The 72,089-nt window shown below is 44.7% G+C and overlaps 1 protein-coding gene across 1 annotated transcript; it reads left to right on the plus strand.

Annotated features, from left to right (window-relative positions):
• The first annotated feature begins 43,178 nt into the window (after positions 1–43,178).
• Positions 43,179–55,939, plus strand: RCN1 (reticulocalbin 1). Its single transcript, NM_001320172.1, has 6 exons — positions 43,179–43,490; positions 47,868–48,061; positions 49,084–49,262; positions 50,983–51,043; positions 53,749–53,948; positions 55,076–55,939. The coding sequence occupies exons 1-6, from the start codon at positions 43,237–43,239 to the stop codon at positions 55,181–55,183; spliced, it is 996 nt and encodes a 331-aa protein (NP_001307101.1). The 5' UTR covers positions 43,179–43,236; the 3' UTR covers positions 55,184–55,939.
• The last annotated feature ends 16,150 nt before the right edge of the window (positions 55,940–72,089 follow it).

A 72,089-nucleotide genomic window follows, 5' to 3' on the forward strand; every position in this document is an offset into this window, starting at 1 on the left:
AGATAGGAGAGGTGAGCGATTTTGGGGGCCAAAACACACCCTGGTTCTCAGACAGCCTTAAAGCCCCAAGCCTGTCATGGTCTTTGTAAGTTCCCTTATTCTGCCAGATGAGGCCAGACCACCGCATGGTGTGGTGCACAGAAGGCATCCCCCCTCTGTGGTGGGGAGAATACAGGAAGGGCAGAGATGGTACAACCGGAGAGTCCTGGCTGGTCTAGTGTGTGCATATTCTGTTGAGCTGATTTTTGCTGTGGGGGGAGCACAAACCCATGTTGCCAGATGTGCAATTCTTTAAAGGGAATCTGGAAATCCCTTTCGTTTAATTTTGTTTCCTTTTGATAGGTGATCACTGCATGCTGAGGTTTCAGACTAAGAGCTAATGACCTTGGGCAAGTTCATCTGCTTTTCTCAAGTACAGTGTCCTGAGCTATCCAGTGAATAGAAAGAAGGAAGGAGAAGTACTCTCTCTCAAAAGGGTTTTTGGATGCTTCCCCATGATAATCATGAAAGTTTTGTAGAATGGAGCTTGGCTGGCACAGAGTAAGTGATCAGTAGTTGTAGCTTTTTGGGTTTTTTACTGGAGGAGCACTACATTGAGATCCCATCTGTCTTGCCTATATCGATTCAGAATACAGTGTCCTGTCTTCCAAGGCAGAGACCACCTAGAGGAGAGATCCAGGGCTCAGTGGGAAGTCTCTGGAGCCCTTCATACAGAGGGGTGGGGGGGAGAGATACTGCAAGGAACTGCTCCAAACAACATCTGCTGAGAGCTTTTCTACTAGAGGGAAAATAAAGAAATAAATAAAGACGAAAGGCTGGAAGGAAGGAAAGAAGGAATGAAGGAGAAAAAGAAAGAAGGGGAGAAAAGAGGAGGGGAAAATTAGATTTAGAAAAAACTCAAAGCATAGATAACATTGTATTTAATACATAGGATGATACCCCGGAATCATGGTTCAGGGATATATAAAAAACTGCTAGGAAAAGTCATGTTGCAGATTATAATTAATGATATGTAAAGATGCTTAAGACATTGTTGAGCTTGAAAATCAGGGTATAAAATAATGTGTGTTGAATGAGACTAACAGTGTGTATGTATTTACTCATATCTAAGTAGAAAAAAGACTAGAAAGACAACCTAACATAAAAAAATGTTAATCTCTGGGTGACAAGACTGTGAGTGTTTTTTGTGTTTTTGTTTCACTTATATAAACTTCCTAAATTGTCTTAATAAACCCCTAAGTTGTGTAATAAGACAAAATAAGAAGTATTAAAAATAATCAGTAGGAGTGTGATGTTAACTAGCTACAGCCAAACTGACAGTTTCAGATTCTTTTTCCAAACTTCCAGCAGGTGGCGCAATGGCAATGTCTGCCTCCGGCCAAGTTTCACTCCAGATCAACAGAATCAGATGCTTTGCTGTCTGCAGGCCTTGGTAGGTTCCTGTACAGAGCCTCTGTTGAGGCAGAGGACATGTTCCCCAGTAGGGCGGGGGCACTTGGAAGAAACAACCCAGACCCAGGGGCTGCCCATGCTCAGATCCATGGCCCAGGGTTCCATTCTTCCTACACCGGGAAAGACAACAGTGTTAGAAATGCAATGAGACCCCTTTCCTCTCCTTCTCTCCACTGACATCCTCCCCCTAATTTGGCCTAGGGAAAAATGCAAGTTACACTTTTAGGTCGGCATTTCTGGATTGGATTGGATTTGCAGCTCATCCAAACCCTAATGATAAGTGAAATTTTGAGCTGAAAGGTGAGGGGGGGTGGGAGGGAAGGAGGTAATTTTGTATCCACAATGTTCTCCAGTCAGTACACAGAAAACCCCATCTACAAAAATGATGGACATTTTGGCCACTCTCAGATGTGTGGGTAGGAAGGCAGGAAGCAGGCAACCAGGCTAACCAGCCTCCAGGGAGTAAACGGGACAGAGTCTTTCCAGGCCTGGACATATCTGAGGCAATGGATGGGCACAGCTGGGGCACAGCCTTCACGTGCTCTGGAAGAGGAGCATATCTCAGAGGAATCACCTCCACTCTTTCTTGTGCACTTTTGTTTTGAATCTTAAATTGTTTGCCCCTAAGAGAACCACTCTGAAGGGAATTCAGGGTAAAAAAAAAAAAAAAAAAAAAAAAAAAAGCCTCCCGAGTCCACCAAAATGGTCTCCATTCTACCCAGGCCAGCAAACACACACACAGTCTGGAAATAAGAAATGTTCTGGGCCCTTACTATTTCTCACAGCTATTCAATAAGCCTCCCATGCCTTTCTCCATGTTGACATGAAGAAAAGGAAGGGAGGAAGGCAGGGAGAAGAAGGACAGCATGGCTCATCTTGGCAAAAAGAGGCTAGCAGTCTCCCCTGGCCTGGTTCCAGAAGTTTTCACTTACTGACTTATTCCTCTTCACCCCCGTTGTAATCTGGACCCCTTAACAGAAGACCGACTTGCACGTGGCACTCATCTGGGTTTTGAGTAAAGGAATCAAAGCCCTTAACATATAGTAGCTTTCAATCTCAGACAACCTAGGCAATCAGAAGGATCCACAGAAATGACAGGCAACAGGGATGTGGCAACAACCATATGTGGATATGTAACTTCATCCTACAGATGTTCATTCCTGCTCTGGCCCTCTTCCACCCCCACCTCCCCACCCCCAACACACACATACACATGCACACACACACAGGCATTCCTCAGGGCACTAGAATAGTGGAGATCATATAACAACAGGAAGATGAAAATAACACATATGAGACTGTATATCAGTTCAGATTCAAGGCTAAGAGCTTTGGAGTCACTCAGCCTGGGCTTGAGTCCCAACCCTGACACTTCCTATTGTGATTCTTTGGATTACATAAACTCTCTGAATCTTAGTCTCCACATCTGTTAAATGATAATAATAATGTCTACAAGTCACAATATTACAGAGAGGGTTCAACAAGATTCTTCACGTAGAACACTTAGTGCAGTGCCTATCTGTGAGCAGCTCAGTACAAGTGTGTCGTTATTACTTTCTAAAAGCCAAGGATAAAGGGGCAGTTTGAGATTGCCCAACTAGAGTTTGTCAGTTGAAGGGAAATTTCACCAGGGGCAGTTATGGTCAGTGACAAGACCTACTGTCACCAAGGTAATTTTTAAAAGACATTTAGTATGCTTTTAAGCAGATCCCAACACTTTTGGGGGGGACAGGTTTTAAACAGGTGACAGGTGACCGCCAAAATAATCAACAACCAGCACGGCAGGAGCTCCAGCCAACTGGAAAGAACCCTGTCTTAATGCTGGATCAGGGTCCGAGAGAACCCCTGGGTGCCAGGACCTTTATGTTGGATTTTGGGGAAATTTGGGGAACCCAGGGAAGGAGCTGGGCATCAACAATGCCGAAGGGCCCTCGGCAGGGGCTCCTGACCAACTAGTACATAAGAAGTCTAGTAGGTCAATAATCTGCAGGGTCATGCTGGTGCACCCTGGCTCAGTGTCAGTTCTGGGTCAAGGTATGGTGTTCAATCTCATTCTCACTTGAGCATCCCTTTGTCCACCAGCCAGACTGGACAGCCCATTTATAAATATGACTTCTTTGGCAAAAGAGATCAGTGAAAAATGTGTGAAATGATGTTCAGCAGAAATCTCTCCCCAGTTCTGGAAGGACAACACAATGTTAAAATGGCACATGTTTGGTTCCTAATCTTTTGTAACTGGTAGAGGGTAAAATATTCAGGAGCCCCACTTTCTAGCTGCCAACAGTCCAGGAGAGAGCTTACTCCCAGTACAAATGGAAGGAGAGCCACTAATGCACAAGGGCTCTTCTGAGGTGGGTTTGGTGAGGCATGAGGGAATATCCCATGAGGTTGTGAGCTCTTGGAGTGAGGAGCACACCAGGCTCTGTGCCACTCCCAAAACACTGTTCCCAATCAATACTCAGTGTGGCCAGGTGTTAGTGTGGAGCTCAAGCTTTGGTCAGAAAGGACTGATCACATGTCTGGGACAAGTTTCACCAAGGTGAGGGACATGAGGGGAAGAAACATGAGAGCATGGGGAGGGAAGACTTTGAAGCCAGCCTCTGTGGTCTTGTGTCTGAGCTCCAGGGAAAGATAGGGCTACAAAGAATGCTTTGTTTCCATATTCTCTGGAAGACTGTAGGAGAGCAAGGCAGTTGTCCTTTGGAACTGGCAAGAATGGAAGGGGGTAAGAGAAGAGATCATTCCACAGTTTCTAAGTGGCCTGAGTGGAGTGGGTGCAGTTTGGCCCCCAAGCTAGCAGAAGAATGGAGCCCCACTACGTGGAAGGAGCTGTAGGCAGCAACAGCACTGGGAGACACCTTCCCTCAGCAGCATCATTAAGACTTTCCTTGGAGTTTCCCCGCAAAAGCTGGAGGGGCTCTGAGGAGAGAACCAGAGGGCCTGCTGCAGTGGGAAGGCAACCCAGAGAAATGCATGCCACTCGATGAAAATGACCCCTACATCTAAAGAGCATTCTGCAGTTTACTCTCTCAAACCTAACTCTTCCCAGTGGAGATTACTACTCCTGTTTTCTAGATGAGAAAGCAAAGACCCAAGGAGGTGAAGGGATGGAGTCAAGGTCTATCATGATGGTGCCAGGACGCACTGGATTGTCGTTCAGGTTTTCTGGCCCTCAACAAAGTACTCTTAATCAGAGTGGGATCAAGTGAGGCATGTGGGGTGTAGTACGTAAGGAGGCAAGATCCTGAAGAGTGAGGTGGCTGGGGCACAAATCTGAAGGTGCTTGAAATGGCCCTCAGGATTGTACAAATGGGCAGTCTGCCTTCTTAAATTTGGCCCTGAGACACCTTGCTCACCTCCCCCACGCCCAGGCCTTCCTTTAATGACCTGTCCCATTCCAGGGACAGAGAGCTTTGCCAGAGGAGCATACTGTTGGGATTGCAAACTAGATATCTCTGGCCCCCGCTTGCCTGTTGGGCACGTCTGGGGCCTCACCACAGGCTACATCCTTACAGAGAAGTAGCCTGGCATCTCAATCTGTTCTTGCAGCTCAGAGAGGGGGAGAAAAGGAGAGGGTTGCCACCAGATACGCTGGGCACCACAAACAAACAACAAAAAAGATTCATGTGTTCAATGGAGCTGAATTTTAATTGATACTTTCTCAAACAGTGGTTCTGAACCAACATCCCTCAGCCCCCAAAGATGATAAAGGGGGTGTGGCTTAACGCCACAATTAGCAGACAACCCCACAACAAATACAGTAAACATTAATCATATTAAATATTGAAAGCAGACTTTGGTACGCTTGAAGAGCAATGGGTTTTTTAAATTTTATTTTACAGAAGACAAAGCAATGATTGTGGAAGAATTATTCCAATGTCAGGGCTGAAGGGAAATAATGTAACATTCTGGAATTTATATAAAAATTACAGCTTTGTTGTGTTTCACACTATATATAGTAATTTAATCATTTGCAGCTGATTAATTTCAGCGAAGGAAAATGTAGCATTATGCATCCCTAATGGAGTTCCAAGGTTTGAATTCTAATCGTGAGTTGGGCACAGTTTAAGTCTAAATTAGCAATTAGCCTGGGCAAGGGACATGTAGGTTGAAATGGAGTCATCTGTTGACACGCACTGAGTCAACAAGAGAGCGGCAAAGAAAATCATCAGGAAAATGCTCGCCACAGAACACTCTTTGCTGGGTTAATGATTATAATTCCTGACATTAGCAGAATGCCGCTGCACTTTAGAAAACATTTCTTGTACGTTTATCTCATTTGCTTTGGTCTCCATCTAAGTCTATGAAGTGGAGATTTGTGCTCCATTTTATGGCAAGGAGACTGAGGCTCAGAGAAATTAAGATCACAGTGAGGAGGAACATATTGTGGCAGTCTTTGAACTCAGATGCTCCAGTTTCAAAGCTAGCACAGATGGTCCTCAAATTACAATGGTTCAACTTACAATTTTTTGACTTTGTGAAGGCGCGAAAGCAACACTCAATCAGGAGAAACCATTCTTGGAGTCTGGAATTTGGATCTGTTTCTGGCGGTATGCAGTGGCAGCCACAGCGTCCAGCCTGCCGTGCCAACAGGGAGGGTAAACAGTGACACACTTACAACCATTCTGCACCCATAAAACCGTGCCGTTTGTCACTTTCAGTACAGTATTCAATAAATTGCATGAGATAATCCACACTTCATTCTAAAATAGCCTTTGTGTTGGAGGATTCTGTCCACCTGTAGGGTTAATGTAAGTGCTCTGAGCACGTTTAAGATGGGTTAGGCTAAGCTAGGATGTTCAATAAGTTAGGTATATTACATGCATTTTCAACTTATATTTTCAACTTATTGGTTGGTTTATTCGGACATGACCCCATTGTAAGTCAAGGAAGAGTCTCTCTACAAGATATTTTCTGGGGGAAATTTGCTCCATCTTGAGATTCTCCAGAATGAAGTGCAAAGGTTATAACAATACTGATAAAAGTGACCCTTGATGAAACTTTCATGATGTATCCAGCACCGTGCTAAGCATTTTAAGGTATTAGCTCAGTTAATCCTGGAACACACCTATGAGGCAGTTTCCATTAATATTCCCTTTTACAGATGAGGCTCAAATGGGTTAGGCTATTTGTCTAAGTATGCAATTGGGACTGAGAACTTTGCTTTCTGCCATAACACTTAGCTCCTCTCAAAGACAGTTCTTTTTTTTTTTTCAATATATGAAATTTATTGTCAAATTGGTTTCCATACAACACCCAGTGCTCATCCCAAAAAGTGCCCTCCTCAATACGCATCACCCACCCTCCCCGCCCTCCCATCCCCCATCAACCTCAAAGACAGTTCTTAAATGCCAGGGTAAGGTGTCTGGATCATTGAGTCCATTTGGAATCTGGCATGCTTGGTTGTGATGCACATTTGGGGCCAGGAACTAAGCAGAGCCCCTGTGCTGGATATCACCACATCCATTCTCTCCTCTCCACCTGCTCTGAGCCAGGAAGGTGAGGCTGGGTGGATCTGCTGAGTCTGGCCAGGGGGAGCAATGGCAAGAAAGAGATAGGAACGAGGCTCCTGTCACATGGCCACGATGCCCTCCTTGCCTCCAGGTTTAATAACTGCACCTCTCCCTGCCCCTTCAAGCCCAGAGTTGGGTATGGTGCCCACTATCACCATCCCTGGAGCATAGCACTCTCCCTTCTTGCAGTTTCTCTACAGTTTGCCTTTCACCAATGAGTGATGCATAGAAGACCTACTCTGAAGTCCAACCAAGCAAAGGTTGCTTTCAAGGAACTGGACAGAGAAGAGTGAAAGATACTAAGTTTTTCAATATTTCATTTAAACACCCACAGAAACCTGAGACTGGAATGAAGAGCTCTCCCTGGGTTACACTCTTCAAACAAATGGAAGAGCTCACCGTGTGTCTCTAAAACCTCGGATCCCTTTGCTCATGCAAACTGCTGACCCTTTGTGCTGCCTCCAAATATCAGGGCTCTTTGGATGCAGGTGACAGACACAGACTCAAACTGGCCTAAGCAAAAGCCAATTTCATTAGTTCATGGACCCAAACTGGAAAAAGTAGAGTGGATCTGAGCTCGGGGAAGCTGGGATCCAGGAAGTCCACTACCAGGAGGATACTTTCCTCCATTTCTTTTCTGCTTCTCCCTGCACGTAGTCTTTACTGACAAATGCAGCCTTGCCAGTGATGCCATTGACAAAAGCAAAATTAAAACCAGCAATTAGGTGGGAACTGGTCATTTGGATTGACATTCACTGAATCAGTCAGAGTCCTGGCAGGAAGCAGAATTTCTCAGGTTGTTTAAATAAAGGGATTTTTTAAAAAGCATACCCACCTTTTCTCTTTTTTTGAATGTTTATTTATTTATTTTTGAGAGAGAGAGAGAGAGAGAGCACAGGCAGGGGAGGAGTTGAGAGGGGAGGGGGAGGCACAGAATCCCAAGCAGGCTCCAGGATCTGAGCTACCAGTACAGAGCCTTATGTGGAGCTTGAACCCATGAACCATGAGATCATGACCTGAGCCAAAGTCAGATTCTTAACGGACTGAGCCACCCAGGTGCCCCTAAAGAGATTTTTAATAAAAGGACTCTTTACAGAGATGTGGACAGGGTTAAGTATATAAATAAGAACTACCGGAGCACCCAGACTGGAAGAGGAGGAATCTATTATCATCGTAAAGTGAAGGGCCAACAGGAGGAAACACCGCTGCTGGACAGTAAGAGCTGCCCCGTGGAGAGGCATGAGGTGGGGACTCAGGTGTGACGGATGCTGCTACCGCCAGCAAGAAGAGCTGGAGCACCTCACCTTTTCCCTCTCTGATCTTTGATGTCTTGCCAGTAACATGCTCCCATGGGCCTCACCCAACCAGATACGCAATTACAAGCAAATTGGGGTGGTACAAGGTTCAAGGTCAACCTCCCAGGGTACAGACTAGGGTAGTTAAGGCAGAAGGTGGAACTCAGGAGACAAAGGGAGACTAACCTGCGTGTTTATTTTGTATCTGTTGGGGTGTTAGGAAAAGTGAACGTATTTAAGAGTGTTTTGATTTTATGAGCGTTTCCTAAGAATTTCAACATCAATGACATAACTGACTTGAAGCAAATATCATCCAGAGTTACTAAAACCACTGAATGATTAGTTGGTTGGCCATCAAGATATTTACATGATCTCAAAGTATCTTCCCAAAGATTACCTGTTAATTACAAAATGGAAGGTATCTTCCTGCTAGAGAGATCTGCCAGGCAGCTGCTTAACCAAGCAGTCTGGCTTAACATCACCAGTAAAGGACACACTGACACCAAGTGCCTCGTCATAGGATGCCACAGGAGGTATACAACTTCACCTCTGTTGTATTCTTGCCAGAATGGTTAAGCTGTCTCATCTGGAGGAAATGATCAGGCAAGTCCAGATCATAGAGCATACTACAAGACAGCTTGCCCAGACTCTTCAAAAAAGTCCATCCCCTGACCAATAACAACTGAAAAGTTAGGGGTAATTCAAAAACAGAGTACTGCACACAATTTGGACAAACCTCACATACGTAGTATTGAGCAAAGGAAGCCAGATTCAAAAGAGAGTTTATAAAGTGTGATTCCACTTACATAAAGTTAGAAAACAGACAAAACCTATTTGGGTATTAGAAATCAGGACACTTGGGGTGCCTGGGTGGCTCAGTCGGTTGAATGTCCAACTTCGTCTCAGGTCATGATCTCACAGTTCCTTGGTTCCAGCCCCACATCGGGCTCTATGCTGACAGCTCAGAGCCCGGAGCCTGCTTCAGATTCTGTGTCTTCCTCTCTCTCTGCCCCTCCTCTACTTGTGCTCTGTCTCTCTATCAACAATAAATAAGCATTAAAAAAAAAACTTTTACATTAAAAAAAAAAGGGGGCGCCTGGGTGGCTCAGTCGTTAAGCATCCGATTTCAGCTCAGGTCATGATCTCATGGTTCATGAGTTTGAGCCCCGCATCGGGCTCTGTGCTGACAGCTCAGAGCCTGGAGCCTGCTTCAGATTCTGTGTCTCCTTCTCTTTCTGCCCCTCCCCCACTCACACTTTGTCTCTCTCTCTCTCAAAAATAAATAAACATTAAAAAAAAAAAAGAAGTCAGGTTTTCCTTGGGCATGATGCCAGGGAGGATGTCCAACAGAACATTCTGGGGTGCTGATGGTGTTCTGTTTCTTGATCTTAATGCTCATTATAAGGGTGTATTCACTTTGTGGAAATCTGTTATAGCCAGTGTGCTGTGCTGTGTGTGAATACACACACATTCCTCTCTTAGAGAGAGGAAAAGAGAGAAATATAATGTTAATGTGGCAAAATATAGCCAACTGATAAATCTATATGAAGGATATATGAGTATTTTTCATTCATTATACTATTATTTTAATTCTTCTCTTCTTTGAAATCTTCCGAAGTAAGAAGTTAGACGAAAAACAGAAATGGTTTTAAATTATTTTTTAACTGTTCCACGCCACACAAATGGCTGGCATATTATTTATTAGGAATGGCCTCTCCAATACATTCACATCAGCCACACACTTATTTAAATATATGCAAACTGTTCATCCTTAGCTAGTACAAAACAAAAAGGAAAAAAAATGCAACTATTTTGCATTCATCATGATCCCTAAACACAAGACAAATATCTGTCTGGTGTTCAAACACAAAAATTGCAATCTTTTCCCGTGTTCAGAGAAAACGTGTTGTGTTGGGCATACTAAGCTATAGCTTGGAAACCACAGAACCATACCTATGGGACTTTGAATTCCTACAGGTTATTTTAATGGTAGGTGAGTTTTACTATGCTCGCTAAATTTAGAACCCAACTGACTTAGCTGTGACATCACCGGCAATGTTGATCAATATTAGAATCTTGTTTATCCTTTAAAATATATAATCTTTGTGTGCCTGGGTAGCTCAGATGGTGGCACGTCTGACGCTTGATTTTGGCTTAGGTCATGATCGGAGGGTTGTGGAATTGAGTCCCGTGTTGGGCTCCATGCTGAGCGTGGAGCTTGCTTAAGATTCTCTCTCTCTCTCTCTCTCTCTCTCTCTCTCTCTCTCTCTCTCCCCCCCCCCCCCCCCCCCCCCCCCCCGCTTGCTTGCTCTCTCTCGAAAAAAAATAATAAATAAAAGTATATGTTCTTGTTGGGGTAGGAGGAAGAAAATTCAGATCTCTGTCTTCTGATTTTTTAGACCCAGGCATGGATAGAAAATCCCAGAAGAGGGCAGACAAAAGAGGAAACAGAGGAGATCTATTTGTTTTTATCCACCTCTGTTCCAAAATGGCAGAAGATCCAATGTGGGGAGCGGCTACTCTAAGCATTCTTTTTTTTTTTTTTTTTTTTTAACGTTTTATTTATTTTTGAGACAGAGACAGAGAGAGACAGAGCATGAACGGGGGAGGGACGGAGAGAGAGGGAGACACAGAATCGGAAGCAGGCTCCAGGCTCTGAGCCATCAGCCCAGAGCCCGACGCGGGGCTCGAATTCACGGACGGCGAGATCGTGACCTGAGCTGAAGTCGGCCGCTCAACCGACTGAGCCACCCAGGCGCCCCGCGGCTACTCTAAGAAGCAATGGTTCTTACTGTCAAATGTCATCATGACAAAATCTTTATGCCTTCCCCCAGTTCATCCTTTAACTGCCAAGGCTTCAGGAGGGCACAAGTATTGTGGCCTCTTGGCAGCCTGGGTCTGAGAAAGAAGCAGACTCTGATCCTGACTCTCCAATCTTCCAAAGCCAATTAAATAGACAACTTTATTTCAGCCCAATTGCCAGCTGATCTGTGAGCCACTCTCTGGCACACTCCTGGAACATAGTAGGTGCTCAATACATACTGTTAGATAAATGAATGAGCTAGGGAGAGAGGACTGCAGAAGAAGCTGAAGGAATGGTTTTCATAGAAGATTCTATGCAACTCAGAGGGCTTTTTGCTGATTTCTGCTCAGAACCCAGCTCTGGAATGCTCAAGGATGCCATCTGGGATCAGTAGAGATGTATCCTTGGCAGAGATATCAGCATTCTTACTTCAAGGGACTTTGCAGGGAACTGACATCTGTAAGGGGGCAGAGTAGGAAAGAAATACCATAGCTGTGAGGCAATTTATGGAAGATATACTAATTCTTGAGTCTATATGTGATATCCCCTAGGAGTCCTTGACTAACTCAGCATTTGTAGGGGGCTAAGGTGGTGACAGCATAGGAGTATAAGAGAAAGAGTCAGTGAAATTAAGGAGGGGGGCTATTATTACAATGAGTCCATTTTGTGCTCTAAAAAAATCTGTATTGAGAGTGAATTATGTGTTAGATCCCATGCTATATTCTTCAGATATGTTATTTTGTGTAATTCTCACAGCAACACAATTAGGTATCTCATTTTACAAATGAAGAAACTAAGGCTTAAAAAGGTAACTTACATAAAGGTGATGGTTATGGGTCAACTTGACTGGGCCATGGGATGCCCATATATTTGGTTAAATGTTATTCTGGGTATGTTATGTTTGTGACGGTATTCTAGGATGAGATTAACATTTGAATCAATATACTAAGGAAAGCAGATTGCCCTCCCCCAATGTGAGTGGACCTCATCCAAGCCATTAAAGGACTCAACAGAATAAAAATGCAGAGTAAGAGAATTCTTTCTCTGACTGTCTTTAAGCTGGACATCGGTCTTCTCCCACCTCTGGACTCAGTCTGGAACTATACCATTGGCTGTCCTAGGTCTCTAGCTTAGTGGCTGCAAACTTTGAGACTTTTCACTGTAATCACATGAGCCAATTTCTTATAATAAGTCTCTTTATATTCATATACAAATTTGTTTAACTTTAACTCAGTAGTTCCCTGGTGTGTGTGTGTGTGCACGCGCATAGTATTATTATATTCTGTTAGTCAGGAGAATCCAGACTAAAATACTAAGATCATGCAATTATATAATAGACACTCTTGGCTGAGACACCCCACTCCCCTTGCTGGTAGGACCCACCTTCCACTATGAAGACTTAAATTTCCAAATACTCCCCTTATCAGCTTCTCATTCAGGGCACAGGCATGCAACCCACACCTTGTCATGTGAAACTAAAGGAGAGTTTGGAGGGAGGTAGTCCTACAAAAGAGTTTCTTTCCTAAAAAAGCAGCCAACCAGGAGGAAATAGCTCTATCCAACTTGGTGGAGGATTTCATCTGCCTGGTGCCAGAAACTACAGCAACATCTTGCAATCAGAAGGAAGACGTTGCCTTTGTGCTGAGGAAGGCAGAACAGAAAAAAAAGTGTGAATTCATGACATTACTGTAGAGCTGCTGGATTAACCAATTTTGAAATCACTGGCCCTCCAGATTTCTTACATGACATAATATTCTTATTGTTTTAGACCCCTTTAATGTCAATACTACCCAGAGCAATCTACACATTCAATGCAGTCCCTATCAAAATAACATCAGCATTCTTTATAGAACTAGAACAAACATTTCTAAAATCTGTATGGAATCAGAAAAGACCCTGAATAGCCAAAGTAATATTGAAAAGGAAAAACAAAGCTTAAGGCATCACAATTCTGGACTTTAAGCTGTATTACAAAACTGTAATCATCTCCACAGTACAGTATTGATACAAAAACAGACACATAGATCAATGGAATAGAATAGAGAACGCAAGAATGGACCCACAAATATATGGCCAACTAATCTTTAACAAAGTAAAAAGAGTATCCAATGGAAAAAAGACAGTCTCTTCAGCAAATGGTATTGGGAGAACTGGACAGCAACATGCAGAAGAATGAACCTGGACCATTTTTTTAACCCCATACACAAAAATAAACTCAAAATGGATGAAAGACCTAAATGTGAGAAAGGAAACCATCAAAATCCTACGGGAGAAAAGAGGCAGCAACCTCTTGACATAGGCCACAGGAACTTCTTATTTGACATGTCTCCAGAGGCAAGGGGAAAAAAAGCAAAAATGAACTATTGGAACCTCATCAAGATAAAAAAAACTTTACAGTGAAAGAAACAATCAACAAAACTAAAAAGCAACGGATGGTATGGGAGAAGATATTTTCAAATGACATGTCAGATAAAGGGTTAGTATCCAAAATCTCTAAGGAACTTATCAAACTCAACACCCCAAAACCACATAATCCATTGAAGAAATCGGCAAAAGACACGAATAGACACTTTTCCGAAGAAGACATCTAAATGGCCAACAGACACATGAAAAGATGCTCAACATCACTCATCATCACGGAAATACCAATCAAAACCACAATGAGATACAACCTCACACCTGTCAGAATGGCTAAAATTAACAAGTCAAGCAACAACAGATGTTGATGAGGATGCAGACAAAGGGGAGCCCTGTTGCACTGTTGGTGGGAATGCAAACTGGTGCAGCCACTCTGGAAAACAGTACGGAGGCTCCTCAAAAAATTTTAAAATAGAACTACTGTATGACCCAGCAATTGCACTACTAGGTATTTATCCAAAGGTTACAAAAATGCTGATTAGAAAGAGCACATGTACCCCAATATTTATAGCAGCACTATCAACAATAGCCAAATTATGGGAAGACCCCAAATGTCCATCAACTGATGAATGGATATATAATGGAATACTACCCAATGATGAAAAAGAATGAAATCTTGCCATTTGCAACAACATGGATGGAACTAGAGTGCATTATGCTGTGCAAAATAAGTCAGAGAAAGATATCGTATGATTTCACTCATATGTAGAATCTGAGAAACACAACAGATGAACATAGAGGAAGGGAAGGAAAAATAAGATAAAAATAGAGAGGGAGGCAAACCATAAGAGACTCTTAAATACAGAGAACAAACTGAGGGTTTCTGGAGGGGAGGTGGGTGGGGGGATGGGTTAAATGGGTGAAGGGCATTAAGGAGGGCACTTTTGGGGATAAGCACTGGGTGTCATATGTAAAAGATGAATCACTGGGTTCTACTCCTGAAGCCAAGATGACACTGTATGGTAACTAACTTGAATTTAAATAAATTTTTTTTTAAATGTATGCCCAAAAGACCCTTTAAATGGAAGTCTGTTTCCTGCATCCAAAATCATCCTAACCTAATTAGCTGATTTAATTTTCACTGTACGAACTCACATTAAAGGGCGTCAGTTTATCTAGTCACAGGTATAATTAGAGTTTCAACTCGTATTCTTCTTTATTTACAAATAGTCCAACTAAACGCTAAGTATGTCTATACATCTATGTCCATATCCATCCCTGCATCCCTTCATCCTTCCATCCCTCCATCCCTCTATCTATCAATCATCTATCATCTATCTATCTGAGTTCTGTGATTGAAAAAGTTTGGGAAGCTGTGATTAGAGCATACTATAGCTCCTTTGGAGAATCACAGTGAACATTAACATGGGAGAGCCTCTGAGAAGTTCTACAGTAAAGAAACTTCAACTCAGTATTTCTCACGTTTTTGTTATCTAATCACAGAACTCTTTCTTTGAGCACACACTGTAACAGCAACCAAGTTTGGGAAACACACAAGTGACTGGGTAACTCTCTCTCTCTTAAGATCCCACACACACACTTTAAGAGGGCAATTGTTCCCTCTGAAGGCAGCACTTGTTATCCTGAAGCACTCAAGCAAAGCCTCCAGCACAGAGAGGCCACTTGGAATTTGCTTAGCAGATGTTTACATATAGCTGATGTTAATTTCTACACAAAAGGTTTGTTTATGGCCTTGACTTGTTGTTTAGGATTCACAACTACATTCTAGGACCCTCGAGTCTGGCCCGTCATCCTGCTTGAGCTAACCATATTTGACACAAACAGTTCCCATTCAGGGTGGCCCTATCCCCTGTTTACACCATCCACAGCCCAAGAGGCAATCTCATGCTTGTGTGTGAACATAAACTTCAGATCACATGCATCCTAACACTACTTCATGAGCAAGAAATTATTACATCTGGTTCATTGACATTTACTTCTGGGAACTGTTTCCATCAGATTAATCCGTTTATCTAAATGATCTTCCACTCACTTCACTACATCAGAACTCACCAATACATTTTCTGTTGATGTTTCCAGTCCTCCTTTATGTGGCCCAAGATACAGGGTCATTATTGCCTGCGGATCTGCAGACTGGACCCTGATCCAGTCTGCTGTGAGGTGCGAGGGAGCCCAAAATAGCATGTACCCCATTAGCGTTCAGGAAAGGGGAGAAAGAGTCAGACAGCTAAATGTGTCAGCATCAGCCTGTTGCTGAGAGTGCTTTTGGGAAAAGTGGCTTAGACGTGCAGGAGCAAACAGGCCTTGTGTTAGGACAGGTAGTGTATGCCACAGTTTTAACAACCAACCAGGACTCTCGGCGGCTGATAAAAAAAACAAAGGTTTATTTCTGATTCACATGCCCCCCGTGGCTGGCTGAGGGTCTGTGCCATGTCATCTTTACCCAGGGACCCAGCACTTGGAGCACTCACTACCCGGAACGCTGCCAGTCATCACGCAGAGGGGGAAATATGAGTGGGGAGACACACACCCACTCTGGGAGCTTCTACTCAGAAGCGATCACATCGCTTCTGCTCAAGTTTCATTGGCCATGTGTGAGCTCCATCACCCAGGCCCCTTACCTCTGAACCCCAGAGCCAGACAGATGTGTTCCTCTAGAACAGGCATCACTGGAAAAGCCGCAGGCTGCATCCCACAAAGAGCAGAGCCAGGCAGGTGCTCTCTGCAGACACACAGATCCCAGAGCAGTCGATGGGGTAAACAGAACTCCCCATGAGGTGACAGGGTGGACATGGCCAGGCAAAGGCAATCAAATCACACTAAGACTTCTGCACAACAGGTTATTCCTTATGGTCTTCTTCAGTATGAAGTTCCCCATTTCACTCTTGAACCCCTTCTTCTTCAACATGTCCTCCACCTTCCTCATAATTTACTTTCCCATCACTCTAGCCTGCTTCCTCCTTCTCCAGTGACAGCAGTGAACCCCACTCCACTGCTGGGCGCCCAGTGACATGAGCCAACAACCCAGTGGCTGAATCACAAACAGCAAAGGTGATGTTTAGATCAGTGTGAGACAGGCTTTTCTGTGACTGGCCGCCATAGGCTTCCTGTGGGAGCACTGAGCAGGTAGATAAACAAAGAGATAATGTCCCGTGTGCAGTAGGTACAGTAGCTGCTCATTCAATGTCAGTTTCCACCTTCAATACCTTTGCTTATTCTGGTCCTCTCATGGCATGCCCTGTGTTTTTCTCTTTCTGTATCCAAATGCCAACTATTCCTCAAATGTCAAGCTTAGGTCCCACCTCCTCAGGACACGTTCATACCTCTACAGCCAATGGTGACCCACCGTGATGCTTTGTCTACATCCCTGTGCTAACTCTTGGAACTCAAGTTGTTATCTGACTTCCATGTGTGAAAATGGACTTTACAAGTTATCTGGAAGCTCTTGGAGGGTGGTGGCAATGCCTCATATGCCCTCTGCTCCCCTGACAGAAACCAGGACAGTGCTGGATGCAGAGCAACTTTGTGACAGATAGTTTCTGGAATGACTTGGCATACAGGCTGTGCGGGGTGGTTGGCGAGGTCTGCTCCTATTACAGCGGTTAGGGGAATGAATGAGCACCAGCCCGGGCAGGGTGGACACTTGATCATGCCGAAACCCAGGAGACAGTCTCCACATGAGTCCATGACTGTGGGGTAAGATGAGACTCTCTCTTTCGGGAAAACATGTCAGAACTGCCAAGGGGGAGGGTTACTCAGCTGGAATCAGTAAGGAGACAAAGGAAATCTAACACAAATTTTATTTTAATTATTACATTATTCATTTCTCCCAGGATTCTGGGTTTTTCATTTGCTTGCTTTTACTGGACATTTTTTAACAAGTAAAGAGGTGAATTTTGCCCTGTTAACGACTTAGGAGCTGCAGCTGATTCTGGCTTGATGTCAGTGACTTTCAATGAGGTGCCAATGGCACAGTGACTCTCTTGCCTAAGTTTTGATGTACCAGTAATAACAATTATTATGAGCCAGTTACTATTCCAAACATATTATTTGTACTAATCCATTTGATTTTTACAAGAACTGTACAAAGCAGGTGCTATGAATGTCAATGTCTCAGAGATCAGAAAGCAGTGTAACAGAGAGGTTGGGTTATTTGGCTAAGGTTACAGAGCCTGGAAGTGCTGCAACCAGGTTTTGAACCCCTGTACTCTGCCTCCAGAGCCCTGACCCTTAACCTCTACACTGAAGGGCAGGTGGAGCAAGAATGGGAAACTTGGGCCTTCTGAAATAAGTCACATAGGGCATGGCCTTGAGAGACAGAGAGCCTGGGTTCTTTACTGTCTACTAGAAGTTTCATTTCAGGCCAGTTGCTTCACCTTCCTAGGTCTTAGTTCCTTCATCTGTAAAGTGGGGTTAAAAGAAATTAATATATAAGGTGTCTGGCACATAGTAAATGCACAGTAAATGTTAGGTATGAGTTGTTCTCATGTTCTCTTGTCTCCTAAGACCAGAGTCTTTATTTCATTCAGACTGCATTCCATCTGCCACTCTTCTCACCCAGCTCTGTGACTTGCAAACACAGGAAAAGAGAATTCTCTGATGAAATGGAGTTTCCAGGCCGGCCAAGCAGTGACTAGATCACCAGGCACCTCTGTCCAACACCTGCAGTCAGAGGTTCATAGGTCCCTTAGGAGACCCCAGATTCCACTGCTTTAGCTAGGAATAAAGATGTGGCTGAGAAGAAAAGAAGTTCCTTGGGTATTTATCGTTATAGTTCGTTTATGCCTTTTTTACCTTCCCCCTCTCTGGTCCTTAATCAGATATTTCACATTTGTTAATAAATCCAAAGTCCAATGACAGAGCTACAAACAGCAAACCAACCAGTGTTTCCCCATGGCTACTTCGTAAAATGACAGAGACCTAATCTAGCTGCAAAGAGGGGCAAGCTGGTTAAATTAGTTTTTTTACAAAAAGAGGAACTCTCTTCCATTGTGTTTTACCTCCAAAAATATTGAAGGCAATTTAATAGCTTTATATGCAAACAGCCATGTCTGGTTCTCAAGTAATTGCCTTCCCTGATGTAAACACTGGTTTGGGCTGTTCACCCTTCACCCAGAATAGCTGGGTGAGCAGGTGTGGTCTGGAGAAAGAGAATGCCTGGGTTTGAGCCCCACACTTGCCATGTGACTTTGGGCAAGTCACTTGCCCTCTGTAGGAGGCCTCTCAAAAATAATCATGTCCTAATCCCTGGAATTCGGGAATGCTAATATGGGGAAAATTTTGAAGGTATGATTAAATTAAGACTTTTGAGATGAGAAGATTAGCCTGGATTATCTGGGTGGGCCTTCAATGCTATCACAAGCATCCTGCAAAGAGATGTAGGAGTTTATGCCCATGCACGGAAGGCAGCCAGTGACATGATGGGGGAAGGAGAGAGACAGATTTGAAGATGCCATACTGTTGGCTTTCAAGATGAAGGAAGGAGCCATGATCCAAAGAACGAAGCTCCAGGAGCTGGGACAGAGAGGCAGCAAACTTCCCCCTAGAGCCTCTGGAGGGAATAGAACCGTGCCTTCAGCCTGATTTCCATCCAGTGAGACTGATGTTGGACTTGCAGCTTCCAGAACTTGGAGGGGAGAGTACATTTATGTTATTTGAAGCTGGGAAGTTTATGGCTGTTATAGGCAGCCCTAGGAGACGACCAGAGCCTCTAGGAGTCATGGTCTCCATGACCACCAGACACAGGATGGGACAGGGCCAAGCAGGTGATGTGGAGGTGGGGACTGTGACAGAGGTGCTAAAAAGTGAGATGTGGAAGCTGGCTACAAACGCCATAGCGGGGCAATTTCCTGGTGACCCAGGGCAGACCTCCACACATCTGCTCAGCACTTCTTGAGTGTGAGGCTCTCGTGTAACTCTACACAAATCCTAGTGGTATAGACTCTGCAGCCAAAATTTCACTGTGCCTCTAGGCACCTGGAGCAGGCTATTTAATCCCAATGGCTCGGTTATCTGAGCTGTAAAACGAGCTAAATGAGGTAACGGTACAAAGGACTTGGTGCCTTACCTGGCACAGAGAGGTCCCTGAACAAGGCGGGTTTCCTTACGGTCCTCTCAAAGAACAGAGAAGCAGGAGGGGCTTCTCTGGGATCTTCCCCTCCACCCCCTTCCAGCTGGAAGGACACCAGTTCTGGACACCAGCTGGACACCAGTGACAGAAGAAAATGACCTGAACTGTGATTCCTGTAGCTGTGTGAAAGAGCAGCACCGTGGCCACGAAGGTCAGCTTGCAGACTGGGAATGGCCCTTGATGGTGTTCCCGTCAGCCCTTCAATGTTCACTGAACATGTTTGTTGAGCATCTACTACATGCCAGGACTGGTCAAAGCTCCCAGTGAAAGCAGAACAGTATAGCACATGGCCACTGCCAGCTCCAGAAGTGTTTTGTGCAGATTAGAAAAAGTTGCCCTCTCTGGGCAGACACAGCCCTGTTGGCACACAACTTGGCAAGCAGGAAGCCCCTTTGCATAAAGGAAAAGGTGTCCCCTCATCCAAGTGGACACAGCCCATGCAGGGCTCATGGTTTGACCAACAGAGTGAGGACAGGTCCTGCGTACCCTTCATCCAGGTGGCCTGGCTGTTCATAAGTGTCCTGCTAGATGCAGTGTTCCCCTAGTCATACTTTACAATTTTTTAATTTGAATATAGTTGATACATGATGTTACATCAGTTCCAGGTGTACAACATAGTAATTCAATTTCTCTAGGCTTTATGCTATGCTCACTACAAGCACAGCTAACGTCTGCCACCCTATAACACTATACGTCTGCCACCCTATAACACTATACGATACCAGACTCTGTTCCCTATACTACACCTTTCATTCCTGTGACTTATTCATTCCATAACCAGCAGCCTGTATCTCCCACTCCCCCCTTCACCCATTTGCCCATCCCCCCACCCTCTTCCCTCTGGCAACCATCAGTTTGTTCTCTGTATTTATAGGTCTGATTCTGCTTTTTGTTTATTCGTTTGTTTTGCTTTTTAGATTCCACATATGAGTGAAATCATATGGTATTTTTCTTTCTCAGTCTGACTTATTTCACTTGGCATAGAACCCCCCTAGGTCCATCCATATTGTTGCAAATGGAAAGACCTCATCTTTTTTTATGGCCATGTCTTATTCCATTGCATCTATACATCACATCTTCCTTTTACATTCATCTATTGATGGACACTTGGGTCGCTTCCATATCTTGGCTATTGTAAATAATGCTGCAATAAACACAGGAGTGCATCTATCTTTTTGAATTAGTGTTTTTGTTTTCTTTGGGTAAATACCCCATGTGGAATTGTTGGATCATATGTTATTTCTATTTTTAATTTTTTGAGGAACCTGCATATTGTTTTCCACAGTGGCTGCGTCAACTTTCATTCCCACCAACAGGGCAGTGCATTTTTCTTAAAGCTAAATGCGCTCTGTTCAAGAGCGTCTCTTTGATTCTCTCCTTTCAGATAAATGTCCTTCCATTTATGAAATGAGGGTAATAGTAGATGGCCATCGAGAAGTGTAGATGGCACTTGTGGGTTTTATCTCTTTTGTGACATGTTCTTACCTCACAAAATTAAGTTGGCAACTTTGTCAGTTCTCTGGGACATCTTTCTGGCCTGCAAATTTAATACCCTTGGAAATCACCAATCAATGGGAGGCGTTGCATGGTAAGAAGCCCTCTGTTCAAGCAAAGAAAAAGTCATTGCAAAACACAGAGCCAGGCAAGTACTCTATTAACATCAGTGTCCCCGAGCTGCAACGATCTGCATGACATCTCAGAACTGCTGGGTTGCTATGGTTATCACTATACCTCTGTAATTACCTAGGACGTTGCTGTCTTTGTGACACATGAGGCCCATGCCATGCAGATATTCAAAAAAGAAAAGATGTTTGCATCTGAGAAATGTACATGTGAGCAACAAATGCCACTACTGGAATGCAGCCGCATGCACACATGAAAACATTCATGCACACAGGAGAAGCGCTGCCTCTTGCATGCTTTGGTGATTAGATGTGCCTCATGTGAAGACCACATAGCTGTGAAGAGGCAGGCCTTGGCTCCAGAGCTTAATCTTTCTCTTTGAGAAAGACTGAAAGAAGCCAGGATTCTTTCAATTGCTGGAAGCAGAAAACTGGTCTCAGTGAGAGGGGAGTGAATTGGCTCACCCAACTGAGAACGGAGTGTTTCTGTCAGGAATAGCTTGATCCAGGGGCTCAGTGACAGTAACAGGATCTGGCTTTCTCCTCATCCCCCTGATGCTCTGCTTTCCCCTGTGATTACTGGGCACAGGCTCTCCCCTCAGACGGCCTCACCACGTGGCCGATTGGCTGCCAAATTTCTAGCCTTGGATCCACCAGAAAAAAGGAAAGCTTATCTTTCCCAACAGTTCAAACAAACAAAAGTTCTGCGTCTGGGTCTCATTAGCCTGAGTTAGATCATATGCTTATCCCTGCACCTCCCACTATAATCAGGGGCATGCTGAACCCTGAGCTGGGTTGTGGGGGAGCTGTAGTTCTCTAGAATATGGTCAGGGTCAACGGATGTGGCCAGCCTAGCTTCCTTTTACACCTAAAAGGAGTGGGTTCTAAGAAGTTAGTCCCCAAAGGGACATTGCCCATGCTGCTCATTCTCCCTTTGCCTCTGCCCGCCTCCTCCTTGATCTGTTCTCCCCTTTGAGATGCTGCCCAGTAGGGACTTTGTCCCCAGGCCCCTGGCTGGCTGGCTCTGATTGAATCAGATGATGGGAGGCACAAGCAGGAGATCTGAGGGAGGGAAGGAAGAAAACAAGGTGAAGGTATTTCTTCCCTGCTCCCTCACTGCTCTGGGACCTCCCAGCACCCCATTCTCACTGGGGCAAATTCATGGGACTTCTTCCTCCTGCCCTGTCAGCCTCCTGCTGCTGTAGTCTCTGGGTACCTCAGTGCCCCCTGTTTGTTCCTTTGACCCTGTCCATATATCTGTTCGTGGTCCCTTAAAGTTTTTTCATTAAACCAAGGGTCAGCAAACTCTGGCCCATAAGCCAAATATCTACGTCCCAGTCCCTCCTTGTAAAGACAGTCTTACTGAATGGAATTCAGCCTCACCCATCACCCATCACTTAAGTGTTGTCTGTGGCCAATTGTGGCAGAGACTATGTGGCCTGCAAAACCAAAAATATTATTATCTGGTCCTTCACGGAAAAAAAAATTACCGACCCCTGGGCAAACCATCCGTGATGGATTTTGTTTCCTGCTGCAACCCTGCCTATTACATTTTCTTATAAAACTTAAGAGTAGAGTGCTACTTTTGCTGGGAGATTTGCATGTAAATATCAATATAAAAGGTCAACGCTGCTGGCTCAAGGGGAAACCACATAGGGCAGACAGAGGCATAGCAATTTTTGTTCATACAGCAAGCCCTGCTCTCTCCCAGCCCTTGAGATGAGGGGGGCAGGACAGAGGGTGCTTCCAGGGCTGGCCGCTGGCCAGCACCCATATAGACGGCGCACCTGAGTACTCCAGCTTCATCAGAGCATGCCGGCGAACGGGAAAATCAATATGTAAAGAACCAAACCGAAATGCTGGAAGAAAAAGATGAACATTGCTAGGTTTAGAAAATAAAAATGTTCTAAACAGATAAACAGTAAGCATTGCGCTTTGATTTGTACTGTTTTCCAGTCCATAAAACCCTAATATCCACCGACGTTTCATTAAGAGCTTCTATGCCACTCGGCAAGCCTGCGGCAGCTTGAACAGATTGCTGCAAAAATGTTATCCGAGCCGCAGACCCAATCTTTAGCAATGTTTTACATGGGTGCTAAATGGGGGAGAAGTCTGATCAATCATGAACAGATTGAACTAGTTTAGGGGAAAAGTAAATGCTAGAGTTAAATGAACAATATCTATCATTCTGCAATGCAGTTCTTCCAGTCAATCAAAAAAAAAAAATGCTAGGCAAAGAGCATTTATGGGAGTGAGGGGGAAAAAAAACTCAGCAATGAACATATGCAACCATATCCTTCAGCTTTTCAGAAACAGGGAGGATTTGTGTTGTGAATAATAACTCCAGTGAAATAAATGTTCAAATTATGTTGGAAAATTGTTCATTTGGACTCCTAGCCTTTCACAATCTCCAAAGCTAATAATACTCCAGTTTATGAAATCCCTAACTAATATATCAAAACCTCTTCGTCTGTTGTCATACTCAGTCCCCCAGTGGCCCCACTGAAAGTTTTCTGAATGATCAGCCAGCACTGAAGCCACTACAGAGGACACTTTCCTTTAATGATCTTCATGCTGTGACTGCAAGGAAGAAGAAAAAGCCCTAGATAAGAATGCAGCAACCCTGAACTGGATTCTAGGCTAAGCTGAGAAGCCTTCGGCAAATTACTGAATCACTCTCTGAGTGAGCCTCAGCTTCTTTATCTATAAAATGGGACCAACTCCCCCTGCTCCCCGCCACCCAGGTTCTTATGAATTCATCTATTTCCATTTGATGAATATTTTCTAAGAATCTTTTATGTGTCAGGAAAGTGCTGGGTGGGGAGGAAGGTGCAGGCCCTGCCCTCGTGAAACTCGAGTGCTGAGAAGAGAGGGCCAGTGACAGCATGCTGCAGTAAGCCCGAGAATAGCCATAGAGACAGGTCTCTGGAAGCACCCACGAGGCACCTGCAGGCCAGAAAGAGCTTCTGGAAGGAAGGGATCCCTAAATGAATTCTTGAGGAATAAGTCAAAGAAGAGGGGTAGAACAGAGAATATTATCATCACTAGGAAGACGAGAAAGAAAGTGGCCCCTTGGAGGTACTTCAAGCATCTTTGCATGGCCACATCCTGAGGTTCAAGGTGGGGTGTCACGAGCCCAGGGAAGGAAGGAGAGCTAAGCAGGACCCAGCTATCAAGGGGCCTCCTGGTTCCGCTGTGGAATTTGGACTTAACCTTAAAGGCAATGGGGAGCCCACTGAAGGGTTTCTGCTGGGGGAGGCAGCCTGATTTGCTGTGTTTTAAGAAGGCCATTGTCACCCCCCAACAGCTGCCAGGTGGAGGAGTGAGAGAGGAGGCTGGAGGCACGGAGGTCCACAGGCCAGAGGCATTGGCAGCTTCGGAAGAAGATACAGGGAGCAGAGATAAGGTAGAAGACGCCTTGTAAGAGGCATGGAGTTGACAGATCAACCTGCTAGACTGGTGGGAAGAGGAGAGGAAGGTATGAAGAAGGACACTAGGATTTGGGCTTGGACAAAAGGGCAGATGCTGGTTCTTGTCACTGAGAGGGAGCATGCTTGACCATGGTGCCTGGCACAAGGTAAGGTACACAGTAGGTGCTCAATAAATGTTTGCCAACTCAAAGCAGAATCCTTATTCTCCTAGCTTCGTTCTCATTCCACTCCTGCTGCCCCCACCCACTGTACCTCATTCTGTACATCACTGCCTCGTAAATCTTCTTAAAATACCAATTTGTCTGTCAAATTGAAATGGCTCATTTAAATGGCTTAGGATTTCCCCAGGCACCACTCAAAGCCCCTCCGCTCAGCCTCCCTAAGCCAGCTCGCCCACACTGAGCAGTGTTGTTTCTGTTCTACTTCAGCCAGGCCGTCCACACAGTGGCCCCATGACCTGCTGGCCTTCAGGTCTTTATTCGGGCTGTGCCCCCTCCCCGGAGCACCCGCCTCACCTCTCTTTTATTCTGCCACTGCAAATTCAAATCAGAGAATCACAATGGAGACGAGGAAAAGAGAAAGCAATTCTCTCTGTACTCCTGTTAATTCTGTTAATTCAAGACAGGCATAGTTCTTTGACATCCAGGCGACTCACAGGTCTGAGGTTAAGGAAGTTACGAAAGAAGAGAAAACAAGAGGTAAGATTATCTAGGTTATAAATAAATTGGCTGATCAGATGAGTCTTAATACATCCTCCTAGTACATTCCAGACTCTCAGAGTCCTTTTGATTTTGAAATGCGTTCTTAAAGCATGAGTGGATTATGATTGTCAGGGGGAAAAAGCAGTTTTCTTACAGGCCTGAAGCTGTAAAAACTGCTATTCCTGTTCTTTCCACAAATGAGCCCACTTTAGTATGTCCCGCTGGGAAATGAAGGCAATTGCTTTATGCCTGGGAATTACCAAAGATTTACTTGAAAGCACTACCTCACACTCAGTGGGAAATAAGTCTAAATGAAAGGGAAGACAATTAGCCCAAATGTGCCAACTGCAACGGTGTTGGCTGGCTGGTTGGTTGATTCTGAAAGCCCATTTTTGTTTCTAGAATCAAAAGTTGCAAAAACAAACAACAAACAACAAGACCCCCAGTGGTCATATAGTCCAAAGATGAGAAGCCCGTGGGGCAAACGCAGACAGGGTTACTTTGAAGGCCGCCCATCTTTGTGTTTGAGCCCTTCCCAGGACTCTGGGACAAACTGCAATCCTTTGGGCCAAGAAAGCCACAGAGCTCCCTAAAACAACCAGCAGACCCAAGTTCTGTCCACCAGGCTTCCCCATTACAACATGACCTACCTCCTGCCCCAAGCTGGTTCCACCCCCTTTCCAGCCACCAGGGCAGTATTTCTCAAACTATGTCCACGAACTACCTGTACCTGCATTAATGCATCCCATGCTTCCTGGGTCCAAATCACTGAAGGTGGGTTCATTCTTCAAGGCTATTTGTGTGTAGTCAGACTAGCAAGGCTCCTTTTTTTCTCCCAGTAAATTGGCATTCTCCTTCCATTGCTCTCCTTATCCAATTTAGAGTATCCAGTCCATTGTTTTATTCTAAACATCCTTGCAATTCTGTGCCCTACAATTCTACTCTGTTCCCCCAGGAAACTCACTCCTCATGCACCTCAATAGTGTTGTCAAATCTCTTCTACTCTCTTAAATTACAATTTCCTAATTACCAATCATACAACCTTGTAGCAATCCCCTAATTCTCTGAAGATTTAGATGCTACCAAATGAGAATTCTCTCCTCCTCTAGATACCAACACACACACACACACACACACACGCACACACACACACCAGTCTTCTCTGGCCCCATCCTTCACCTTGACTCTGGATCCCACCCGGCCTTCCTTCTCAGAGCCTTACACTTTCATGTGCCTCCTCTCACCTGTGTTCTTAGTCATATTCTCTTAACTGAACTCTTCCCTTGGCTTTCCTTTCCCATTATAGAGCATCACTAGAGTAACAGATTAGTGTGGGGCCCTCTCCAATATCCAAGTTAGAGAATAATTGCATCCATAAGGACATGTTCTACATTCGGATACCACACTTGAATGTTCACCTGATTGTTGCCTATAAATCCTTAATAAAATGAAGAATATGTTCAATACAGCTTTTAACATTTATGATTATGGAAATTTCCAAATATATTAAAAAACAGAGAAACTAGTTTAATGAACCACCACGTACCCATCACCCAGCCTCAACAATTACTACCATTTTATGGATGTATTTTAAAGCCAATCTCACATATCAAGTGATCACAATATGCAACTCCAGATGATAAGGGCATATTTCAAAAACATAACATCTACCAATTACTACAGCTAAATAATTGACAGTAATATTAATCACCTAACATACAATCCATGTTCCATTTTCCCAACTATCTCAAGATGTCTTTATAAGTTGGTTTGTTCAAAAGCAAGATTCAGTCAAGATTCCCATATTGTATCTCATTGTTGTGTTTCAAGTTGTTTTCATCCTATAGTAGTCTCCTTGCCTTTATTTTTTTAAAAGGTTGATTTCGTGGGCCATTTGTTATGTAGATTATCCCAAATTCTTGATTTGGCTAATCATATCCTTACAGTGTTGATAACTTGTGTCTCTATTCCCCACATTTCTGGTAAAGTGGTAATTACATCAAGAAATTTCATTAGATTGGGGTGCCTGGGTGGCTCAGTTGGTTAAGCGTCCAACTTCAGCTCAGGTCATGATCTCACGGTTCATGGCTTTGAGCCCCACGTCAGGCTCTGTGCTAACAGCTCAGAGCCTGGAGCCTGCTTCAGATTCTGTGTCTTCCTCTCTCTCTGCCCCTCCGCTGCTCACGCTCTGTCTCTCTCTGTCTCTCAAAAATAAAGAAAAATTTTTTTAAAAAAAGACAACAGAAAAAGAAATTTCATTAGATTTGGGTTCAGCCTTATTTTTAGTAAAGTACTTCATAGATAGTGCTTTTTAAACAGGATGTGGTAGAGACCACTTTTAGAAAAACTCTTCCTCATCTCACATCCTCTTCCATCTATCAACCTTTCTATCTCCTCCCCATCCACAGCCAAGTGTTTCCTGAAAGTGGCTGTCTTCACTTTCTTAATTTTTTTTAGCTTCTACCCACACTTTAACCCACTCAGATCTGGCTTCTGCCCCTGTTGCTCCTAGAAAAAGTAATGACCTCCATACCACCAAATCAAACAGACTTTTTTTTTTTTCAATTCCTATTTTGTTCCAGTATAAAATTTAGGAGGTTAAAACAAGAATTTATTTTTCTCCCTCATGGTCCTGTGGATTGACTGGGATCAGCTGGGAACTTCTCACTTGGGGTCACTCAAAGGGTTGGAATCATCTTGACATTCAAGATGGCTTCTTTCCTCATATGTCTGGTACCCAGGCTAGAATAGCTAGATTAACTGGGGATTGGCCAGGCATCTCTCTTCTTGGTCTCTCTCTCTCTCTCTCTCTCTCTCTTTCTCCCTTTCTCTTCCATGAAGCATTTCACAGTTAGTTTGGACTTCTTTACAACATGATGGTCTAAGGATAAACGGACTTTTTACTTGGTGGCTGGCCTCCATCTGAGTAGGGAGGGAGACCAAGAAACACTGCAAGGGTTCACACGACCTAGTCTCAAAAGTCACACAGTGTCCCTTCTGTGCAGTTTATTGGTTGAACACAGACAACCCTCATTCAATGTGAAGGATACTACACAAAGGTATGAATTTCAGGAGGCATCCTTCATTGGCGGGGCGGGGGTGCGGGCGGGCATCTTTGGAGACTAGTGGTCATACTTCCTCTTTGACTTTTCAGCAATTATCAGAACCTTTGGAAACTATCTGTTTTCTTAAATACGCTAGTCCCTTGTTTCTATAACACACCACATTTCTGCTCTCTTTCTGCCTCTCTGACAAAGGTCTATCCATGGTCTTTGCAGGCCTCATCTTCCTCTGCCGTTATCTTCCAGGCCTGGCCCTATGCCTCTTCTTTTCTATATCTCTTCTCTCCCAAAGCCATTTCAATGTCCACAGTTTCAATTAATCCCTAAAATGTGAATGATGAAAGTATTAATAGCTCCAACCCAATCTATCTGCTGAGCACCATACCTCACTATCTCAAAATCTCCCTTTGAATACCCAAAGGGACATCCAAGTTAGCATGTCCAAACTGAACTCCAAATGGACCTCTACCCCCAACTGGGGCCTCTTCCAGAATTTTCTATATTGTCTAATGGCACCACCATTTCCTCCTTTTGCACAGAAATCTGAGGGTCATCTTCAACATCTCTCTTTGTCTCTCCTTTATTGGTTCAATTTATTCTTTCACCAAAAGACTGTTTCTGAAATATTTCTGCCCCCTCTCCCCCACCTCCATCTTTTATCACCACCTACTATCCACGCTACCATCTCACACATGTCATCTCTAGGGCTATCCCTTGAAGAAGGTGAGATCCAGGGCACTGCAAGGCAATGCCGAGTTCACCCAAAGTTCTGGCCCTTGAAAGGAGGCCATTCTGTATTGGCATATTTTATTGGCCCCTTGAGATATTGTTAAGGACAGCAGCATCAAAATTGAATTTTAGTGATGTTGATTACAATGTATTCGTTCTGTCGCTTCCCATCCTAAGTGCAGGGCTCAAGAAAATGCTCCATATTCTCTACCCAAAGGAAAGGCCTGCTAAATGGTCTCCTTGCATCCACTCTTGTCCCTTTAGAATTTCTCACACTTAACTGACTGAGTTACCCAGACACCCCTAGAATTTCTCCATGCAGCAGCAAAGGTAACCTTTTGCAAAATGAAACTATGGATCATGCTCTCTGATTAAAACTCTCTAATGGCTTCCAACTGATCTCAGCATAAAGGCAGAAAAAAAAAAACCCAATCCTTAACATAGCCTCCAACACAAATAAGAGACATGGTCTGTCCCCTTCTTTACTGTTATGATGTTTTGACCACAAGTAAGAGAAACTTGAACTCAATAAGGAATCTCAGGAATTATATAGCCCATATAACAGGAAGTCCTGAGGTAGGGTGGCCTTTGGGACAAGTTAATTCAGCAACTCAGCCTATGTCAAGGAAAAAGGTTCTTTCCACATGTCTCCTCCATCCTTGGTGACAGCTTCATCTTCAGGAGGAGAGGATGGCTGAAGCTGCCCCAGGCTTCACATTCAGGTTTGACAAAATTCAGAGGAACAATTAAGGACCCGATTTCTTTTGACTCACTCTTAGGAGCAAGGACACTTCTCTTGGAAGTCCACAGGAAAGTTTCCTTCTCTTCTCACTTGCAAGAATCAGGGCACAAGCTGATAAGTAAAACACTAACTGGGAAGGGGATCACCCCCTTGAACTGGGAGTGAAGTTAGTGTCCCCTGAGGCAGAAGACTGTGTTGGGGGGATATCTAGATTCCTGAACAAAGTGGGGGTTCTGTTGTGAAAGGAGAAAGGTATAGGGCATGCTGGGTAGACTCTGCAGTCTGATCTCACTCCAAGTTCCCCTGCTTCTCTCCACTGCAGCTACATGAGCCTTCTTTCACACCCTTGTCTGTACCTGCTTCCTTTGTTCAGAGTCTGGTACATCCCCAGGAATGCTTCCTCCCTGAGGAAATACAAAGTATCCTTCCCGTCTCAGCTAGAGCATTACCTCCCCTTGGATTCACCCCTGACCTCTGCAAGATGAAATCTCTCTGCCAGACAAATGCTCTTAGAGCCATGGACTTCTCCCTTGTAGCACTCACCACTGCTGCAGTTGTACATGATTTCTGTGATTATTCCATCAATATTTTTCCCCCATCAGACTGAAAGCAGGGACCATGTCTGATTTTCCTCACTATTGGATCATCAGTGCCCAGTAGTGTCTGACACAGAACCACAAAGAAACAAAACCCAAAATATCATGAGTTGCATGAAAGAGTTTGAAATCAAAGGGAACGATTTTAGTTAAGGTGACTTTTACCTGAGCGTCACATAATCTGTGGTCCAAAATGGGAAACTTTTGAGAGTGAAAGCGGGCTCAGTTAATAGTTAAGCCAGGACAACAGGGTAAACCAAGATGTTTCCACGAACGCCAGGATAGGTGGTTACCCTCTCTGTCCCTCAACATTGTCCCAGACTTCTTTTGTTGTTGACGTTGCTGTTGTTTTTTTTTTGTGGGTGTTTCATTTGTTTGTTTGTTTCAAGTTTTTCCAACACTTCTTCAGGAAAGAATAGGGGAGGCATGCATTTCCAAAGGACCACACTGATGTACCTCTCTTGGGATTTCCAAGGCGACCTTGTTTTTCTTGGTTTATGTCTATGAACCTTTGGGGCACATTATGCAACTAGAGCACAGACTCCTAGAGTATCCATAGTTTGCATAATTTTTTTTTCTATACGTCATGGTCATTGAGAAATCTGCTCTGTCACTTGCTGTTCATGGTAATGTAAACTGGTACACCTTTCTGGACAGCAGTTTGATAGTTTATCTTCAGAGTCTTCAGAAAAGGATATACCTAGCAATTCTACTGGTAGGAATTTGTTCCATAGAATGGATCAGGTAACACTCAAAAATATTTGTATAGGAATTTACTATAAAAAAAGTCCCCCAATTGTTCATCCTTCCCTGTGTCCACACCATTTGCCCATAATTGTGCTGAGCCATTCTACTCTGTGCAGTTGGCCACATGGCCTGCTTTGGCCAACAGGATGTGAGCAAATATGCCACAAGCAGAGGCTTGCAAAAGTGCTTGCACATTTCTGCTTAGCCGTTGCTCCTCTGAACAGCCATGAGAACATGCTTGGGCTAGCCTCCTGGAGGATTACTACCTGGAACAGACCAGAAGTGCCCTGGCTGTCCAAGCCATGAGCATCCTAAGGAAGCCAGTAGCCAGCCAGTCACAGACATGAGCAGGTCAAAATGAGAAGGACTGCTCAACCAGCAGGCAGTTGGCTGCAAAGGTGTAAGTGTGCCCAATGGAGAACAGCCAAGCTGAGCCCAGATCAGCTGAACCCCTCCCAATCTTGCAAACCAAACAAATGTTTATTCTGGCATGCCACTGCAATTTTATCAGTTGCTCACTACATAGCATCATTGTGTCAATAGATGATACAATTGCAGTGCATCCAACAATTGAAGAATGGACCAATATCATGCAGCCATTAGGAATGTTGTGTAGATGTATACGGACTTGAAATGTTCACAGTAGACCGATAAGTTACAGAAGGAATGCAGAACATTGTATATAATATGAGACCATTTTCATAAAACGTAAATGTTTGTACCTGCAAATGAAAGTGTCAGGTCTAATATACAACAAGATGCTGACATGGTTATTTCTGGATGATAGAATTTGAGATGATTTGCATTTTTTGTTTATCTGCATTTATAGTTATTCTATAAGAACATGTGTTACTTGCATAATTTTTCATAAGGGAGAAAAAATATTTTGTTTGATTATCCTTTGGTTTGTCAGTAATAATCCTGAATGCTTTTTGGGTTGTTTTTGCAGATAAGGTCTTCAGTACTCTATTTCTACAATATCCCGTGCAGGAAACTTGGAAACAATGCCTCTTTCAAGATTCACTAGGGAGTGCAGGTAGTAGAACATCCTTTTCTAATCCCTCCAACAAACCTGAGAAATAAAGCTCTGCGTGTGGGGGTGGCTTTCACACCAGCCCCAAAGTTTAGAAGAACCCTGTTTCCAGCTCCCCTGCTGGAGCCAAGACACTGTAGAGCTCCCTCACCCAGAGACAAGGGCTGGGGAAACTGGGAGCAGAGGAGTGCACCCAAGCAACTTCCGACCTACAGGGCTTAGTGACAACCCTTGAACAAACAAAAGAGAACTTTTTCTAAATACCTAGTAACAGGGTATCAGATTTCATACATTCAGAAAAAGAAATTCAATGCCCCAAGGCAGGCCAAGCATACCTAATACTAATTCTTCCAAAGACTAAAAGGACTTTTTCTTTTTTCTTTTCTTTTTTCTTCTTTCTTTTCTTTTCTTTTTTCATTTTTTTCTTTCTTCATTTCTTCCCTTCCCTTCCTTTCCCCTCCGGTCCCCTCCCTCTCCCCTTCCTCCCTTTCTTTCCTTCTTCCCTTCCCTCTCTCCCTCCCCCTCTCCCTCCCTCTCTCTCTCCCCCCCCTCCTTCCCCCTCCCTCCCTCTTTCTTTCTTTTCTTGCTTCCTTATCCAACATTTTGTAGTGAGACTCTCATTTAAAATCAGCCCTAGTTTATATAGCAACTCTATCCCTGCATTCTCCTTGCCAATCCTCAATTTGCAATAAACCGCACATCCACTTTTTTTCTGCCACAAGTGCTGCTGTTGCTCACACGTGCTTCACAAAGCTGGTGAAATCACACATCAGGCTGAAGGATTCTATAGCAGTCCTATAATAATAGCATTATATGTAATCCCACCCCAGCTGGCTATCCTTAAAACCCCGGATTTCTTTTTCTAATTCCTACTAATTTCCTCATCCTTTTCCCTAATTTGAGTAGATCTTAACCTTTTCAATCTTTTTCATGCCCAAGCATCTCTGCTCCCTTCCTCACACACTCTGTGGAATTGACTCCTAACATGTGAAATCCAAGGACTGGCATTCCTCCTTCTCCAACTGTCTCCCTGCCTCCTTGTGTCCTATGAACCCCCCCCCCCCACCCCCCACCCTGCTCTGCCCCAATCTTCCTCCAAAGCTCTTGGTCCCAATCAACAGGTTTCCCCAGGACAGAGGTTCTTTAAAAGCTCGGTTCAGGGGATCAAGCAGAGTTCACAAGGCACTCCAGATGATACAAGATTCTTCTCAAATTAATGCAGATTTTTGCCCTTATGTCAATCTTTAGGTGAGAGTCTCTAGCTTTCACCTAATTTCCAAAGGGTTCTAGTGATTGAGGACTTTGCTTCATCAGTTAACCACACTTTCTTGCATTTTCAGGCTCTTCCCTTTTGACAGGCATCCCCTTCCCTATCTACAAACAACCTAGGGCCGTGGACAAGCATGAAATATAACTGACAGGTTGACAGGTTATGCCAGGTCTGCTCAGGCTGCCATTACAAAATAGCACAGGCTGCGTGGCTTTAACCACAGAACTGTATTTTCCCACTTTTTCAAGGCTGGACGTCCAGGATCAGGCTGCCAGCATGGCTGGTATCTGGTGAAGACTCTTCCTGGATTGCAGACAGCCACCTTCTTGCTGTATCCTCATACGGTCTTTCTTTGGTGTGTGCATGCAGGCAAGGGGTGAGGGGGCGATCTCTCTCTCTTCTTCAGCTTTTCTTCTTGTTGTAAAGTCAGGAGGGACAACCTCCAAGCTCTTTACTTGTTGAAGCTGAAACAGGAAACCCTGAGAGGGGCTAGTTTTTGATTGCCTGTCTTTGATTGTCTTTCCCTGACTAGTTTGCTTTGACGGTGAAATCCAAGGTTGGTAGTAACAGTCCCATCCACCTCAAGGATATACTTTATATTAGTTGAATCTGTTTAAATTTATTGAGACTTGTTTTATGGGCCAGAAGATTTTCTTAGTAAATTTTGTACACTTGAGAATAATGTGTATTCTGCTGTTGTTGGGTCATTTTTTATTTATTTTAATTTTTTTGTTATTGTTTAATGTTTATTTATATTTGAGAGAGAGAGAGACAGACAGAGAGAGAGAGAGAGAGAGAGAGAGAGAGAGAGAGAGACAGTGCATGAGCAGAGAAGGGAAAGAGAAAGATGGAGATAGAATCTGAAGCAGTCTCCAGGCTCTGAGTTGTCAGCACAGAGCCAGATGCAGGGCTTGAACCCACAAACCTTGAGATCATGACCTGAGCCGTTGTAGGATGCTTGCTTAACCATTTAACTGACTGGGCCCCTCAGGTACCCTGGGTGTTGTTGTTGTTGTTGTTGTTTTCTTTTAAACTTCAATCAGGTCAAGTATTGCTAGAGTTTCAAATCTACTATATTTTTACTGATTTTATGACTATTGTTCCATTAGCTATTGAGGGAGAATTTTTAAAAAGTTTTTGGCTATAATTGTGTATTTGTCTATTTCTCTTTGCAATTTTTTTCTCCATTTATTTTAAAATTTTGCTGTTAGGTACATAAACATTTAGGATTGTTAGGCTCGCTTGCCTAACTGACCCCTATGTGATTGTGAAAGGACTTTCTTTACTCTTGGCAATATTCTTTGCTCTGAAATATACTTTATCTGATATAAATATAGTCACTCCAACGTCCTTTTGATAAGCATCAGCATGGTCTATTTTTTCTATCCTTTTACTTTTAACCTATTTGTGTCTTTATATTTAAGATTCATTTCTTGTAGGTGGCATATAGGTGGGTATTGCTTTTTTACATAATTTGACAATCTCTGCCTTTTAAACTGGAGTATTTATACAAATTACCTTTAATAAGATCATTAACATGGTTAAGTTTGAGTCTATCATCTTGCTATTTGTTTCTATTTGTCTCTTCTGTTCCAGGTTCTTTTTCTACTCTTTTATCTGCCTGCTTTGGGATTAATTGAGTACTTAAAAAAATTGTTTTTAATGTTTATTTATTTTTGAGAGACAGAGAGAGAATGTGACATTGGGAAGGGCAGGGAGAGTGGGAGACACAGAAACCAACGCAGGCTCCAGAAACAGAAACCAAAGAAGGCTCTGAGTTGATAGCGCAGACCCCAACGTGGGGCTCAAACCCACGGACCACGAGATCATGACCTGAGCCAAAGTTGGATGCCTAACCGACTGTGCCACCCAGGTGTCGCAATTGAGTACTTTTTATGACTATTCTATGATCTTTGTTGGATCATTTAACTCTTTGCTTTCATAGTTTTGTGTTGCTTTAGGGTTTAGAGTATACTTCACATTAACAATGGAAGTTGAAGAGTTGACTGCTAAAGATTAAGACTCATGGAACCAAAAATGACAATATTTACATAGCTATAGTGTGTGTGTGTGTGTGTGTGTGTGTGTGTGTGTGTGTATACATAACAACATTAAAGAAAAGACATGCATGCTTCACATCATAGTGATGGGTCTGGAAAGGTCAGAAGGGTCTTCTATTGCCCTGCTTTCTATAAGGACCACAGCCGAATACAATTTATCTCTTGGATCAGGAACCACAGAACTCCTCAGAAATAAGCAGCCCCAAAGGGCACCTCGCCAGTCATGTAGCCATATATATTCTTGCTACATGCAGGCAGACTCCTCCAGGAGTCCCAATAAATGATGGTACAAAGTTGTAAAACTTGCACCCAAGTTTCTCAGACCCTTGGTTTCAAGGCAATACTACGATGGAGTGTGTTTCATGACTTGATTAGGGGTCATGTTTACGATGCAGAAACATTAGCAAAATGGCTCAGATTAATTCCTACTCCACTGGAATTAAGCCTTACAGCATAATCTTTAATATATCATGGTCTACCATCAAGTGACAATACGTCACTTCATGTGTAATATAAGAACCTTGGAACAGTGGACTTCCATTTCTCTTCTCGGGTCCTATATCCTACATACAGTTGTTATTATATGCTTCACGTATGCATGTTATAATCCCCAAAATACATTGTTATTATGTTTGAGCCATCAGGTACATTTTTTATCTTTTAAATAATAAGAAAAATGTCTTATATATTTATCCTTTCAGGTGAACCATTTCTGGTGCATTTTGTTTCTGTGTGTTTGGCCAGATTTCTAGCTGGTGATGTTTTCCTTCTGTCTTTTTTGTTTCTCTAGTCCTCTCTTACTGCTTTCTTTTGCATTAAGTGAATGTTTTCTAATGAACATTTTCAGTCCTTTAATGATTTTTTTTCCTGTATATTTTTTGAGTTATTTCCTTAGTCCTTGTGCTAAGGCTTATGTTATATACCTTAACTCGTTAGAATCTACTTTAGATATTAATTCCAATGAAATATAGAAATGTTAATTCTATATAACCGTTCTCTTCCCCTGCCTTGTGCTATTATTTTTACGTGTATTACATCTATATATATGTTACAAACTCAACAATACATTGTTATAATTATTACTTTGTATCATTTTATGTCTTTTAAAGGAGCTGAGAAAAGAAAGAACAAACATATATTTGTAGCTTTTGTTATGTTTACCTTTTATTTGCCATTTCTGGTTCTTTTCATTTGTCCTATGGATTTGATTTATCACCTGGTCTAATATAGCCCAATATAGCTTTGTTCCTACCCACTGTCTTTATATTGTTTGCCAAATATGTTACATATCTATATGTCATAGGCCTAACAATACAGTTGGACACATATTTTACATACACCTTTTAAAATCAGTTGTGAGAAGAAATATGCATTTATACTGTCTTTCATAATTATATTATTATCTTTACTGATGCTCATGTAGGGGTGTGTGTGTGTGTGTGTGTGTGTGTGTGTGCACGTGTGTATTTGAATTGTTGTCTTAAGTCATTTGCTTTTTGCCTGAAGAACTTCCTTTAATGTTTCTTGTAAGGTAACTCTATTAGCAATGAATTCTCTATTTTTACCTATCTGGGCATGCCTTTATTTCATTATCACTTTTGAGAGGCAGCTTTGCTGGATACAGGATTCCTGGTTGATTGGCTACAGGATATGGTTCCTCTCAGTGGCCATTTCTGTTGCCTATATTTTTTTCCCTGTATATGGGTCATATTTTCATATTTCTTTGAATGTTTTATAATTTTTAAATTAAAAAAAAATTTAGGGGCACCTGGGTGGCTCAGTTGGTTGGGTGTCCAACTTCAGCTCAGGTCATGATCTTGCGGTCTGTGAGTTCGAGCCCGCGTCGGGCTCTGTGCTGACAGCTCAGAGCCTGGAGCCTGCTTCAGATTCTGTGTCTCCCTCTCTCTCTGACCCTCCCCTGCTCATCATGCTCTCTCTCTCTATTTATATAAATAAATAAACATTAAAATTTTTTTAATTTTTTTTTTTATTTTAGAGAGAGAGAGAGTGCAAACAGGGGAGAGGGGCTGGAGGGTGGGGGGAGAGAGAGAATCCCAAGCAGACTCCATGCTCAACACAGAGCCCAATGCAGGGCTCGATCCCACCACCCTGGGATCGTGACCTGAGCCGAAATCAAGAGCCAGACACTCAACTGAATGAGCCACCCAGGCACCCCTGAATGTCTTGTAATTTTTTTTTTTTTGGAAAACTGGTTATTTTAGATAACGTACTGTCACAACTCCAGATACTCATCTTCCTCCTCTAGGTCTTCTTGTTGTTTGCTTGTTTATTTGCTTAGGAACTGGCTGGACTCTCTTAGAGAAGCCTCTTCCTCCACATTGTGAAGGCTGTGGCATTGCTCCTTTGGAAGTGCTGCCTTAGACATGCACACAGTCACTGTCACCCTGGAATGACAGTGGTTTAAAGAGAGCTCTCTTTGACTATTTCCTGGGTCTCAACCAAATTTAGACACCACTAATTGCCAGCTAATTGCTCTATAGTTTTAGACAATGTCCTGGGGCAAAGACAGCTCCCCAGTCTGATCCCATTAAACTCATAATCCTTGCCAAAGTTTTTTGGGATCAGTATTTGAGGTGGTTCTGACCCCAGGAGGCACCTAGCTGTCTCTTTTCTGGGTTCTCTCTGGTAAACTTGCTGGCTTGTGATTTCATGTGTGTTCTTGTTCCTAATTAGCATCCTTTCTTTTCAACTTAAAGAAGGCCCTTTACCATTTCTTATAAGGCCAGTTTACTGGTGAGCTCCTTTAGTTTTTGTTTGTCTGAAAAACACTGTATCTCTCCTTCACTTCTGAATGATAACTTTGCCAGGTAGAGTATTCTCATTTGGAAGTTTTTTTGGCTTTTTGTTTGTTTGTTTGTTTGTTTGTTATCCAGCACTCCCTTCTGGCCTGCTACTTTCCTGCTGGAAAATATGCTGATAATCTTATGAGGATTCCCCTGTAACATGTTGTTTTTATGTTGCTACTTTTAATATCCTCTTCTTGTCTGTAACTTTGGACATTTTGATTGTAATGTGTCTTAGTGTGGGTCTCTTTGGGTTCTTCTTATTTGGAATTCTCTGGGCTTCCTGGGTCTGGACATCTATGTCTTTCCCCAAGTTAGGGAAGCTTCAACCATTATTTCTTCAAATCAGATTTCTGCCCCTTTTTCTCTCTCTTCTCCTTCTGGGAGACCGATAATGAAAATGTTACTCTATTTGACATTGTTCCTAAAGTCTCTTAAGTGATCTCCACTCTTTTCTACTCTTTTTTCTTTCTTTGTTTTTGCTGCTCTGTTTGGATGAATTCCACTGCTCTGTCTTTGAGTTGACTGATTCTTTCTTCTACTTCATCTAGTCTGCTGTTGACCCCTCTAGTGTATATTTCAGTTCATCTATTGTATTCTTGAGCTTTGTGGCATCTGTTTGGTACTTTCTTACATTTTCCAGCTCTTTGTTGAAGTTCTCACTGTGATCACCCATTCTTCCCCCATTTGGTGAGCATCTTTATAACCATTACTTTGCATTCTTTATCAGAGATAAGTATAAATTCCTTATCTCCACTTCACTACAGCTTTTTCTGAGTTTTTAGTTTGTTCTTTCATTTGGAAACTATACTTCTGTTTTCTTCATTTTGCCAGATTCCCTGTGTTGGTTTCTATCTAGTAGATGAAACAGTCCCCTCTCCCAGTCTACACAAGGAGTAGCCTTGTGTAGGAGATGAACCTTGTCACTCAACCCTGCCTCAGCTCTTTGTTGTCTTTTAAACCTTTGTGTGTGTCCAGGGAGGCTATTATATATTTAACGGCTCCCAGTGGTTGAGGATGTACCAAGACTTGTCAGTGTCTCAAAGGGGGAGGATCTCAGCAGCTAGATTCAGACTTACTGGAAACCAAACCCTCAGGCAACAGCTTTTAAAAGTATGCAAATATAGGGGCACTGGGTGGCTCAGTCGGTTAAGCCTCTGACTTCAGCTCAGGTCATGGTCTCACGGTTTGTGAGTTTGAGCCCCACATCAGGCTTTGTGCTGACAGCTCAGAGCCTGGAGCCTGCTTCGGATTCTGTCTCCCTCTCTCTCTGCCCCTTCCCCGCTTGCATCCCCCCTCAAAAAAAAGTGAATAAACATTAAAAAACATTTTTTAAAAAGTGTGCAAATATATATAGTCCTGTGGGATCACCAGCATAAGCCCTACTGGCCACCAGAGCCAAGCAATGTAAATGTGTCCCCTGGCAACAGCCACCAAAATGGGGCACCGGACACGGGCACCCTCCAGGAAGACACTGGCACTTTGGATTGCAACAGAAGGTGAGACTAAAGATAGAGCCTACCCTCAGAGTTCTGTGGAAAGGATCACAGTTAGCACCTAGATGCCTGTTTAATTAGAACGTTGCCCCTAAAGTCTCAGTCTGATGATGATTAGCTAATGTGCCTCTTTCACAGAAAGACTGAGCTTCTGGGTCTGTTTCCTCTTGCTCTTTCTTCCCTGGGGTGTCAACTGGTTAAGAACTCTGTCTCCTTTGTTCATAGTCCTGTGGGACCCACTAGCATAAGTCCTGCTGGCCCCCAGAGCTAGGTGATGTAGAAGTGCCCCCCAGCAGTAGCCACAAAAATTGGTGCACCAGATAGGGCCTATGATGGTGACACCAATTATTATGGTTCCACGGGACAAGGGTTGCAAGCTCCCTGGTCTTCAGAGCCACGTGATCAAGAGAGTCCCAGGCCACAGCCACAAAACTCAGGGCACCACATGTGTGTAAAAGCTCCCTTCTGGGAGATTCTGGTGCTCTGGGATGCTTTCATATAGAGAGGTGAACCCCCTTCACTTAAAGTCTGGGTGCAACCAGCCATTCCTGAGCTGGACCCAGAAGCTGATGAGCCTGAGCCCTTGAGCCCTTGAAGAGCAGTTTCTCAGCTCACTCCCAGTCTTGTGGGTCTTGGGATGCTAGCCCCATTGGTTTTCAAAGTTAAATGTTTTGCAGGCTTGTCTCTCAAGTGTATGTTGTAAAACTTGGGATGCCTAATGTGGGGCTCACTGTGGGTGAGCTGTTTTCTTTTGTTGTTGTTGTTGTTGTTGTTGTTGTTTTTTACTTTAAATAAATTGAGTTTTTGAAATGGTAAAGAAAACCTAAACTCCAAATAAATAAGGTCTTTTAACAAGTAGCGGGGGATGGGAAGAATAGTTATTTTGACATTTTAGTTTCCATCAAAAGAAACAGAAAAAGTGTATGCCATCCCAGGGGAAATTATATAAGCTCTTCCGGGTTTACAGCAGTGCTGGAATTCTCTGGTGATTCTCACAGGAGCCAAGATTACCTCTGGAACAATCTAACTATTGGAAAGCACTAGTGTCTGGCAGAAAGCCAACTAGGATAGGGCAAAGGATGTGCTGTCCTCAATCCTGAGAGTCTGGATCAATCCCAGGGGCGCAGCCTGCCTGTGGCAAAGCTGTGAATAAGCAAAGCAAAGACTATCTCCAATCCCCACCCACTTTCCTATTCCCTTCCTAATCCTCCTCCTCTTGATCTTTCTGTGCCTCCTCCCACTCCTGTTTCTCCCCCCTACTCAATTCACATCCTGCTTGTGTGATGAGCACTGAAGGTACAAAGCCACCTACTCAGGGCCCTTGCATTTTAATAAGGAGCTCTTATACACCCAGAGTAACGTTTCTCTATTGCTAGAAATTCAAGCCTCTGTACCGGCAGTGGGAAATACATCTGGTCTCAAGCACCACACTTCCTGTTCCACGAAAAGTCAGCTCAGGTTTGGTGAGGCACCGAGGACTACATCCCTGCATCTCACTGCGGGCAGATGGGGATGTACAGCATCACCAGGATAATACCTCAAACTCCTCTGCTCTGTGCCCGCTCACACAGAACCTTGTTCTCCCCTCATATATCCACACCCCTGCTGTCTGGCTTAACCCACCTACCTTCAGTCTCTGTTTAGATGTCCCTTTCTCTAGGAGGCTTTCCCCAGTGGATCCCCAAATCTGGGTTCTGTCCCTCTGATGTACCCCCATAATACTGAATGCCTTCCCCCGCAGCACTTATCACACTGATTTGCTACTTGGTAAACCAGTACCCATCACAGCCCTGACATTTAACAGGTGCTTAATTTATTGAATGAATGAATGAATGAATGATCTATTCACAAACCCTGTAGCTGCAGAGACCATGAAGGTCTTATCCTGCATCGTACCCTCATCACCCAGGCCAGTAATTAGGCCATGATGGGCATACAATAATTATTCATTAATTGATTGAAAGAAGTCCTCATAAAAAAGGTACTTGGATCTATGCCAATAATGTCCTGGCATCCTTCTTACAAGAGCAAGAGGCACAGCCCAGTGACCTTTTCTAGACTATCAGGATGGGGAGACAGAACAAGATAAAGGAAATGCTCCAGGAGTACCTCTGTCCAGGGGGCTCCTCTCTTCGACCACAGGCTTAATTTTCTAGGGATGCTGAACCTGAGGCACAAGAGTAGGCCTTCAGACAATCCATGAACATCCTGAAACTTTAATCAAACATTCATGTCAGTAATTATATGCACATTTTCCTGGAAGGAGGCCCTTGGTTTTCAATGAGTCTCAAAAGGCTATGACACAGAGTCATTGCTCTAGACCTGTACCATCCAGTATGACAACCACTGGCCACATGTAGCTATTTAAGTTTGAACATAAATTAAAATTTCAAAACCTTAGTTACACTAGGTACATATCAAGTGTCTTAATACCCACTATTGGACAGCCCAGAGACAGAACATTTTTATGGCTGCAGAAAGTTCTACAGAACTTCTCTATATTGGTAGCACTGCCCAGCATTCAATGTATAGGCAAGATTTGTTTGAATTGCGCAGTGTTTTTGTAAAATGAGTTACCGTGGTTTAGAAATGGAAACATGGACCTCGAAATCCTGATTTGGCGGGGGAGGTAACAGGACTATCTGCCAGGTTGGGGCCTGCACTCCTGGCAGCAGGCATATACAGGACCGCTCAGTTTAGCTGGCCCCTCGTCATATCTACTTGTTGGGCCCTCCCCAACATTTGGGTTTGCGCCCTTGTTTCTAGTGGACCTCAGCCACCCAGGTTTCTTTCCAGCCTCTTGTGTTTGTACCAGACTCCAAGTTTGGGTAAGTGGGGATGAATTTGGTTTAAGAGCGCATCTTGGGGTTGAGGTCTAGGGCTGGGGTTCAGGCGCCCAGCTGGAAGTTGGGGAGCGGCAGCGCCTCGTTCCTTTCAATTCTCCATAACTGGAAGAAGAGAAAGGGAATTTTATCCTGAACATCTGTTGCTTGACAAAGAACTTCCCCGTCTTCCTAGGAGCCCGGAGTCCCCAGCCCAGTACGCCTGGGCCCGCCCCTCGCGACGAGATCGCGGGGAGGGGCCGAGGAGAAACCCGAGCCCCGCGCCCACCGCCCGGGCTGGCGACGTGGCTCGGCCTCCCCGGCCTCCCCCCCTCCCCGCAGCCTGGCGGCCAATGGGCGCGTTAGCCGGGCTGCCCGAAGCTTCCCTGCCCGCGGCCCGGGGCGCGCCCCTTCGCTCTGGCGCGGGGCGGGCCCGTCCCCTCCCCCGCCGCTGCCGCCGCCGCCGCCGCGCTGGGAGCCCCCACTCCCCAGTCGCCGTCCTCGTCGCTCGCTCCGTGCCTCCCCGCGGGCCGCTCTCCCGTTCTGACGATGGCGCGTGGCGGCCGTGACCGCCTCCTGGGGCTCGCCCTGGGGCTGCTGCTGGCGCTGGCGCTGGCGCCCGGGGCGCTGCGGGCCAAACCCACGGTGCGCAAGGAGCGCGTGGTGCGGCCCGACTCGGAGCTGGGCGAGCGGCCGGCCGAGGACAACCAGAGCTTCCAGTACGACCACGAGGCCTTCCTGGGCAAAGAGGACTCCAAGACCTTCGACCAGCTCACCTCGGAGGAGAGCAAGGAGAGGCTGGGGTGAGGCCGCGGTCCGGGCCGCGCTGGGGGGCGTCGCAGGTGCCCGCGGGGACACCCCGGCGGGAGCCACGCGGGACGCGCGCCGCAAAGCAAAGCGAAAGCGAAATCGGGCGCGCGGTCGGAGGGCGGGGTCCGGCGGGTGCTGCGGCGGCCGGGCTCGCGCTGAATTGCCCGCGGGCCGGGGACCAAAGCGTGGGGACAGCCGCCGCGCCCGGGCCGGGGTGGCTTCCCGCGGGGAGGCAGGAACGTGGCAGCGGCAGCGGGAGCCAGGGCGGCGAGGGCCCGCCCCCTCCCCTCGGTTGCATCAGAAGGGAGGGGAGAGTGGGTACAAAAGAAGAGTTTGTGCACAGTGGCCTTTTAGTGACATGAGTTCTTCCCCACCTTCCCAGTTTCCCTCTTCTCCCCCAATTCCCGGGGTGGAGGTTTTGTGACACTGCTAAGAAGGTCTGCAGGATGAACACAAATGGATCAAAGCTGAAGGAGCAGATGAAGGAGAGGGTAGATTCCTGGCGGGTGTTCTTGGGCCGCGGCAGGGGTGTTCTTGCCTTCTGCCTAATAGTAGAGATAGCAGAAGCAGGGATATACAAACCTTGGTGAGAAGATAGGGACATTAGGGGATAGGGAGTGGGAAGTGGGAATGGAAACCGGTCCCCCAGTTTCTCTTTCCAGCAGATGTCTGCGGAGGCACCCAGTCCTTTGGCAACTGAGGGCAAAAAGCTGGAGGGTGTGGTGGCAGATTGTGAATTTCACAGTTGAAGGCAGTTGAATCAGGAACCAAACCTGGAAAACAAAACTTAGGTACATCTCAGTGCACCCTCTCCGGGTCCCCTGGGGACACACTTGGTCATTGTGCAGAGGTATCTGGGAACCCTTCCATAGAGGAATCAGCAGCCATTGCCTGGTCCCAAGTGGAGGCTGGGCGGGGGAGGGTCCCAGTAGCCCTGCCTACTGGGCACCAGGCCTCCTGGAACCTGCTTCCTGGGAGTGGAGGATCTTTCTGTCCTGATACATGAAAAAGAACAGCCATCCCTGTGCTGAAGGGGGCCACCAAAGGCCAATGTGGTTGGTTAAGATATGAGGCTAAATTATACCTATTGTGTGGGTGCACCATCTGCCCGCCCTGATAAAAAGATCTTTGGACTTCAAAGTCACCTCCAAACAATCACCTTTTATTTTGCCGAGAAGTACTTTTCTCTTCTTGTTCAGGACTTCACAATGGGGGCCATTGATGAGTTCAATCTATTGTATTAGCTTTGAAGCACTTGGAAACTGATTTATTCTGGGACCCTGAGAGGCAGCACTGTCACCTACGAGGAGGAGGGGAGGTTTTGGGATTTGGAGTAGGGAACTCTACAGTTTGCAGTCCTAACAGCTTCCAGTTTAATGCCTTTACCATGACCATAAGCCTAGTGGTAAGAGCTAGTGCTGGTGAAGTTGCTCTGCATTTGGCCCTGGTAGGGACACCTTAACTTTGTTCATGTATTCATGCAACAAACATTTCCATGGCTATTGTGTGCCAGGCACCGTGTTAGATGCTTGGCAGATACAAAGATAAAATCTTATGCTCTAGGCCTCAAAGTACTTATAATTAAAAGTAGAGGAGGGGAGCCTGGGTGGCTCAGTCGGTTAAGCAGCCGACTTGGGCTCAGGTCATGATCTCGCGCTTCGTGAGTTTCAGCCCCGCGTCGGGCTCTGTGCTGACAGCTCGGAGCCTGGAGCCTGCTTCGGACTCTGTCTCCCTCTCTCTCTGCCCCTCCCCCGCTCACGCTCTGTCTCTTTCCTTCAAAAATAAACATTAAAAAAAATTTTTTTTAATAAATAAATAAAAGTAGAGGAGAGAAACACAAGCAGACACTAATGTGTAATTGCTATGATGGCGGCAGGTAAAAACCACAGTGACCACACTCGGGAAAAGGAGCCCCTAGGGCTTCAGGTTGGAGAGCCGGGTTTAGGGGTTTGGGGACGTCACCTGATCAGAGATTGCGGGATGGCTCAGAGGTCGCCAGGTGCACAAGCAGAGGAAGGCATTCCTGAAAACAGCCTGCTTATAAAAGTTTTGAAACCTGTCCTGGGGGATGAAGGCTGTTGGGACAGTAAAGGGACAGGGCAGAAGTGGGAGGTGGGAGGGGCCCTAAGAGCAGAGCAGGAAGGATCTCTTTGAGGTAGAGATTAGGTGTTATCCTGTACGTAATCAAAATGTCACCATCCCAAAAACTTGTTAGTAATGTCAGACAGGCAGGAGGACAGAGAACATAACTGAGGCACAGATGGAGAGACCAGGGGCAGGGGAGTGGCCACGAGTGCCTTAACCAGGCACAGCTAGTCCCGAGGGCAGGAGACTGTGAATCCAGGCACGTGGGAAGGAGAACAGTCAGTGCTTGCTCTGGACTTAACGTGGGGTGGGGAAGTGGTCTCTGGGGGGACATCTGGTCTCTGGCCTGAGCTACCAGGGAGGCAGTGGACAGACACTCACCTGTAAGGTAAATCCAGGCTAGAAGGTGGGTGGAAGGTTGGGACGTAATGGAACGTGAAAAGCCACCTTTCTGCCCACAGCTCCTGGTGCAGCAGTCCCCTCTGCCCCCCCCCCCCCGCGCCCCCAGGCTTGGGCTGGATCCAGGCAGTCACCACCTGACCTTAGATTCTGAAAATGTGACAGTTCTAGGGCTTCTGGAGACTTGCAGAGCGGAGGCCCACAGGCCACACGCAGTCACAAACATGCTATGAGTTCTTAGAAAAAATGTAAATTACTTGCCCACATTTAAACTGAGCGATTTCACATACAGACACTGATTTCTGGTTTCTCTTGACACCGTGGACTTCTATTCCCATGTGGCATTTATCGTCTGGAGCAGAGATGGGCATCTCCAGGTTGCCCGAGGCTCCACCTGGAGTCTTGGCTCACTTCTGTTACTTCTGTTACCTGCTGGGTGTTCGCTGAGTTCTCCATCCACCTGTGATCTAGATTGCGGCCCTTAGTGAGGCTGGGCACACATTCTCTCCTGTATTCCCCACAACATCCCTTGTAAAGCAGGTGTTCCAATTTATAGTCAGGCAAACTGAGATCCAGAAAGGCTGTGAATCCCTAGAAGGAAGCCTGAGGACACTTGAGGCTTAGTCTGTTAGCTCTGGGACCTGTTAAGATGGCAAATGAGGGGACACAGGAAAGCTGTTCGTAGCACTCACACTTTCCTGAGAAAGGGAAACGGGCTCCCCAGATTCAGGTAGGAGACAGTAACTTTATACGTACTAATAAATTCCTTCCCCATTTCTAATTAATGAAAGAGTGTCAGTTAGAACTTCTGTTGACAGTAAGAAAGTTTTCCCGCTGAGTTGATAGACTGCAGCTCTAAGCAAAGAAATAAATCCCTAAGTATCCTGGCTGACCATATCCCAGGTAAATCGACTACTGGAACTTTCTTGAGCATTGGAAATGGCTTGTGGGTGTCCTTGAAGTTCCCCACAGGGACTGCATCTCTAGCTTGGGACCCTCTGGCCTAGAGATGGACACTGGTGAGTTCCCGGCCTGAAGTTTACTTTGGACCAGGGTTTGGGGGTACCTCAGTAGAGTCCAGCGGGCAGTTGCTGGACCCCGGGCTAGCTGTGGAGCAGGAGACCCCCCCTGGACATAGGCATCTTCACCCAAAGGGCAGGGTGTAGGCTCCTGTAGCTGGCTCAGCTGGTCAGGCTTCTTGAATAGTTTTCATGATGTGAAGGCTCTTTCATCCCTGACGTTTTATGCTTTGGCCAACAAGATCTGGTCTTCTAAGTGTCGAGTATGAGTCCAAAGTGGTGATATTTTAAAAAAGAAGAAGAAGAAGAAAAAGAAAAGAACTCACTTATCTTCTGGTTTACCTAGAATTTTCCTTTTTTTCAAATTTTATTTTATTTTATTTTATTTTGCATTAGACCTAGTGCCAGAAGACATGGGTTCTTACCCTGTCATACTAAATACTAGCTGTGTGATCTTGGAAAAGTCGTCTCATTTCTCTCAGCCTCTGTTTCCATCACTGTAACACAAGGGAGTTGGACTGCATCTGGAGAAGACTGTTGGGTTTCATCTCACAATCAACTCTGATCGATTGGTGGTGTCCACCTGCACAGTGCTGTGTTGAGAAGGATTCAGAGGCACGCCTGGGTTTATCAGGACAGAGGGCGTGGTCCGCTGGTAGTATCTGCCATTGGCAATGAGGGGAGGACGCATATTACCCTCAGAAAAGATGAACTTTAAGATCCTTTCCAGCACAATTGGATCATTGCTTTTATTTCACTTGCTTATGCATTTTAGATTCTGTGGTGTTTGATCTTTTTCTGGATCAGGATCACACAAGCCTTGATAATAGCCTTGTGGGTTGTTTTTTTTTTTTTTTTAAACTACAGGAAGATTGTTGACCGAATTGACAATGATGGGGATGGCTTTGTTACTACTGAGGAGCTGAAAACTTGGATCAAGCGAGTGCAGAGAAGATACATCTACGATAATGTCGCTAAAGTCTGGAAGGATTATGATCGGGACAAAGATGATAAAATTTCCTGGGAAGAATACAAACAAGCCACCTATGGTTACTACCTAGGTAAGAGGTGCTGCCTGAGCATTTGCACAGCTGGGGCCCATATAACAAGCTCCTTGCGGGAGCCTCTCCTCTCTCAACACATCTACTGCCTCCGGGAGATGTCACAACCCCCTAAGTAGAGCCTGCTTGTATAACATCCTCCTCTGCTTACTAAGAATGTACAGAGATCCTTACCCTGAGTGAAGCTGTGGGTGGTGAGTAGCGGGAGGGGTCCCGGGTCCAATAAAAAGTGACTTAGGTTGCTGCCCAATCTGAGCTTACAATCTCAGAGGTACAAAGAACAAAGAGAACAGAGCAGAGATGAAGTGTGCCTGTGCTACAGTCTCAAAATGCTGCCAAGTTTCAGACAGCAAGGACCGAGTGAGCTGAAGCAGTCAGGGAAGTTTTCCTGGTGGAGGGTGGTCTGGGAGCTGGGCCTTGAAAAATGGATATATATTTGGAGAGATAGAGGCAAGTGGGGAAGGTGGGTCCATTGGAGGAGCAAAGGTGCAGCAGTGAATTCAGCAGTGGGTAGGGTTTGGATGTAAGACATGCTTGTTTGTGAAGGTAGAGGAATGTGTGCAAAGCGTAGAGTGCAGCCCCACTGGGTACGTGGTAGAGAGAGCTAGGAGATAAGTCTGAGGAGAGCTGGTGGAGCACACACTCGTGGTTACATTAAGGGAGATTATGAAGGCCAGACAGAAACGTCTAGATAGAATGTTGCAGGTACTAGGGAGCCTGTGCGTGTTCTAGGTCAAAGAATGATATTATGAAAGCAGAGTTCTGCGAAGAAAAGTAGGACATTAGTATGGCCTCAAGCCAGCACTCCTAACCACTTGCTATAATGCCCCCAATAAGCCGTTGGGGCCTGGATTATAGGAGGGATGAAGGGACAGATGCTAAAGGTAAAATGCTTCAAAGAACTCAATTGGTCAGGACCTTTTTTGTCCTGTGTGTACCATTTGGGCATGAAGGATGACTGATCTGGAAGGAAATGCTTTCCTTAGCAGCCCAGTTTAAATGTTTCTGCACACATCTTGCAGGAAACCCTGAAGAGTTTCAAGATCCTTTAGATCATAACACCTTTAAAAAGATGCTGCCACGTGATGAGAGAAGGTTCAAGGCTGCAGACCTCGATGGTGACCAGATAGCCACTCGGGAGGAGTTCACCGCCTTTTTGCACCCTGAGGAGTTTGAGCATATGAAGGAAATTGTGGTTTTGGTAAGATAAAGAGCCCGGACTGGGAAAAGACCAGAGCGAAATCTGAACCAAAGTCTTGTCCCTTCTTCTAAAGAAAGAGCATTCTTCATTCAACCTGCGGGGAATTGGAGAAGAACTCTGAAGTAGAATACAATGGAATACTTGTCTACCACTGTGAGTCAGGGCAGGCTAGCTGCTGTAACAAACAGCCCCAATCCTAGCCATGTAAAACAGAGCTTATTTTTGCTTATACCAAGTCCAGTGCAGATGGCCTGAGTCAGGTGGGTCTTCCGGGCACTTCTCCAAGTACTTTCAGGCTGCTTACATCTTACACTATGCCATCTTGTGGCTTCAAGGTCATCCTGGCAACAACCAGCTGGGAGACAAAGGAAAAGATAGGGAATGAGGAGAAGGCAACAGTCTACCCTTACTGTTCTGGCCAGGAAAGGAATCATCTTCCCTTTTACCTTCCACGGACTGCTTCTAGATATGACAAGGCAGGGAAATACAGATGTGTGCCCGAAAAGAGCAGAAGGGTTTTGTGAGCAACAAGCTAGTCTCTGTCCATTTTGCATCCTTGAAGGAACTGGGAAAAGACTCTGAAATGGAATGCGTGATTGTTAAGACATATAGAAACTTAAAATAAAACTGTAGCTGGAAGGACACTCCTCTTCGGGTTGGGTCTTTGGAGGATGAATGAGTCTGACCCTAGGCTTTGAGAGATGCTTATAAGGCCTCTGAGTGTAGTTGCTTTCCATAGTGGCTGGCAGGGTCCCAAATGTCTTCATTTGCCATGACAGTAAAATAAATGCCATCATCTCTTTCCTGGGCAGATATGCCAGGCCAGTTCTGACTGCTTTGATGCTGGGGAACAAGTGGCTAAAGTTTTTGTTCATAATCAGCTCTGGACTATATTTTAGTTTTCCAGCTGGTAGATGGGATCCACTCTTGCTTTATTCTTCCTTCTCATGACCACCAAGACACTAAGGACTGGGCAGTGGCTCTAAGAAACATTTCTTTTTACCACCCAACATCCATTTAGCCACACCTAACTTGCCAGAGGCAGATGAAGATTAGGGAATTGTCCACAAGAAGATTATGTGCCTCTGGATTGACGCTCTGCTCTTGGGTGGCTATTTTCTTTAACCCAGGATATGCCTGTGAGTTGCTGTGACAATGGACAGTAAATTCATTTAATTACTCACCCTAGCAATAAACCTAATTAAGAAGTCTAATGGACTAAACATAGAACATATACATTCAAAAGTCAGATACACTTTTATTTTTTAGTTGCTCACTGTTTCGTATTTTTATGACACCAACCCAGCCTTCATAGTCCAGTTAGCACTGGAATCTATTTTTTTGTGATTGTCTAGGCTGGTGGTTCCCGAGCTGGGTTCCTCACAGGTACCGCCGAGGGATGATTTGGCTGGATGATGGAGATAGTTGGCTTGGCATGGCTTCTTGATAAAATCAGAGTCCCTCTGGGCTTATACATACATTTTCATGTGAAGAGAGTGTTGTGCTGTTACAATTATGGGATGGGGGAGGAGGAACCGAAGCCACTGCCTATTGTTTTACAGATAAGAAACTTAACACCTGGGGAGGAAAAGAGATGAGCCAAAAGTTTCCAAGCATTTTCGGCCAGAAAAGCCAGAGAAAGGAGGACAGTAGGTAGAATTCTCAGACTTACGTAGAGCACATAGCCATCTTGCATTCTCTGTTCCCCTCTGCTTCCTAGGAAACTCTGGAGGACATCGACAAGAATGGGGATGGGTTTCTGGATCAGGACGAGTATATTGGTGAGTGTGGCCTGGGGTCTTGTTCTTCTGTCCCAACTGGGCAACATTCTTCCACCTACATGTCTAGCTGCTTTGGTCAGACGTCTCTTTTAGCAACAGCTGCAAGCCTGAAGTTGCCATTGTTGTGCCTTCCCACTGGGGAGGGCCTTGTCATACCAGTCCCTAGTGGTACAATCTCAGGGAGGCATTTATGAGACTTCACACAGCGGCCAAGAGCGGGCCCACGGCTCTGAGAGGTGCCCTCCTCCACACTGTGTAGTTTTACCTTTGCAGAGTGAACGTGGGGATCCGACAGATTTACAGTTAGGCTAGAGCAGACTGACCCTGAAGGACCCTGAAGTCACACTGTGGGTCAGTCTGTGGGATCTAAAAGCACTAAGTAGATGGAGCTGTGTTGAACACCCAGGCATCTGCAGAAAGGTGCCCCTTCTTAAAGAGGTACATCCTTTTACGGAGCGCACGGTTGCCCCTTGATTAGCCATTGTGTGCCTCTGGGTTTTGATCCTTTGATTGGGAGTACCAAACCTAGCATTTTGTTCTGATGGGCTCCCCTTCAAGCATCAGGAAGTGTGTTGTCAGGGGCCCAAGCACTGGTGGAGTGGGGCTCTGATTAATGCCCCCGGGTCAGAAGTCACCTGGCTGGCTAGAGCCCTCCCGAGCAGCCTGTAGGTCTCCAGGCATAAAGGACTGGGGCAGGCAACATGGCAGCTTCCACTCGACCCTTGTCACTGCCACTTCAGGGCTCTGCTACTTGGTTCCAACAGCAGACTGCCTTGTGGTGGTGGCTCTTCTCCCGAGTGTCAATAAAGTAAAGGCTGGAAAATCATTTGAGGGATGGGATGCATATCATTTTTGTACTCCTATTTAATAGAGGCAGTTAATTATCTTTCAGCATAAAGCAGGAGCCCGAGTCACCATCAGTCTCTAGTCTGTGGTTGTATCACTTTGCCACCCCAGGCACAGGAACAAGTGCCTTCGGTAATGGAGAGCAAAGTTTCTTCTAATCATTAGAAATTATATCTGATCTGCAGGACCGAACGCCGTTCTTCGTCGGCCTGTGGTAACAGACAGGTGGCTCTCACTACAGTAATTAAAGTGATCTCGGTGGCTCTACCTTTGTGGGATGACACATGCTGACAGGCTACTCGTCCGTGCAAGCCGCAGAGCCGTCCTCCGGCCCGGTGCATGCGCGAGGGACAGTTCAGAGCTGCGGACGCCTCACCTTGACAGTGGTGATGGAATTAGACAGAAAAGGCTGACGGATTGAAACAAGCAATGTAGCACTTTTGATTAAAAGTGTGTGCTCTTCCTGGCCCTCCTGAACTCTGCATTGAAACGGTGCAAAGTCAGGGGCAAAACTCCCAGTGGCTTTGCCTAAAAGAAACATTCCATTCTTCACACTGGGCAGGGAGGGAGGTGGGGGGCATTGTGCTGGAAAATCCAGTTCTGAGCAGCTCGCAGTCAGAGAGGCCTGACGTGTGGACTTGTCCTGCAAGTGACTTCACTGATGGAGAAGCCTTCTTTTCAGGTGGGAGGGAGTGGAAAACCGGTGGTGATGTGGTGCACTGGGAACAACAGCCCTGCACTTGGGAGCCCTGGCTTCTCCACTTACTAGCTGTGTGACCCAGTGGGAGTCACGTAATCATGAGAAGCCTCAGCTTCCTCATCCGTAAAATGGGAATACCTAGCACCCAGGCTTGTAGGATTAGACGATGCCCAAGTTAGCTAATAAATGTGACAGCTCTTTCTCAAAAACAGTCTGCAGATTTCCAGTGTGGGTCCAACGTGTGCTGAAACAAGAGTCTTCCTTCTCTTTTCCCTTGATTCACTACCTGCTCTCTCTACCTCCTGACATTTCCAACTTGGGTTTCCATTAAAGAGAAAACTGCCCACAGAGTAGCTGTGTTGTCCAAGAAGATCTAGTGACTTAGCAAACAATGCATATGAACATTGCCTTCTTTTTTCTTTCCCTGCCATTTTGTATAATAAGGATAATAATCCATCGTATATAATTGTTATAAGGGTGAAATAAAATGATCTATGCAAAAGCCCCTTGGGAATGATGTCAGCAACGATAGGAGTAAGCGGTAAAGGCCATGGGTTGGAAGCAGAGTGCTCCTGCTCCTACATTGTCTTGAGCTCATGCTAGCTGTGGGTCCTTGGAGTAAGGCTGTGCCTCAGTGTTTTCATCTATAAAGTGGGAATAATAACAATACCTACTTCATAAGATTGTTAAGAAAATTAAATGAAAAAAGTGTATGTAAAATATTTTTTATATAATACCTGGACTGTAGAAAGTGCTTGATGTTGGTTCTTATTGGTTTTTCACTTAGATAGTGCCAATTTGGGTTGTAGAGTGTATTTATAGAGAGTATCCTATGTAATCTTCATAATAACTGTGGTTTTTAAATACTACCTCCATGTTATAGACAATTTAGGACTCAGTCACTGAATTAAGTAACTTAATCCCAGTCACTGAACTCACTGGATTCATCTTCTGATTCCTAAACTCAGTTCTTTCTATTCTGCCAAGCAGCTTTCATAGTGGATAAATCATTCTGTCATTATCCCCAAGAAACTGCCCACGAGACTTCTGGGTTAGGTCTCTTGATTGGTCATCATCCTTCCAAAAACTCAGGAGGTCAGGTTTTCCTTGACTTACCTTCCCACTTGTCCTCCTAACTAAGAACAACCTTCCCTTCTAGCGGATATGTTTTCCCACGAGGAGAACGGCCCTGAGCCTGACTGGGTTGTGTCAGAACGGGAGCAGTTTAATGAGTTCCGGGATCTGAACAAGGATGGGAAGTTGGACAAAGATGAGATTCGCCACTGGATCCTCCCTCAGGACTATGACCATGCTCAGGCCGAGGCCAGGCACCTGGTGTATGAGTCAGACAAAAACAAGGTATTTCACGTTGTTCTGGAATCGTTCCTTGAAGGGAGACAGTTTACATAAGATTGGTTCTGTTTGCTTCTTTAGTGATAGCATTTGGCCCGTGGCCCATGCAGCGGTGTCATTCTTGACCTACATTACAGACTTGTAAACTTTAGCCAGACCTTGATTTTTAAAAAATTTTTTTTAATGTTTATTTATTTTTGAGAGAGAGAGAGAGAGAGAGTGAGTGGGGGAGGAGCAGAGAGAGAGGGAGACACAGAATCCAAAGCAGACTCCAGGCTCCAAGCTGTCAGCACAGAGCCGGACGCAGGGCTCAAACTAAGGAACTGTGAGATCAGTGACCTGAGCCAAAGTCAGACGCTTAACTGACTGAGCCACCCAGGCGCCCCTAGCCAAGACCTTGGTAACCCACGGTGAACTCAATTGGCCCAGACATTCCTGGATAGTCTGCTATGGACCACACACTTAATTCACTGCCATCTCCTAGGACTGCAGAACCAGTAACTTTGTTTGCTGTGGGCAGGGCAGGGATTTAAGAGATATACCCTGAGTTGCCCTAGGACAGGTTTGTTCATTCAGCCAGTCACTCAGCAGATAATTTATCAAACATCTGTCATTTATCAGACGCAAGGATGCCATCCCATTACATCCCAGGCATCTTCAAGCATGCGCTTACTGCTGGCTCTGATGCCCAGCACTTCAATACCTGTTGATAAATATCCAAGTAAACAAACAAGATTTAGAAAGAAGTCCTGTGTCTTCCAGTTGGATCACTGTTGCAAGTTCTTGGGACGCAGTAGAGTTTTGCAGTCAGGCTATAAAAGGGGAATGGAATTCTTTGCGGCCTGTTTGGGGAATGTCAGCACTGTGTGTAGACATAACTGGGTTCTAGCTTCTGAATTCCTCGAGGACTTGCCTGATGTATTTTAGCACAGCTTTTAAGCCAGGGGGCTGTTCCGATTTAGTTTTTGCAGGGCAGTGTGACGGTGACTGCTGGAGGTAACTAGCAGCTTCTTCATTATGACCTGTAATATTTTAGATGTTGAAAACCCATGAAATAACATGAGCTTCATGCTGAACTATTACTCAGAGTTACCAGAGCTGCTGTGACAGAGGTCTTTTCCTCTCTCTTGCAGGATGAAAAGCTAACTAAAGAGGAGATATTAGACAACTGGAACATGTTTGTTGGAAGCCAAGCTACCAATTATGGGGAAGATCTCACAAAAAATCATGATGAACTTTGATACATACAGCAGACTATGGGAGGCTTTCTTTTCATGTCTGGGATGGTTGCTACAGTTGTCTCATTTACAAAAAAAGCAAATTTATAACCTCAGATTGGGGTTAAAATTGTTTTTCACTCAGTATTTACTGGAAAATAATTATTGCTATTCTTTCAGTGAGACTTCTCTCCAAACACATTAAAACCTGGGTAAATTGCTATGGGGATACTTGCTAAAACATGATTTTTTAGCTTTTTCCATTAAACGTAGACTAAAGGGGAAGAAAATTTGAAAGAGCCCCTATATTCAGAAGTTGGGTGGGTTAGGGGCAATATATGAAGCGACTGCTATGTTATTTTAACCGCACGTTTTTTGCATTTGCCACTGTTGAACGGCTGATGAGAGAAAGTTCTGATGAAACTACAGTGGTGTCCTGTGTAGGCTTATTTCAGAGCACGTCTAATATTCCAGATTCTTTCTTCTTGACTTTGTACTCTGAGCTGTCACTGTAAATGGTATATAAAACCTCCGTGCATTTTTCTGCACGGACCTGCTAATGTGCACAACAAATCCCTATCTTTGTGCTTTTTGTTTTTACATTAAGAAGCAATCAAGAAAGATAATGTGAAAAAGAAAGGAATTTTAGAGGTAGGGAAAACATGAATGCCAGGCATTCAAAGAGCTATAGGAAAATGATAAACACTTTATTTTACTTGAGAACATTTTCTTGACATGTAAATGAGGTAGGTCTGATCTTTGAAAAATGAATAGAAATACCATCCATTTCCTCACTGATCACCAGTAGGAATGAGGCTGTGGGGTCCTGGGGAAGCGCAGCGTGCGGAGCTCGAGCTCTGGAACCCGCGCCGTCTGGTCCCCGTGAAGCTGCGACCCTTGGATCTGCCCCCCGGGACTATACACCGTGGAATGAGGACACGATGATGTTCCAGGCCATTGGCTGAACTGGTAGAAACAACTTTTACAGGTTGACATTTCACCTTGTAAGTAGCAAGTGAACAAAATAAAGGATCCCGCTGAGGATTTTCTACTGTGTCTGTGGTGTTTGACCTCACATGTTCTATTTGTGACATTCTTATTCATATTGAATTAACAGTGGGATGGGATTACATGAGGAAGATTATAAAGGTTCTGGGTTTTAATCCGATTGCTACAATGTTTGGCATATACTCATTATTTAATCAGTCCGTACGTCTTTCTCTGCTCGTAAGGGCATCTGCAAGTCATTGTAAGTGTTAGGTCTCTCTGAGGTTACAAGGCTCTACAGGGTCCGGTTCCTTCCTGTCTCAGCATCTCCCTACCACTCTCCCCTGCACCTCCCATAATCAGCACCACTCACTTCCTGGTCTTTGCACACACCAAATTAATTCCCAGGTTAGGCCCTTTATACTTGCCCCCTCACCCTCAGATTCAGAACACCCCTCTCCCATGTCCTCAGGGAATTCAGCTGGTACATCCTAAATGGGGCCTTCCAGACTCCATCATTTATGGTGGTCACATCTGAGTCCCTGTTTATATTTTGTCTCATTTGCCCATTTTATTTTCTTCTCGGTACGTGTTACCATTTATGCCATTGTTTCCTAGGGTTGATGTACAAATGCCCACAAAGAGGGAGGCTTACAACAACAGAAACTTAGTTTCTCACAGTTCCAGAGGCCGGAGTCTGAAATGAAGGTGTCAGCAGGGCCATGCTCCCTCGAGGGGATATAGGGCAGAATCCTTCCTTGCTGCTTCCAGAGTCTAGTGGCCCCACATGTTCCTTGGTTGTGGCTGTATCACTCCAGTCTCTGCCTCCCATTTTATGGCCTTTTCTTCCTCTCTGTGTCTCTTCTGTGTGACTTGGAAAGTCACTTGTTGTTGGATTTAGTGACCACCTTGATAATCCAGGATGATCTTCTCTCAAGATCCTTACTTACATCCGCAAAGACCCATTTTCCCAAGGAAGATCACATTCACAGGTTCCGGGGGTTAGGAGGTAGACATAGTTTTTGGGGGGCCGCCTTCAGCCAACTGCACCATTTGATATGTTCTTGTTTGTACACCGTCTGTCTTCCATGCGCTAGAATGTGAGAGCAATGGTCCGGTCCATCTTAGTTGCTGAATGAATGAGAGGTAGTTGGCTTTCGTCAAAGAGGATATTCTTCAGGGGGAAAAAAATTGTGTAAATTATTTAAAAATTAGCTAACATTTGCTGAATGAGAAGTTCAGTAATTCGCCTGACTCCACTAAGTGGCAGGGCTAGAACTCAGATCCAGGTGTTCCTGGCTGCAAAATCTCCACTGGTGAGTGCTAAGTTTTACTGCTCCAACCTTTGATTCTGATATATGTTCCCTTTATTTCTTCGCTCACCCACGGTGTATGATTATATGGTCAGGAAATGAGAATAACTCCTCTTACCCAGAAATAAGCTGACACCTTTTTTTTTTAAAGCAATGAAAACCTGTCTTTTGAAAAATGAGAAAATAATATCTTGTAACCTAATTAGAAGCATAACACTTGTAAAAGGTGCTAACATTATTTTTCCCCCAAAAGGGAATACTGGTTGATTTATTAAGTTATGCATAGTAAAATGTTAAATATATTTTGAGCACTAAATTTTTCCTTTCAAGTCAGTGCACATAAGAAGAGAACCCTCACAGAGACTAGTGCTTCTGGGGCTGAATTTAACACTATTTAAGGAAAGAAAACCTTAGCTAGGGGACATAACTGTTAACATGGTGATTTGTAAAGCCTTAGATTTCTAATAGGGTCTGACTGTTTCAAGGAAAACATATTTTGTTTCTAGGTAATATTTCAAGTCGGATTATGGACAAATGCTACAAAATTGATCTGTAATGGGAAATACTGTAATGTCACAAAGCATTATTTATATGCTTAATGTGACTGAAAGCATTAATTGCTAGGAGCCAAAATCTGTCCAAGCAAAACATGAACACACATTTCGTACCTCTTGTCTCTTATGTAGGTTTTTGAATGAATTCGAGTGTAACAAAAATGTGGTTAGAGCAGCAACATCTGAAGGTTTTCTTCACCTGCTTGGATTATTGTACTTGTTTCTTGTTAGCAAAGGCATGAATCGTATCTGCTTAGAGGTGCCCAGCAAATCGTAGCTGCATGGCTACCTGTTAGCCACCCAGGCAAAAACATCTTGTGGAGTTAAGTGGTGAATGGCCGACTGGATGTTTTTAAGTCTTTCTAGACGGATTTTGTTACCTTTATGATAAAATCCGGCTTCCTCCAAGTATACACAGCTAAGATTTGCCTCTCTCTGGAGTCTTAAAACAAGTTCTAGTGCTAGAATTTCCCACTAAAAACCAGTGAGGGCGGTAATGTTCGCTGCTTTGGCTCAAACTAGGTATTAAAAATTTGAGCCGTGGAAAGACTTTCATTAGAATTTATCAACTCCTGGATTTACACTAACGAGCTATTTCCACAGAACCTATGTGCACTCTCAATTCTGGTCAGTTCCAGAGTCCGAGGCTGGCTAAACACACCCTAGGAATGATGCATCCCACCATCCCATGTGTTTTCAGTACCTCTGTCATTTTTCTCCCATAAAATGGAAAACAGCGTGCAAGTCCCCACGGAGGCACAGGAAAGAACGGGAGTGTGAGGACTGGCTACTCTCCTATCTTGGAGGTGCTTGTATAGCGGAAGCACATAAGCATTTCTTTTCTCCTACACTAATAGCTGTGTGCCAGCCACCGTGTCAAGTTCTTACATACATTTCTCCTGGAACCCTCGCAACAACCTGTGAGGCTGGTACTTGTAAGAAAGAGGGATAAGCCTCGTTATGCTGCGGTTAACAAACAACCCTGCCGTCTCAGCGGCTTAAAGCAACACAGGTTTAATTGTTTCTTTTGCAAAGTCCACTCTAGGCCAATGGTGCACGGCGGCTGTGGTGTGGGGGCACCGCAGTGTGAGAGTCAAACACAGGCAAGCAAACGTGATGACTCCTGACAGTACCCCAGGTCAGATCACGTTCTTCTAGAAGTGGCAGAGCCAGGATACACATCCAGGCTTCTCTAATGGGGGGCCTGCCCTCTTAATCACCCCACCATGTTGCCCTCCATTAAAGTGCCTCTTGGTGAATATGCCACTAATTTTAAAAACTGGTGGCAATGCATGGTGTCATTTGAAAATTCAGGACCCCTGGGATGAGAGGCAGAGTTGGCGGCAAGGAAAGACAGGTCTAAAGCCTTGGCTGGATTGAATTCTAGCTCTGTACCCAGAAGTTCTATGATCTCGGCCAAGTCACCTTCCTCCTGAAAAGCCTGTTTTGACTGCACAGCATGGACAATAATGACAACAACAATAACACCCAGCTCTCAGAGTAATCACAAAGATGAGGTGCAATAATGTACATGCCAGAACCACATGGACACTGAAAATTTTTCCTAACAACCTTTCTGAGCTGGTCAAATGTTAGTGGTCAGAGACGTCATGCCTACAGACGCTGGTTAATAGTCTCTCCTTCTTGTGTGAAGTGTTCCTAAAGCCTCAAGATCCATCTACTACTGGAGGAAACTGGATCAAATGACAAAGGAATCACATTCAGCACTGTTTTCATCATGGTGAGGGAGTTCCAAAGCTCTGTGTATGTGGCAAAGATTTGGAACTTACTTCAAAAGCAGATCAAAAGAGGGGCGCCTGGGTGGCTCAGTCGGTTAAGTGTCTGACTTTGGCTCAGGTCATGATCTCTCTGCCTGTGAGTTGGAGCCCCGTGTGGGGTTCTGTGCTGACGGCTCAGAGCCTGGAGGCTGCTTCGGATTCTGTTTCTCTCTCTCTCTCTCTCTGCCCCTCCCTTGCTCATGCTCTGTCTCTCTAAAATAAAATTAAATTAAATTAAATTAAAGTAAATTAAAAAGCAGATCAAAAGAGTCTGCACATTCATAAAAAACCTCCAGGGACCCAACTAAAAAAGGTCACACGGGGTCATGTTTTCAGATGGGGAAACTGAAGCTCAGAAAGATTAAGCTTGTAGCTTGCCCTTCCTCGGGACTGAGACAGAGGTTAGACTAGAACCTCTCTCTCCCCTTACTCCAGCTGTTCACTTTAAAGCCTCAACGATTTCATCTGAAAAATGGTGATAATAATCCCAACCTTCTAGAAGAGGAATAAGGATTGGTCAAGGAAATGCCTGTAAAGCACTTTGTGAAGGCAGTGCTCCCTCAGTAAATGGTAACCACGTTTATTGTTACACCTAAGTAGAGTCCTTTCGGCATCAAACATTGTATTTATTTGTGGTTACTTTTAGGCTTCAACCATGGCATTAGTGAAGGAGGTTGTGTTTTTATCAGAACATCGTCAGAGGCTTGTTTGCTGTTTTAAATATACAAAAGAAAGGTGTTGTTGTTTTATAAAGGTCACATCTTTAAAAAAAAAAAAAAGATGTCACATGATTATTAACTGTAAGAAGCTGAGGAGATTTATCAGATCAGTGATCCCAAACCAGGGAAGTATGTGGCTGTGCTGCTAAGATACTGGTGATAAAGCTGTACATAGAAAGCACAGCCGGGTGACTGAGAGTCCGCTGGACCCCCCACTGGAGGACACTCGGCCAATTACTCCCACTCGCAAACTTCCTTTTCCTCTTCTGAAAAAGGCAGTGAGAGTGGTACCTGCCCCATTGAGTGGCTGAGAGGGCTCAGGGAGACTCTGTAAAGCCCTCTGCCCCTGGCCGGACACAAGCAGATGCTTGATCAGTGAAGCCAGGTGACGCTTGTTATAAAAGCTTGTAAGAAGCTGACAGTCATTTCAAGGGTTAAAAAATATGCTAAGGAATCAAAAGAAATCGTCTAGAGAATAATCTGAACTTTATTTTCTGACAGGCAACGTCCTACCTACAGACGATTCACACTGAAGCTGGGCTCACTAGCCTCAGAAGGCCCCTCCTGAAGTCTTCTGGAAGGTCCGTTGGCTTGCGGGGGGCTGGATTCACAAAGACATGGACGGAAGACCCGTTAGTACAGGCCAAAGAGTCAAAATGGACCAGCTTGGGGTGGCCAGAGAAAAAACCATCCCTGAGGTCCCAGTGATTTACAGAAGGCAGCTCCTTGGTGGCCTTAGGTGGAAACAGAGCAAGGTGGTAATACACACTGGAGTGACCCACTTTCTCCACAGCCAAAGCAGCCACCGGGACCTGAGGAAAGCTGATGGGTTTGTGGGAAGTGCACTGATTGGTCACCATGAACCCCACCATGGGGGACGTGAGCAAGCTGGTTCTCAGGCCGCAGTATCTAGAAGGTTGAATCACAACGCTTATTCCGGGGCACTAGGACCCTCTCTCCCAGCCCAAGGATGTGTGTTTCAGAGTAAAGGGCTCTAGCGTCAAAGGGCCACCACTGGCTAGCTGTGTTACCCGGCCAAGCTATTTCACTTTGCACCTCAATTTACCCAACACGAGAAAGTTCATAACCGTAATACCAACCCCATGGGCTAACAGGGAGAATTAATGATGTGTGCCATTTAACACAGTGTGCCATTTAATACACGAACAGTTCCTGGACCTAGTAAGCTCTCATTAAACATGAGGTATTATTAGCATTATCATTTCCATCTTATCCTTAATTCTGATTGTGAATAGCCAAGTACTTTTGTGTTAAATTGAGAGAGAAAACTCATTTGTTATAGTTACTGTGTCTCTTATCTCTGCTATTAGATTATAATCTCTTCAAAGGACAGTGGTTGTGTCTTGTTTATTTTCTAAGTTTGTTGACTAGAAATGAGGTTGCATTTGAGATAGATTTGGTGGTTGAACAGAATGGGAAATAAAAGCATAATGCTGAGTTACAGTCCCCCCACCTCCACCCCCTGTCACCTCAGAGGCCTATTTACGACCTAAACATTTTCACTGCACTTACTGTCTTCTTTCCTTGAGAGAATTAACATTGAACATGAGAATTCATTGTAAGGGAACAATCAGGGGTTGTATAAAGGCTTGACTACAAAGTCGCTCACTGAATCCCTGTTCACAGAAAGAAGCTACCAGTCTCCACCCAAGGAGGGCACGGTGAGTGCCTGTGTCCAGCCCCCCTGGGCACCTGATGATGTCACCCATTGTGACATTAGATAACGTTCATTTGCTGACATGGAAAACTGTTCCGTGAGAAAGATCAGGTTACAGAACAGTATGTACCATTTGATCTCATTGGCTGTACAAGACCTATCACTGGATGTACTTATTGCTTAGAAAAAACTTTGAAAGGATAGACTCCAAAATGTTTCCAGGAGTCCTGTAGCTGTGGAATTTTGGATAACTTTTTCCTTCTTTTTGTTTGTATGAATTCCCCAGAATGAACATGATTTCCCTTTGAAATAAGAAAAAAAAAATTATTTAAAAAAATGTCTGAATATGGTTTGTTTTTTTTAAGCACTGGAGTGTTGAACAGCTTGGAGAAGCAAAACTCCTTCTGCCCATTAGGATCCTCCCCCCTGAATGCCTGAGTGGCTCAGTCGGTTAAGCGTAGGACTTCGGCTCAAGTCATGATCTCACAGTTCATGGGTTCAAGCCCCGTGTCGGGCTCTCTGCTGACAGCTCAGAGCCTGGAGCCTGCTGCAGATTCTGTGACTCCCTTTCTCTCTCTGCCCCTCCCCTGCTCATGCTCTGTCTCTCTCTGTGTCTCAGAAAATAAATAAACGTTAAAAAAAAAAAAAAAAGGATCATCCCCCTGGCTACCCTCGCAGAGGAGGCTTCCCCAAGAACACTGGAAAGGGAAACGGAAAACATGGAAAGAAAAGCCTTTGCCCTTCAGCGTGATTCCAAGATCCAGTGAAGATCTCATTCTTGCATTTTCATTCCCATGCTTCTTTCTTGCTATTGCTTTCCTATTTCTCTGCCGACATTTTCATTCTTTTAGGACACTGACAGTAAAGAAATAGTGCCTCTTCCCACGGGGAGAGCAGTATTTCGTGAGCTCCCTGTACCTCCGAACCCAGCCACCATACTTTAAATAACTGAAATGCAGAGGTACTCTGAAACAAGGTCATCTATGGGCACCTGGTCACCAGGGCTGTGCTGGGGGGTTTACATTTTATATTCAGTCTTCGAAACAACCCTGTAAGGCAGGTCTCATTTTCCCCATTTTACAAGAAAGAAAGTCAAGTGGAGAAGCTAAATAAATTTCCCAAAGGCATGTGTGCAGTAAGTGGTGGCTGGGGCCCAAACTTCAGGCTCTTTCAGGCCAAAATGCACACTTTCTCCTCCATGCTGGCTTACTAAGGTGGTAAAGCCAAAATCTACTTTTGAGTCCAGTGCATGAATTGCATATTTTAAGTGTTTCTATGACTTTAAGCATTACGTTTTCTTGGGGTGCCTGGGTGGCTCAAATGGTTAAGTGTCCCACTTTGGCTCAGGTCACGATCTCGCAGTTCTTGGGTTCGAGCCCCGCATCAGGCTCTCTGCTGACAGCTCAGAGGTGGGAGCCTGCTTCAGATTCTGTGTCTCCCTCTCTCTCTGCCCCTCCCCAGTTCTCTCTCTCCCTCTCTCAAAAATCAATAAACATTGAAACAAAAAATGAATTACATTTTCTTTAAGTGTTTGTCATGAGTCAGCTTTATCATGTTTGGACAACAGAGCTCCTGTTTATAAGTTCATAACCTAAGCTGATTTGGTTGGTGGTAACAACCAAATTTTTCTATTATTACTAGGTGAAATTTATCAGTGTTTATATATTACTAGGTGAAATTTATCAGTGTTTATATACATGTACATACTCTAAAAAGTCAAGTTGTTGCTCAAGACTTATTCCAAAAAGTAGTTCTCTGACTGGTTATGCTCTGGGTGATAGTCCACATCCAGAAGTTCTTAGAATGAATTCATTCTTTCAGCAACCTCCACAGCACATCTACTGTTTGTCAGGTCCCTGAGGATAAGACACTGAAGAAGAGAACTGGCCCTGTAAGTTCTCGATGTCAGGAGACTGGGGTGGGGGATGGGACGTGGCAAGCTTCATCTTCCCTTTGGCAAGAAGGAGGTATCAGTTGTGTTCATTTCTGGGTCTCCTTCCATTCTTTCCTCCTTCTTTTTCTCTCCCTTTCTTCCTTTCCTTGGCACACACTGTGCGTTACTCTGCCCCAAGCATGTGCTAGGCATGCAAAGAGAGCAGTGAACAAGGCAGATGGTGACTGTCCCTGCACTCCCTCGTGCAGCCTGGGCCTAGAGAGGATGCGATCCTGATGCAGCAAGGGCTATGCCCAGGGCAGCGGGGGGCGGGGGTGGCTCTGCAAGCTCCTAGCAGGGAGCCTGATTTGATCTTGGTGTCAGGGAAGACTTTCTCAGGAAGTGACAGCTAGATGGGACATGAAGAACAATAGAAACAATTCAACTGAAGACTAAGGGGAATAAAAGGTGCCTGGGCAGCTCAGTCCATTAAGCGGCTGACGTCAGCTCAGGTCATGACCTCACAGTTCCTGAGTTCGAGCCCCACGTCAGGCTCTGAGCTGTCAGCACCTCACCTCACCTCACCCCCCACACTCTGTCTCTCTCTCTCTCTCTCTCAAAAATAAACATTTAAAAAATTAAAAAAAAAAAAACACACACACACAAAGAGTAAGGGGAAGAGTCCTCCAGGAGAAGGAATGGCATACGTAAGGGCCCAGAGGCCAGAGACAGTAGGGCACATCCAGAGACAACACAAGCCCCACATGGCCAGAACACAGACTGCCAGAGGAGGCTGGGGAGGAGGTCAGAGCCAGACTGGGGAGGATCCTGGGCCAATGGGAAGCCAATAAATGGGCTGTACACAAGGCAGAGGCAAGATCAAGTTCATTTAGTTAAATGAGTACTGTGACTTTGAATTGAGCAAAGGGTTAGATGGAAGCAATAATGTCTGCAGGAGAATAATCAGGCAACTACCACAGTCCTGGCAGATGATGATGTTGGGGATGGAAGTCCCCTTGGGTTTGCCCAGTACGGGGCTCTCCAACACTGGTGTGTCTCAGAATGCCCTAGGGAGCCCCTGAAACATCCAGATCCCCAGTATCATCCCAGACTTCCCAAATCAATCTGCATCAAGCTAGGATGGTGACAGTGAGATGCAGCAAATGGAACGGAATCAAAAGAGATTTTGCACAAGATCTGATGACAAGTCAGGGTGAAGGAGATGAAAGGGCCCAGGATAGCTCCCAGTCTTGGGCACTTTCTGGTGATTTTATTTGTGGAAACAGGGACTGTGGAGAGGCTGGGGGTGAAGGGGAGGAAAGTACTGGGCTCTGTTTTGAATACTGTAGGTTGAGTTGAGGTGCCCACAAGACTCTGGGAGGAGGTGCACAGTAAGAATAATAATATCACTAATGTTTACTCGGCCCTGCACTACGTGCCAGGTCTCCCATTAAGTACACAACTGGATTCTGTCTCCACGAGGCATGTGGATATATGGGCCTGATGCTCAGAAGAGGTTCGGGCTGGAGACAGGAGCTGAGACACTGCATTAAATCTAAACTCAGGGTCTAGACAGGTAATGTAAAGGATTGAAGCTGGATGGGTGTAACACACTCGGGTGTGGTGGGCCTATGGTGAGCCAGAAAGTAAATACCCAGTCTGACCCCACATAAATTCAGACCTTAAAAAAGTACTGGGCAGACCAAATAAAATTGATGTGTGGCCAGACCAGATTTGTCTTTCTGGCCCCCAGTTTGTGTCCTCTGCGAGACATGGTAATTAAGCTGTGGGAGAGGGAGGGGTTGCCTAGGAGAGAACATACAATGGGGTAAACTCACACATGAAAAACTGGCTTTGGCTAAACTCCCATTTGGTTATTTCTTGGGGGGCAGCAAGAGACTGATGAAGTGTCTGATTCTGATGCTGCCTAATCACTGTGTGAGACGAATGCCTACTATGTGTGCTTCCGTATCCCTGACTGGGTAAACTTTAGAATACAGGGATATTGGGGATGGAAGTCCCCTTGGGTTTACCCAGTACAGGGCTCTCCAATGCTGGTGTGGCTCAGAATGTCCCAGGGAACCCGTGAAACATCCAGATCCCCAGTATTGTCCCGAATCAATCTGCAATGAGGGTTCCAGGCATCTTGATTTTGACAAGCTCCCAGGTGATTCCCATGCACACACATGGCGTAGGAGTTGTATCTCTAGGCCTACAGCTTTGGATGAGGAGAGAGCTCACCGCCATGCAGCTAGAAAGGGACATGGCCCGCCAACACTCTACTGGTCACCCTATCCCTTCCTGGGAGTCCATTAACCCCCCACATCCAGACTAAGTCCCAGCCCAGGGTTGGGGACCAGTGGGTCTTTGGTGTATTCATGGCTCAGGATCAGATCACCAATGCTCCTACCCTGACTTTGTACCCAATTCTAATAACTAGATTCAGTCTCACCTCACTCCCCTCTTCCTAAGCTCCTGCCTCCTTCCTTGAGTCCATAACTAGGTTCTACCTTGACCCCTGTGCTGAAGCCCTGCATTGGTATCTCCTCAGGCTCTGGGCACCCCTGGAGCAGGAGATGAACACACCTGAGGGCATGGTGCTTCTGGGTCTGTGTCAGAAGCTCTTCTGCCATCTGAGCTCTGGAGAGAAGCATCTTTCAGATGGTAGGAGGCCAGTGGGCATATGGCACAGGCACACCTTTCAAGGGATGAGGCTATTTTTGTCACTCACTATAAATAGCAGAATAGGCCATAGCATGTGGTCAGTTACCTGGAATGCCAGAGTAGGATTCTGGCAAAAAGTCTCTCCCACACTCCCAAAACTAAGAATAAGCACAAGCTTGGCAGCATGTGCCCATGACCATGCCAAGTCCTCAAGGAGTATCACATGGGCAGCAGAAGGGGATGTCAGCTCTTGGGAATCTGTACAAGGAGGGAAAATAGACTGGGTGGTGTTAGTAGGTTATGGTTACAAGGAGAAACACATGCATTTAGAAATATAGACATGGGAGAAAACACCTTAAATGTGACCATGTATAAAATTAAAAGACTAAGATGATAAAACTAACACTTAGGAATGAAGCGTGTGTCTTTCTATAAATAATTTATCTTCAGGCAAGCCTATTTGGATAGCACCTTTACAGGATGATTTTGGACTACAGGGCTAATTGAAATTAATTGTATGCAAGTCCCTGTATCAGCCATTCCTACCGATAGTGGCTGGCCTACGGAATACTGGTTAAGAGCTAACATCTTTATTTTTATTGTCTTTAGACCTGGGTTTGAATCATGGCCCTGCTGCTGTGTCAGTGAGTCACTCGATGTCCCAGAGCCTCTGCTTTTCTCACCTCTAAAATGGAGATAATAGGGGCGCTTGGGTGACTCAGTCAGTTGAGTGTCCTACTCTCAATCTCAACTCAGGTCATGATCTCCCGGTTCGTGAGTTCAAGCCCTCTGTCAGGCTGTGTGCTGATGGTACGGAGCGTGCTTGGGATTCTGTCTCTCCTTCTCTCTGCCCCTCCCTTGCTTGTGCTTGCTCTCTCTCTCTCTCTCTCTCTCTCTCTCTCAAATAAATAAACTTTAAAAATAAAAATAAAAAATAAAATAGAGATAACAACAGAGTCCTGAGGGTACTTTTATGGCAATTAAATAAGGTGATGCATATTTTCTACATCTTGGCTGATTTCTGGAACTTAAAGTTTTTTGTTGTTATTGCTGCTTTTTTAGTTTTTGAACTTTGTAAACAGTTTTGGCCTGTAGGGATGGAGACTTACATTTGTCTTTGGGCCAAATTTTTCCCTTATTTTGGGAAGACTCTTTGTGTTAGGACCCTGGTAACCAACTGGTGATCTACCAGGGGGCCTATCGATGAAGACCCCTGCATTGTTCCTTCCGGCAGCTTCACGGCAGGGAACATGAGAACCAGCCACGCAGCAAGAAGGAAAGCACAGGTTGGATGAGGTCTGGAGATTGCTACAACTTTAGGGACTTCAAAGAAGAGCCAAAGCATGCTTCGAAGGGGAGAGAGGACAGGTCCCGCAACTGAGCCAGCGTAAGTTTGAACCAATGTAATTGTCATGGTAAATCCAGTAAAACTGAACTAATGTTTATTGCATTGTTATAACAGACAGGAATTTACTCAAGAGGCACAAAGTCTTGCTTGGCATCTTTGTGGCAGTGACACAAGTGCACCCATTGGTGGTGCTAATTCTCCTCAATGGAAACTGGTAAATCAATCTCGACTTCATCTTAAGTTTTCCTGACTTAACCACACCTCGGGGGTTGGTGCTGGTGACATGGCAGTGATTGGGTCCCTTCTCTAGCAGAGCTTCCACTTAAAGAGACACAATAATGAATATGTTGATACAAACTGTAGGTGAGCATTCAGCAGGAGAGGGACACGGCTGTATGAGATGCTATAACAAAGAAGCCTCCCCCAGGTGGAGGCAGGTGGGAGTGCAGAGCCTCTAAGGAACTGAAGGGAAGCCAGGGAGGCCAGTGAGGTCCCACCACAGGGCTAGACGGGAGAATGGCAGTGGGTGATGTGGAATAGGAAGGTTGGGCCCATCCATATACAAACTGCATTATAGCCCAATAGAGTGAGGAAATACTGTGGAGGTTTAAAGGGGAGGCAGGGTCATGGTCACCTCTGCATTTCAAGTGTAGCCCCGTTGGGAACGGACTGGGACAGACAAGAGTTTGTGAAGAGGTACCAGTGAGGAGACGAGGAGATGATGAGAACGAGGCTAGGTGACAGTGGTGGGATGAAAACTCGTGGCTCCAGAGATATTCAGGGAGGGGCTCAAAGGACCAAAACCTGGGCCTTGCTGGCCAGTTGGCTCCCAGCCTCTCACAAAGGTCAATGTTTGATAGTAACAGCCCTACAGCAAAAGCAGGACCTCCTTCAACTACTTTCTAATCTTTGGGGCTATTTTCCCACTTTTTAGCTGAGTATAAATTCAGGTCCAGGTGGGGCTCAGTCAGTTAAGCATCCAACTCTTGACTTCGGCTCCCTCAGGTGATGATCATGCGGTTAATGGGATCATCTGAGCCCCATTTTGGGCTCCAATGCAGATCCTGCTTGGGATTCTCTCTCTCCCTCTCTCTCTGCCCCTCCTCTGATTGCATGTGCACTCTCTTTCTCAAAATAGATAAATAAACATTTTTTTTTTAATTTAGGTCCAGGTTTTTCAAGTACTTCAGGAAGACTATTATTCCAAACCTAAAGGAAATGACCGTGCAAATAAACTCATTTGCAACGTTTTAAGCTGTTTTGCTTCCTAAAGGGCTGAAAGGGATATTTTGAACAACAATGACCTGCAGAATACTGAGTTTTTCCTTTGGTTAGTTTCTTGTGCTTTTTTTAGCACACACTGGCTTTGTTTTAAAGGATAAATGATGAGCATAGATAACAAGAAAGATCCCTTAGAACTATGGTCAAGGAAGACATGAGACTAAGCAAATATCTAAACAAGACTTTACCCCAAGCTATGTTTATCTTGCTACTTGGTAATATAGACAAAAATAAAAATAAATGTGATATTTCTAAACCAGGTTATCTATATCCAAATATAAGAAACTGATGTAATGAGCTGGTGATAGCTCACATTAGGGAAATGCCCAGACGCTGTGGACTCAGATCATCACCACTGCAATTTCCACAGCGTATGCATTGGGTCCCCAAACTGAGCAAAACTAACGACAATCATCTGCTGTCAGAGCAGAACAATTTCTTCGCTACAGAGTTCTCGCAGGAGGTTCATTCTGGTAAATCAGTGTCAAAATGACAAGAAAATCCAACATGTCTCAAGAGGTACAACATATAACAAGCAAAAATCTCCAAATCTATGTTCAGAAACTGAACGTTAAAGGGCCTGATGAAAAATTCAAGACAAAGTGAAGGGCTTGTAACAGATTCATTAAAACATTTTGAATAAAAACAAGAAGACCGTGACATTATGCTCAATTAACAGGAAAACAACAATCTTAAAGGGTAAATGTGGCAGACGATGATCTGATTTTTTTGGACATCCAGAAGCCGAATCAACCATTAGAGAGGACTCTGCAAGAGAGACTAGGGTAGGGAGAAACTTTTAATTTGCACACTAATGATACGGTAGCTGTCATGCCTTTGTCTTCACTGGGGTTGCTCTCGCAGTGAGAGATTTCAAAGAAAGCATCTCTGAAGAGTTACTTTTCCATCTTCTAAGCCCTCACGTTCAGCAGGCCAGGGGTGTAGTGATCACTCAAGCACCTGCTGAGAATGACTGAGAGTGGAAGGGAAGAAGGTGAGTGATGCTTCCCCTCACCCCCACTGCCCACAACACTCAGTGAGGTCCCCAAAATCCAGCATCTCACAATTAGTCATGGAAATTTGCAGGAGACTAGGAGGAGCAGCAGTTGAAAAACCTATCTTAAATCCACCAGGTAGCAGAAAACACTTAGAACCCATGGAGAGCAATCTAGAACCCATGCAGAGCAATCTAAATATACCAGAAAAGACTCACTGAGGGCTCTATCTAGAGAAGGCATAGTTACAGGAGACAGAGGACAGAAGATACAGAATTTTTCTTTTTATTTATTTATTGTTTATTTTTTAATTATTTTTTTAAGTTTATTTATTTTGAGAAAGAGAGAGCACGAATGGGGGAGGGACGGAGAGAGGGGGAGAGAGAGAATCCCAAGTAGACTCCACGCTGTTAGCGCAGAGCCTGACGAGGGGCTCGATCTCATGAATAGTGAGACCATGACCTGAGCCAAAATCAAGGGTCAGTTAACTGACTGAGCCACTCAGGCACCCTGATTGTTTATTTGTTTTTTTTTTAAATCACCACAGGGTGATGTTGGAAGCTGACAGAACGTGAAGCTTCTGCTCTGGAAAGAGGATAATGCAGGGACCCCAGCTCCAGGGCCCCTCATCAGTCCATGCATGAGTGTGATTTTAAAGCTTTTTTTGTCACTTGTTTCTTCATAATACTTAGTAATTAATTTTATGGCACAATTAATGAATGCACAGTGTAGAATAAACAGAAAATATAGCTAAACACAAAGAAGAAAATGTAAATTACCCTTCATTCCCTAACCCAGAAATGACCAGAATCAACATTTTGGCACACATCTTTCCAGACTGTTTTTTAGAAAAGGAGATTTTTGTGTTGTTTTGAATAAAAACAAGATTGTACTGCAACATGCTCTCTTCAATCAATTATATATCATACACTTATTTCCACATCAATAAATATAGTTCTTTTTTAAAAGTTTATTTATTTATTGTAAAAGAGAGAGAGAAAGAGAGAGAGCACAAGCAGGGAGGAGCAGAAAGAGAGGGAATCCCAAGCAGGCTCCATGCCTAGCATGAAGCTGGATGAGGGACTTGATTCCATGACTGTGAGAGCATAACCTGAGCTGATACCAAGAGATGGACGCTAAACCAACTGAGCCACCCAGGTGCCCCTCAATAAATATATTTATCATTATTTTAAATCACTGCCAAGTATGACCTCGTAACATTTATTGAATCAATCCCCTGACAATTTTAAAAACTTTTTAGTTTTTGAAGTTTTTGAAGTACTTTACTGCTTAATGAAAAGTCTGCAAGAATAGTACAAAGGATTCCTGTATATATATTTTTAAATTGTTTAATGTTTTTTGAGAGAGAGACAGAGACAGAGAGAGAGAGAAAGAGAGAAACAGAATGTGGGCAGGGGAGGGACAGAGAGAGAGGGAGATACAGAATGTGAAGCAGGCTCCAGGCTCTGAGCTGTCAGCACAGAGCCCGACGCGGGGCTCAAACTCACAAACCATGAGATCATGACCTGAACCGAAGTGAGAAGCTCAACCCACTGAGCCACCCAGGCACCCCTCCTGTATATCTTTTATACAGAATCAAACATTTGTAACACTTTGCTACCTGTGCTTTTTCACTAACTTCTATTACTTCTGAACTATTTGAGAGTGTGTCATACATAGCATGGCACCTTCCCTCCAAATACACAGTTCTGGGTGTATTTCCTAAAAACAAGGATAATC

Source organism: Panthera tigris, chromosome D1 (genome assembly GCF_018350195.1).
Source record: "Panthera tigris isolate Pti1 chromosome D1, P.tigris_Pti1_mat1.1, whole genome shotgun sequence".
Lineage (NCBI taxonomy): Eukaryota > Metazoa > Chordata > Mammalia > Carnivora > Felidae > Panthera > Panthera tigris.

Coding starts and splice junctions, on each gene's coding strand:
- RCN1 (NM_001320172.1), top strand. CDS start 43,237: ATGGCGCGTGGCGGCCGTGACCGCCTCCTGGGGCTCGCCCTGGGGCTG. Junction 48,062..49,083: donor CACCTATGGTTACTACCTAG/GTAAGAGGTGCT, acceptor CACATCTTGCAG/GAAACCCTGAAGAGTTTCAA. Junction 51,044..53,748: donor GGATCAGGACGAGTATATTG/GTGAGTGTGGCC, acceptor CTTCCCTTCTAG/CGGATATGTTTTCCCACGAG.